Below are 54375 nucleotides of genomic sequence, written 5' to 3' on the forward strand. Positions count from 1 at the left end.
AGGTATGGTAAGTAGAGTGGTTTGGGGACTTGAGGTGCTGATTTAGATTGGATGAAGCAGTCAAGGAAGGTCTCTTGGGAGGGTGTATCTGACAGATCATAAGGAAATGGGGAAAGCCATGGGGATCTCTGTGTCAGGCACGGTCACCTCAGGGCCTTTGCACTTGCTGTTCCTTCTGTCAGGAATATTTTACCAGGATGCATATCACTTCCTCTTCTTCCCCCCACCTTAGATCTTTGCTCAGATGTCACCTCAGCATGGCCTGCAGGCACTAAGATCAGCTGGTCAGGAAAAGTCCTGAATAGCCAGAGAGACTCCATGAAAATCTCTTAAAAGTATACGTCACACACAGATGTGACAGAATTCACCTGAAACATTATCATGTCTGGTACAAACTTTCAATAAAGCCTGGCTATTTTTATAATCTTTAAAATGTTTGAGATAGACGTGGAATCTGTTACCTTCCCAAGTTATCATCCAGGGCAGGACTTTTCCTTCTCCCACAGCCGGTTCTAAAGACTCTCCAAATTCCATTTGAATGTCTCCCGTGATGGGAAGCTCACTCCTCCACCTACCCCAGTACAGGGCCTAACTTGACTCCCAGTAGTTGGTCCACGAGGTTTGGCTCTCCGCTTTGGGCAACAGAGCCAGTTTGAGTAGGGGGATGTGGGGGGGGGGCTCAAATGTCAACCTTAGAGTCTTGGAGTTTATTTTTCTTTCTTTTTTTCTTTTTGTTTTTTTAAGTAGGCTCCATGCCCAGCGTGGAGCCCAATTCAGGGCTTGAACTCAACCTGAGATCAAGACCTGAGTTGAAATCAAGAGTCGGACACTTAAGCAACTGAGCCACTGAGGCATCCCTCAGAGTGTATTTTGAAGGCACTGGGGAGCCATGTAGGAGTCTGCAGGAGAGGGACATGGTCAGATTTGTACTTAGACCCCATAGACCAGAGTGGTCACGGCTGGGAGAGAGGAATCGGGGCTATGGGACTCAGAGAAGGTGCGTGGCCACCTTGGTGAGTGTTAGGGAAGTGCCTGCAGGAGGGGGAATCTGCCAAGAAAGGAATTCAATAGAGGAGGGAGTAGAGAAGACACGAGGAGGGAGTAGAGAGGACCCGAGCAGAGGAAAGACCTGTGCGAAGGAGCCTGGGGTGTCCGCCCGTGACCATGACCCTCCCCTGCTCAAAAGACTTTCATGACTCCAGTTCTCAAGATTAAGAGGAAACTTTTTTTTTTTTTATTTTTTTGGGGGGGGCCTGGGTGGCTCCGTCGGTTGAGGGACGGACTCTTGATTTCAAAAGGCTCAGGTCATGATCCCAGGGTTGTGGGATGGAGCTCAGCATCCAGCTCTGAGCTCACTGGGGAGTCTGCTCTCCCTCTCCCTCTCTCTTCCTCTGCCCCTCCCCGCACTTGCGTGCTCTCCATAATTAATGAATCTTAAAAAAAAAAGAAGATTGTATTTTTAAGTACTCTACACCCAATGTGGGGCTTGAACTCACAACCCCGAGATCAAGAGTCGCACGCTCCGGGGGGCGCCTGGGTGGCTCAGTCGTTGAGCGTCTGCCTTCGGCTCAAGTCATGATCCCAGAGTCCTGGGATCGAGTCCCACATCGGGCTCCCTGCTCTGCAGGAAGCCTGCTTCTCCCTCTCCCACTCCCCCTGCTTGTGTTCCCTCTCTCGCTGTCTTTCTCTCTCTGTTGAAAAATAAATAAAATCTTTAAAAAAAAAAAAAAAAGTCGCACGCTCCACCAGCCGAGCCAGTCAGGCACCCCTAAGAGGAAACTCTTTAACTGAACTCTCCTTCATTAAGAATTGATGAGCACTTGTGTATGCCCGGTTCTGCTGGGCTATACTTTACTGATCATCCTATCTTCTCTAAAACAAAAATAATTTTGTAAATCGAACCTGTATTTCCCCCTGTAATTATTAGCCTGTAAGTATTCATATGTTTTCTTGCGGGGCGGGGGGGCGGGGAAGGAATTGGCGTCACCTAAGGACTTTACTCAGCACCTGGCACAGAGCGTTTATGACCAAGAGGCTGGAGCATCTGCTCCCACCACTGGGCTTTTCTTGCCGTGGGCCGGGAATACTTAGGGGCTTCTGGAAGGCCTGGGGGTGCCCCCTCGCCCCATTGTGAGGGAGCGGGGGCCCCTTGATCTGTGAAGACGGAATTTCCTGCCCATTTGCTCCTCACACCTTCCGGAGGCCAAACGGGCGGCCCAGCTGCGGCCCAAAGGGGGAGGGGCGCGGCCGTCCGGCAGATGGCGGCATTTACATACAGCTGGAGCCCCCTCGCAGGCGGGGGGCCCCTCACCCCGGCGTCTGGTGCATCCGTGATGCGGGGTTTGGAAGGGTGGCTTTGTCTTCCGGAGGGGAGCGCACACACCGCGCATGTACACACACAGGTCCACAAAGAACCCCAGATCTTCATCGTACCCACACATGGCTACACCCATGGACTTCCCAACACCTAATCTCTTTCACACTCGGACGCTCGGTTATTCACAGCTGACACAGACCCTACCACACACACACACACACACACACACACACAGCCACCTAAAGGTACCTGCACAGACCACAAAGAGGTTCATGTGACTCCACACAGTGGTTCAGGATCTCACATTTACTCCTATACACGCACAGAGAAGCATCCACAACAGCCGCACAATCCCCCAAAGTCACACAATCATGAAGGCACGTACGCCTATGTTCTCCCATGCAGGTGCACACGCATACACGCACACACACAACCACAGAATCTTACAACCTCGCAATAGTCTTAACCATATACAACTTTAGGCACACGTGGAGCCACGTAGTCTCAGCTAGGCACACAATCACAAAGTCACGTACAGCCTCCAGCCAGCTCTTGCTCCCACCACACGCACGCACAGAATCTTAAAATCATATATAACCTCACACACTGGCTTAACCCCCTAGCCCCACCCCATCCTCACACACAAAGTCGTGCTCAAACCACACACAAGATCGCACGCTCACTACATTGCCAGTGCCCATACCACCATTCACGGTTGCTCCAGCAAGCTCCCCTTCCCCTGCGACCTCCTCCCCTGGGGTCTCCCGGAGCCCGGCGGCTGCCTGAAGGGGCGGAGCCGTCCCCTCAGATATAAGGCTCGGGAGCTAGCCGCTGCGGCTCCCAGCAACCCCCCGAAAGGCCATGGTCAGCCCGCAGATGCCCCAGCTCCTGCCCCGGACGGTGATCCTGGCGCTTATTTTCCTTCCCCAGGTCAGAGCAGGAGTGGAAAGGGAGGAATGGGAAGGGGTGCGACCCCGGGGTCTTGGGGAGGGGCCGCGGGGCGGACGGGACGCCTGGGCCCCGACGCCTCCTCACCCTACGCCCCTTTCCGGCCCCAGGCACGGCCGGCAGGCGTCTTCGAGCTGCAGATCCACTCTTTCAGGCCGGGACCAGGCCCGGGGGCCCCGCGGTCCCCCTGCAGTGCGCAGGGCCCGTGCCGCCTCTTCTTTAGGGTCTGCCTGAAGCCGGGGGTCTCCGAGGAGGCCGCCGAGTCTCCGTGCGCCCTGGGCGCGGCGCTGAGTGCGCGCGGACCCGTCTACACCCAGCAGCCCGAAGCGCCCGCGCCTGACCTGCCTCTGCCCGACGGCTTCATGCGCGTGCCCTTCCGGGAAGCCTGGCCGGTGAGAAACCCGTGCTTGGAGGCCTTACCCAAACCTCTACGGCCTTCTGCCCTCCAACTTCCAAGACCCCAACCTTTCCCTCTGGGGACCCCAAATTCCCAGACCAGTAACTATCATCTAGAATCCCACATTCTTAGACCCTGTGGGCTACCCACAGTGGACCCCAAATTTCTGAATCCCACTTCCCCTTTAGGGATCCCAAATGTTCTGACGCCCACCCTGCATGCTTGGGACCCCAAGTTCCCAGAACCTCGAACTCACCTTCTGTAAATCCTAAATTCACAGAACCTTACCTCTGTTCCTTGGGGATCCCTAAACACTGGAATCCTTATCTTTATCTTCAGATCTCCCTGCACTTAGGGACCTTCCCACACCCTGTCTCCCCAATCTCCTCTCACCTTATCCCTACTCAGATCTTCCAGTTGGGGCCCGTATTCATGACTTTTACCTCCAAAATCCTATCTCCTATCCCACAACCCCAAAAGCAGACAGGTGAACAGACCTGTACTTGAATTCTAGACCCCTGTCCTTTTGGGCAAAGTGGCTTTCCCTGTTCCAGCCTCAGTTTCCCCATCTGTAAAATGGGATCATCATGGTACCTCACAAGGGTCCATCTTGAGGGATTCAACGAGGTATCTCCAGTCTAGTGTTTACCCATAGGAGGTGCTCAATAAAGGAAGCCCAAACTGTCATTCCTTCCCTGGGCCAGCCCCTCTGGGAATTGTCCCTTGTCTGCCTGGTCCCTGAATGACCCCCCCCCCCAAGTCTGGCCTTCACTGAGTACCCACCCTGACCACTGTCTTCCATTCTTTCCTCTCCTTCCTCCACCCAACCAGGGCACCTTCTCTCTCATCATCGAAACCTGGAGAGAGGAGTTAGAACAGATTGGAGGTGAGTGTCTTCAGTCATCAGACTAAAGTGCACAGTGTGGGGGCTCCAGGGAGTTGGGGCCCCATGTAAGATCCAGGATAGTGACATGGGGCTGTCTATAGGGTGGAGCATTCACGCCTGCGGTGTCCTCACAGCTCCTGGAGTGCGGTGCTGGGTGTTGGTAGTCCCAGGGCTCTTGGCAGGTCGGTGTAGGACTGTCCTGGGACTGGATGTAGGAGTCTGTGGCCTGATGCCAGGCAAAGTACACTCTTACTACCTTGGAATCGAAGCCACCAGAGCAGGAGGATATAGCAGGTCCCAGTCCTGTACTATCACCATCGGAGTTTGATAAGCCGGGGTACAGAATGAGTTACTTCTGGTTCTTCTATTCAAAGCTCTGTCATGGTGTCCACATAGGGGTCCCAGAAGCCCTACGGGACGTCGCATGTTGACCAGAGTGAATATTGAGCAAAGGTTTCAGGGAGGGAGATGGGGTGATTTTATTCTTCTTTTTTAAAAAAGATTTTATTTATTCATTTGAGACACAGAGAGAGAGCATGAGCAGAGGGAGAGGCAGAGGGAGAGGGAGAAGCAGGCTCCCCGCTGAGCAGGGAGCCCGATGTGGGGCTCGATCCCAGGACCCTGGGATCACGACCTGAACTGAAGGCAGACACTTAACCATCTGAGCCACCCAGGGGTGCCCGGGGTGATTTTATTCTTAATTTGAGGGGATTTTGGAGCCATGTAAGGCCCACAGTGTGTGTGTGTGGGGGGGGGTTTCTGTCACCATTTAGATATAGAAAACTCCTGTGGCACAATGTGGGGGTGTGACAGCTTTGCTGGGGAGAAAATGCCACTCTCCCTGTATCCCGAGGCTTCAGGCAATGAGGGTAATTTATGGTCTAGTAATTGGGGTCTCTGTCACCATTTTGAAATAGGAAGATCCTGAGGCACAGTTTCGGGGTGTCATGACCTCACTTCAAAAAGCCTGAGTTGCGCCTTGGCCATATAGCGATATCAAATGGCACAGGGTGTTAGAGGTCTCATTACTGCTTTAATATACAAAGATTCTGGGGCAAGATCGGGGGGTATTCCGGCTTCTGTGGGAGGACTGTTATCATCGCGATGGTAATAGGGTACTAATGGGATGGCGACATCATTATGGGAGTTCACAGCCTTGCTAACTGCCATTCTCAGGGCTCAAAAAGGGGTGTTTTGGCCTCGCTAAGAGCGGCAGGGAGAGTGCAAGCTCCATCTGTATTGCCAGAGTCCGGTCGCGGTCCGGCCCGGCCCGGCCCACCCCAGCGCCGCTCCCTTGTCCCCGCAGGACCCGCCTGGAGCCTGCTGGCGCGCGTGGCCGGTCGGCGCCGCCTGGCTGCCGGGGGCCCGTGGGCCCGGGATGTGCAGCGCGCAGGCGCCTGGGAACTGCGCTTCTCCTACCGCGCGCGCTGCGAGCCGCCCGCCGTCGGGGCCGCATGCGCGCGCTTCTGCCGCTCGCGCAGCGCCCCCTCGCGGTGCGGCTCGGGACTGCGCCCCTGCGCGCCGGTCGAGGACGAGTGCGAGGCCACGCGTGAGTCCTGCGTTCCACCCCACCCCATCCCCGGCCCTTCCTTACTTAGCTGCACTTACGGCCCCCAGGCCCCTTTCACAACCCGGTTACCCTTCTCAGGGAACTGGGGACCCGAGAGCTCTGCCTGGGTGCCGCAGACACCCCTCTCCAGGAAACGACGGAATGCTGCTGACCGCTGGCCAAGTACCCCAGGCCCCCCTCTAGCCCCACTCACGGTCCTCAGCCCCCTCCCACGATCCAGCTACCACCCTCGGGGAAACTGAGGACCCTGAGCTTCCCTCCAGACTTCTGGGCACTCCAGCCCCCTTCCCTTTCTCTTCCCTAATAGGAACCCCACACCAATATCCCATGCTGGTACTACCCACCCCCCCCTTCGTCCTCTAACGCATGCGCACACCCCTTTCCAAATGCTAGGACCCTCTAACTCTTCTAATGCTGGGGCCCTTCCTACCCCCACCCAGGAGCTTTGGAAACTCCTCGCAGTTTCCCTCAACCCCCTCACCAAGGGATACTTTATCCTCCCTTCCTGCAATTGCAGGCCAGATCTAAAGCTTGGATCCCCGACCTCCGTTATGGGGACCCTCAGACTCCTCCCCAAACTTCTGAATCCCACTGAAGCCCCTACGACTCCCGGGCTTATCCAGATTCTCCCAGGGCTGCCCTAATTCAAGACCCCCCTATTTCCCCTGAAAGACCAGGGGCCCCTCCCTAAGCCGCAATCCCCTTCTCTCATTCTGCTCTTTCCAAGCTCAGACCCTGCAGGCCCCACTCCAGTCTCCTTCTAAGAGCACAGTCTGGAGCTCAATGGCCTAGGTTCACATCCTCCATCTGCCACTTCCTATGTGCCTCTCTGGGCCTCAGTTTCCCTGTCTGGAAACTGGGGGTCACAATACCCTCTAGCCCAGAGGGCTGTCTGTCACAAAGATGAAACAAGGTGGCGCTGAGAAACTTCTGTTCCTATCCTCCTGACCCTGCCCTCGTCAACGTTACTCTCCCTCTGCCTCTCCTTCCCCCATAGCGGCGTGTCGAGCGGGCTGCAGTCCCGACCACGGCTTCTGTGAGCAGCCCAATGAATGTCGATGCCTGGAGGGCTGGACTGGGCCCCTCTGCACCATCCCTGTCTCCAGCAGCTGCCTCACTCCCAGGGGCCCATCGGCTGCCACCCCTGGATGCCTTGTACCCAGGCCTGGGCCCTGTGACGGGAACCCGTGTGCCAACGGGGGCAGCTGTAACGTTAGTATCAGCCCCTCCTACCTCATCCTGGGGAGGGCTTCCTGGAGGTGCCCAGTCTTCATCTGGAGCCTTGAAGGATTGGGGAATGAATGGGGTTGGGAAGAGCCCGTAGTAACCAGGTGAGCGGCCTGGGGTCAGCAAAAGTGTGGCGGTGGGAATGAGCCTGGTGTATGTACTGGGATAAAGTGGAGCCCAGCGTGGGCCACCTGGACACTGCCACCAAGGGACAGTGAGAAACAGGGTCAGGTTAGGGGGAGGGCCTGAGAAGGGGAGATCCAGAGAAGGCTTCAAGGAGGAGGTGGGCTTAGGGCTAGGACCCGGAGGTAGGATTCGGCTATGCAGACGGAAAAGCGGGGAGGGCAGACCCAGCTGGCAGCATTTGTAGGCAAAGGTGAAGAGGTGGGAATGGGGTCGCTCTGGGCCTCCAGAGCTTCCCCTCTGCGGGGTTGGCTGGGCAGAGCCAGAAACGTGGAGTGCGGCGAGGGCTTGTTTCAGGGGACTCCCTAGGTACGGCCCCTGAAGACTGGGAGGTAGGACTGGACAAGGTGCAGCCCTCCATGGTCAAGATGGGAGGGGGGAAGGATTTTGCTCCCAGGAGACCCCGTTCTGAAGTCCTCTTGCGGCTGCCCAGGAGACCCCGGGATCCTTCGAATGCGCCTGTCCCCGCGGGTTCTATGGACTGCGGTGCGAGGTGAGCGGGGTGACATGTGCGGATGGACCCTGCTTCAATGGCGGCTTATGTGTGGGAGGCACGGACCCTGACTCTGCCTACATCTGCCACTGCCCGCCCGGGTTCCAAGGCTCCAACTGTGAGAAGAGAGTGGACCGGTGCAGCCTGAAGCCATGCCGGAACGGTGAGGTGGGGAGGCCAGGCGGTGAGGGACGGGGGAGGGGGGGTCTCTGCGTGGTCAGTGGCAAAGCGGGGCTTGGCTCAGACAGCCCTGGGTGGGAATCCTGGCTGAGCTTTCTCTACCCTCTGGCCCAGGGAGGTGACCCTCCCCCTCTGCCCAGCCTGTTTTTGTTCTTTTTTTCAGATTTTATTTATTTATTTATTTATTTATTTATTTGAGAGAGAGAGAACACAAGCGGGGGCGGTGGAGAGGCAGAGAGAGAGGGAGAAGCCCTGTCCTCATAGAGCTGATGGAGCAGACAGACAATAAACAAGATAAATAAGTAAATTATAGGGGAAGTTAGATGGTGATAAAAACTAGAAGAAAAGAGACACCTGGGTGGCTCAGTTGGTTGAGCGGAGGACTCTTGGCTTTGGCTCAGATCATGATCTCAGGGTCATGAGATCAAGCCCTGCGTCAAGCCCGTTTGCTTGTCCCTCTCCCTCTGCTCCTCCCCCTGCTCACATGCCCTCTCTCAAATAAATAAATAAACAAAATCTTAAAAAAAAAAAAATTAAGAAGAAAAATAAAGCCAGAGGGGGATGTGGAGTGTGTATGGAGTGGAGGGTTGACATTTTAGCCAAAGTGGTTAGCGAAAACCTTGCTGAAGGGTAGTGAAGGAGGGAGCCATATGGGGATCCATGGGGAAGAGTTATGTTTCAGGGAACAGGAATAGCAAGTACAAAGACCCTGAGGTCACAATGTGCCTGGCTTGTTGAGGATCACAGGGAAGCAGGTGTGGATGGAGCAGAGTGAGAGAGTGAATGCAGGGAGAGTGGTGAGAGATGAGGTCAGGGAGGTGAGCCAGACAGATCGAGGGGGCCTTCATGGGCCATGAGGAGGATTTTGGTTTTACCATGAGGGAGATGGAGCCACAGGAGTGTCCCTAGCAGTGGAGAGATCTGATCTGATATAGGTGTTACAAGGTTAAATGAGATCATTAATGTAAAGGGCTCAGCACACTTTTTTTTTTTTTTTTCAAGATTTCATTTATTTATTTGAGAGAGAGAGAGCAAGCGCGAGTAGGGGGTAGAGGGAGAGGGAGAAGCAGGCTCCCCACTGAGCAGGGAGCCTGATGCGGGGCTTGATCCCAGGACTCTGGGATCAGGACCTGAGCTGAAAGCAGACCCTTAACCTACTGAGCCACCCAGGCGCCCATGAGCATTCTTATAGTACTAATTCTCTCCAAAACACTGAGTGTTCACTCTGGGCTGAGTGGAACTAGGGACACAGCAGTGACTAAGACAGCTCTGGGCCCCATCCTCATGGGGGTACCAGCCCAGGCGGGAAGACACACTTGTCCTCGGAGCCCAGAGTTGTCAGGGCTGTGATGGGGGAGCGCAGGGTTGAAGGCTTCCTGGAGGAGGGGACATCTGAGCAGAGACCTGAAGGCTGAGCTCGGGGAGAGACAAGGTGAAAAGAATGGGAGGAAAGGAGGAAGGGAAAAGGGAAGGGGCATCCCAGGCAGAAGGCATGGGCAAAGGCCAGCTGGTTCAAACATGTTCTGGGACTACTAACTATTTGAGTATGGTTGAAGCCGAGAGAAGAAGGAGAAACAGAGCGCCAAAGAGGTGAGGCTGACTCAAACCAAGACTTCACTGGAGAGGAAAAGAAGCAGGCCTGCTTTCCAGGCCAACTCCCAGAGGCTGGCCCTAGAGTTAGATGGAGACAGCGGGGACTCAGGAAAGGGCGGGCAGGACTGCACAGCGGAGGAGCGGACGCGCGCACAGCCCAAGGACTCCCGTCCGGGCCGCGCCCCTGACGCCCCTGACGCCCCTTCCCCACAGGCGGGCTCTGCCTGGACCTGGGCCACGCCCTGCGCTGCCGCTGCCGCGCCGGCTTCGCGGGGCCGCGCTGCGAGCACGACCTGGATGACTGCGCCGGCCGCGCCTGCGCCAACGGCGGCACGTGCCTGGAGGGCGGCGGCGCGCGCCGCTGCTCCTGCGCGCTGGGCTTCGGCGGCCGCGACTGCCGCGAGCGCGCCGACCCATGCGCCGCGCGCCCCTGCGCCCACGGCGGCCGCTGCTACGCCCACTTCTCCGGCCTCGTCTGCGCCTGCGCGCCCGGCTACATGGGCGCGCGCTGCGAGTTCCGGGTTCACCCCGACGGCGCGGACGAAGGCGCAGGTGCGTTGCCTGCCGCGCTGCCGGGCCTGAGGCAGGGGGACCCGCAGCGCTTCCTTTTGCCTCCGGCTTTGGGACTGCTGGTGGCCGCCGGCTTGGCCGGCGTTGCGCTCTTGCTGGTCCACGTGCGGCGCCGTGGCCCTGGCCAGGATACTGGGTCTCGCCTGCTGGCGGGGACCCCGGAGCCATCGGTGCACGCGCTCCCAGATGCACTCAACAACAGGAGAGCGCAGGAGGGTTCGGAGGATGGGCTGAGGTAAGGGGCCGCGCTCTCTCTCGCCTTGTCTATCCTGGCAGCTTTCGTCCATCTCCATAGTGCAATTGGCCTGATTCCTTGATAGACCTCGATTGGTCCCTTCCTCTTACCTGCTCCCAGCCTTTTCTGATTGGGTCGTTCAGCAGTTACGCTAGTTGGCTTTGGGTTGTCTCCATGGTGGGTGGGGAAAACAAGATCGGAGAATTGGAAGGGTCTGGATCTTCTTTTCCTCCCGCAGCCAGCCAGCGGATTGGAATCACCCCGAAGATGGAGACTCTCGTGCGATTTACGTCATATCTGCTCCTTCCATCTATGCCCGGGAGGTAGCTACCCCCCTGTACCCGCTCTGCACACACTGGGCACGCTGGGCGGAGGCAGCCCCTGCATTTCCTGTAGCCCTCTTTTACTCTATCTGTAAAACGAGGAAGGTAGGGTCTCTGGGAGGTCCTTAAGCCAACTTTCACTTGTGGCTTAATTTAGTTCTGTCTTGTAGCCCTCTTGCTGTTGTTTGGAGCTATGTGCCATCTTCTCTTTGGAAGATCATATGACCTTCAAGAGGTCACGATGGGGAGCCCCAGCCAGAGCTTCACTGTTTCCCACTCACTGGGGAGAGGGAGAGGAGGCCGAGGGGCAGCCCTTTCTAATGCCTCCTACTCATTTCATTTCTAGGCCTGACCTGCCCCTTTTCCATCAGCGCCTGGAGACAGAACCTGGATATTTTTGTATTTACTTGGTGGTGTCCAATCTCTGCCTCAGACACTTTGGAGCTGGAGGGGGTGGCTGCAAGGATTTTACCTTTGGGAGTTGTACATAATGGTTATTTAAATCCTATCCCCCTCCCGCCATCTCTCCAGAGACCTCTATAAAAAGGCTCTTATTGTGATCAGCTTTGACTCATTGGGCTAAGTGCTTTGTACTTAGTGTTGGGACTGAGGGTAGAGTTATTGTCTCCTGAGAAGAATAATAGGACTCTGCTGGAGGGATCAGAAACAACTCAAAGTGGCTTAAATAAGAAGAATTTATTAGTTCATAAAAATGAAACATCTGTGGTAGGTGTAGCTTCAGCAGGGCTGGATTCGGGGACCAGGTGCCTTCAGTATGTTTTCATCCAGTTGTGTCTGGGAATGACTTCATTTGTAAGCGGGGCTTTCATTGGCTCCAGCTTGTCACATGGCCTCGCCTGGAGGCGGGGCCAGGATGAATGGCTTATTCTGATTGGCCAGTCTTGGCTATTTGTGTAGTGTGTGGCGGGAAGTAAGGTCAGTCAGCCTGTCCAAATTAAGTGGAGTGCGCGGGTAAAGCAGCGTCCCTCCCTCTACCCCAAATCTGGGTTTGTTACTAGACATGAGTATCGTAGCGGGCCGGCAAACCAACTGTTACAGAACAAAAACTCAATAAATTTGAAGAGTTAATTGGCTTTATTAAGCGATTCATGAATTGGGCAGCGTCCTGTCTGGGGAGTAGAGGGGAGCGGGAAGGTTTTTATGGGAAGGAGGGTGGGGCCACGGTCACCGCCCACTAGGGGAAGCGCAGGGAATCTTTTTTTTTTTTAATATTTTATTTATTTATTTGAGAGACACAGCGAGAGAGGGAACACAAGCAGGGGGAGTGGGAGAGGGAGGAGCAGGCTCCCCGCTGAGCGGGGAGCCCGATGCGGGACTCGATCCCAGGATCTTGGGATCATAACTTGAGCCTAAGACAGATGCCTAACCGAATGAGCCACCCAGGCATCCCAGGCTAGGGAGCCTTACTGGGAACTTACCTCATCTTCCTTTTGGGGGTGGAGAGGGTCCATGTTACAGATTACCTTATTGGTGCTGACCAGAGAATTCCTGACTGGCCTGTTAAGTCTTACATTTTCAGGTGAAGTTGAAACTGCAATTAGGTTAGGTATTAAGCCCCAGTTTGGTGACTTAGCCTAAGTAACGCCATTTTGAGCCTGTGCTTTTTTTTTTAAATCTTTTTTTTTTTAAGATTTTATTTATTTGACAGAGAGAGACACAGCGAGAGAGGGAACGCAAGCAGGGGGAGTGGGAGAGGGAGAAGCAGGCTCCCCGCTGAGCAAGGAGCCCGATGTGGGGCTCTATCCCAGGACCCTGGGATCATGACCTGAGCCGAAGGCAGACGCTTAACGACTGAGCCACCCAGGCGCCCTGTGCTTTTTTTTTTTTTTTTAAGATTTAAAAAAAAATTTTTTTTAAAAGATTTTAAGTAATCTCTACCCAACATGGGGCTTGAACTCACAACCCCAAGATCAAGAGTCGCCTGCTCCACCTACTGAGCCAGCCAGGCGCCCACAAGCTGTGCTTTCTTTTTAACACAACAGAACCAGTCAATGAGAGTGGAAAGGATCCATTTTACAGAAGAGAAAGCTGAGGCTCAGAGAGTTTGAAGTAACTGCTGCAAAGACAGCGAGCGAGTGTGGGGTTTGGGATGCAGTCGTCCTGCACAATGCCTTCATGCTAAAGAGCTTGTCGGATTTTCGTGGACCTGTGTTGTGCTTCCTTGTTTCTAAAAACCAAAATGCAGCTGTGTTGGCCCCCTGCAACACCCTGATGTGTTTCAGGTATCACACAAAATAAAACATCTTCTAAGGAGTCGTTTACTATAACTTGCAAAGTGAAAAAATTCACATTCCCTTAAATTGGATGGTTTCGTGTCTAGGACTTTACACTTACACTTTGACTTGTGCACGAAGGTGTCTGTAGTTCAGTGGTTGTTGGTGATAGCCAAAGGCTGTAAACAATCTAAATGATGAGAGGGGACTGGTTACCTTAATTAGGGGCCATTTATAAATAAGATATCACACAAGTGTTAAAATGACGAGATATAGAGATATAGATGTGCTCGTATGAAGTTTTTTTTTTTTTTTAAGATTTTTTTATTTATTTGACAGAGAGCATAAGTTGGCAGGGAGGCAGGCAGAGGGAGAGGGAGAAGCAGGCTCCCTATCCCAGGACCCTGGGATCATGACCTGAGCCGAAAGCAGCCGCTTAACCAACGGAGCCACCCAGGCGCCCCTCGTATGAAATTTCTTTGATATATTTTGTCCAAGGGGGAAAAATACAAGGTACAAAAGAACGAACAGGGTGCTACGGTTTGTGTTTTAAAAATGGCCTGTATAGAGTTCCACTTCTGGCATGACCAAATGAGGAGCTTGGCGGACCTGCCTGCCCGCAAACTGGTGCAAATTATAAAAACAAAATGACAAGGGCGCCTGGGCGGCTCAGTCGTTAAGCATCTGCCTTCGGCTCAGGTCATGATCCCAGGGTCCTGGGATCGAGCCCCGCATCGGGCTCCCTGCTCAGCGGGGAGCCTGCTTCTCCCTCTCCCTCTTCCACTCCCCCTGCTTGTGTTCCCTCTCTCGCTGTGTCTCTCTCTGTCAAATAAATAAAATATTAAAAAAAAAAAAAACAACCGGGCGCCTGGGTGGCTCAGTTGGTTAAGCAACTGCCTTCGGCTCAGGTCATGATCCTGGAGTCCCCGGATCGAGTCCCGCATCGGGCTCCCTGCTCAGCAGGGAGTCTGCTTCTCCCTCTGACCCTCCCCCCTCTCATGTGCTCTCTCTCGCTCTCTCTCTCTCTCAAATAAATAAATAAAAAAATCTAAAAAAAAAAAAAAAAAAACAACCAAAAAAACAGAATGGCAGCCCAACCATTTGAAGCTTCTGGGGATGATCCGGAGGGCATGTAGCAAATTAATAAACAAAATCTAAAAATTTGGTGAGAACAGGGAGAACCAGTGATGGGTGAACCAAGACCCTTCCCCTAGCCCCTCCATTTCTGACTGGGCTCCCTCCCTGCCCCCAACTCCCAGTTGGAGGGCAATCCTCTGGGGAGGGGCAGAATGTCAGCCTTTCTCATCCTGCTCCCAGCTACCTCTTGCTGAGGCCAAGTTCTGGGGGAGCACAGCCGAGAGGGGGGTCTCCCTTCCTCAGCCCAGCCCATACTTGTGGAGCTCTGTGTTAGATGTGCTGCCCATACTTGTGGAGTGCTTGAGAATACTGGGGCCCCGGTTGCCCTTCCCTGGCTCCTGGGGCAGGAGTTTCACATCAAGAGGACAAGCTAGAAGATGGGGGGCCTGCCACCTCACCCCACTGAGGACTCAGCTCCGAAAGTGGGGTCCCTCTGAGTGAAGCCGACCATTGTCCCCACGCTGGTATCAGAGCCATGGCTCAGGGATTTTGTCTGTGGGAGAAGCAGGCTGCAGAGCAGAGAGCTCCAAATATTTCCTCAAAGGAACTGACTCTTTTTGGGACCGAGTGAGAAGTTCAAGGCTAACCGTGCCTCAGAGACCGCGGAGGTCGTGGTGTACATAAGGCAGATGGAAGGAGATTGACAGACTCTGGCTAGTTTGCCGGAGAGCCAGGGAAAGAGACAGCTGGTGAGAACCCTCCTTGGGTCAGAACTAATCTCAAACTGATTTGGGGGACTTGGGGAGTAACCCTTCCAAGAATCCCTAATTGGATTGGATCAGTCTCTGAAAAAGTTTATGCCCCCTGAAGTGTTGAAAACAACAAGAACAGTAGAGCAAGCAGCTGACGATGGGTGGAGCCCCCCTGCCCAGCATGGTCAGGGAAAGACCCGGAGAACCTGCCCAAACCCACCAGCCCAGGATGACTGGGCATATCTAAGGCTCTGCACGCTCCCTTCCCTGGCTCTGCACTTGCTGGAGGAAGCAGAGGGACAGACTGAACAAATCATCCGACCAGTCACTAAACAGACATAAACCCCAGGGCGGGCACCAGCACCGGGAGTTGCCACAGTGCGCCACCTGAAATGTCCAGTTGCCAACAAAAAAATATGATATAGGTGAAGAAACGAAAATAAGACCTGTATACTGGAGGGGGTGGGAGGAGACAGAAACTGCCGGGGAGAGGGACCAGAGACGAAGCTTGGGAGGAACAGACAAAGCCTTCAAAGTAGGCTTCGCAGGGGCGCCTGGGTGGCTCAGTCGGTTGAGCATCCAACTCTTGATCTCCGGGTGGTGAGTTCAAGTCCTGCGCTGGGCTCCACACTGGGCGTGGAGCCTTTAAAACAAAACAAAACAAAAACCAAAGTAGCCATTGCAAACAGGTTTGGAGAGGGGCAGGCAACTGGTGAGTAAAGAAGTGCAGGGAATAACAAACAACGTTGCACCAAGTAGAGAACAATAGAGGGGCGGATGTTATTTTAAAAAGAATCTGATGGAAATTCTGGAGTTGAAACGTACAGTATCTACAATGAAAAATTCTCTGGAGGGGCTCAATAGTAGATTTGAACTGTCAGAAGAAAGCATTCTCAAGCTTGAAGATAGATTGAAAGAGATCCTGCCATCCCAACTAGAGAGGGAAAGAGACAGAAAATGAACAGAGCCTTGGAGAAATGTTTTATTTTTTTAAAGATTTTATTTATTGGGGCGCCTGGGTGGCTCAGTTGTTAAGCGTCTGCCTTCGGCTCAGGTCATGAACCCGGGGTCCTGGTATCAAGCCCCACATCGGGCTCCCTGCTCTGCGGGAAGCCTGCTTCTCCCTCTCCCGCTCCCCCTGCTTGTGTTCCCTCTCTCGCTGTGTCTCTCTCTGTCAAATAAATAAAATCTTTAAAAAAATAAATAAAGATTTTATTTATTTATTAGAGCGTGCAAAGGGAGAATGAGAGGGAGAAGCAGACTCCCCGCTGAGCAGGGAGCCCAATGCGGGGCCCGATCCCAGGACCCTGAGATCATGACCTGAGCTGAAGGCAGACGCTTAACCAACTGAGCCACTCAGGCGCCGAAGAAATGTTTTAAATATGCACAAAGCATTTAATATCAGAGGCTGGCAGATAACAGATGCTCAGTGAGCATTAGTTCTCAATATGACACTAGAAGAGGAAAGCCCATTTCACAGAGACACAAACTGAAGCCCAGAGAGGGGTAGAAACTTGCTTAGCATCACACAGAAAATTCAGTGTCTCTCATGATCTTCATAGCTTTTGAGACGCAGGCCCAAGGTTTAACACAAGAAGGGCTCAGTGCTTGCAAAGCACAGTAGGTCATAACTTTCTCCCCCCCCCCCCCTTTTTTTAAGATTGATTTATTGGACAGAGAGAGAAAGTGCACATGAGTGGGTGGGTGGGGGAGGGGCAGAGGGAGAGGGAGAATCCTAAGGAGACTCCCCGCCAAGGAGCCCGATCTGGGGCTCCATCCCAGGACACCAAGGTCATGACCCAAGCCGAAATCAAGAGTTGGCCACTCAACTGACTGAACCACCCAGATGCTCCTAACTCTCCTCCTTTTAAAACCCTCCCATGGGGCCCCTGGGCATCGCAGTCAGTTAAGCGTCACCCTTCGGCTCAGGTCATGATCTCAGGATCCTGGAATGGAGCCCCATATTATGCTCCCCATTCAGCAGGGAGTCTGCTTCTCCCTCTCCCTCTGCCCCTCCCCCAGCTCATGCTCTCTCTAAGAAATCTTAAAAAAAAATAAAACCCTTTCATGATTCAAAATAAGGTCTGTACCTGACCTAATGGTATTGGACCAATGTCACAGTCCTGGTTTTGACAATGTACTGTGGTTACATCTTAAGTTCCCATTGGGGAAAGCTGGGTGGAAATGATACAGGATGCTCTGTACTATTTTTCTAATTTCTTGTGAGTGTTACACTGTTTCAAAATAAAAAGACAAATATTTAGGAAGCACCTCCTGTGAACCTCCCGTGAACATGCCAGGCCTCCTTCTAGGAGCTGTGGATTCAGCAGTGAACAAGACAGGAGTGGTTAAGTGCCAGGACGCCCAAGCCTGACAGTTTCCATTTGAATCCCAGCTGTGGGGACGCCTGCGTGGCTCAGTCGTTAAGCATCTGCCTTCAGCTCAGGTCATGATCCCAGGGTCCTGGGATCGAGCCACATGTTGGGCTCCTTGCTCAGCGGAAGCCTGAGTCTCTCTCTCTCTCCTTCTGCCTGCCGCTCCCCCTGCTTGTGCTCTCTCTCTGTCAAATAAATGAAATCCTTTTTTTTAAAAACTGATTTAGTTTTTTTTTTAAGATTTTTATTTTTATTTATTTTTAAAGATTTTATTTATTTATTTGACAGAGAGCGAGAGAGGGAACACAAGCAGGGGGAGTGGGAGAGGGAGAAGCAGACTCCCCTCTGAGCAGGAAGCCTGATGCGGGGCTTGATCCCAGGACCCTGGGATCATGACCTGAGCCGAAGGCAGACGCTTAACGACTGAGCCACCCGGGCGCCCCTCAAATAAATAAAATCTTAAACAAAATGAGTCCTGGCTGTGTCACTTACGAGCTGTGGTTACATGGGTAGCACTTAGCACTGTATAATTGTAAACTTGGTAATTTTTGCTATTATGTTTCTTTTTCTCCAGATCGCCCAGTTACCCCCTTCAGAGAGCCCTCTCTGCCGCAGGCTGGTTCTAGCACCTTTGGGGATCCTGCAGATTCCTGGGCCTCCTTCATCCTGCAGACCCCTCTGTCGGTGCCTCCCCTACTCCAGGCCCGGCCACACTGGGCCATTGTCGTTTGGTGATGGGTAAGTTTCCCCCATTGGACAGGGAACCTGATCGCTGGACCAGGGCTTTCCTCCTTTTTTTTTCTTTTTAAGATTTTATTTATTTATTTCACAGAGAGAGCGAGAGAGGGAACACAAGCAGGGGGAGCGGGAGAGGGAGAAGCAGGCTTCCTGCGGAGCAGGGAGCCCAATGCGGGGCTCGATCGCAGGACCCTGGGACCATGACCTGAGCCGAAGGCAGATGCTTAACGACAGCCACCCAGGTGCCCCTGGACCAGGGCTTTCCTGATTAGGGCTCTGACGTCGGAGTCACTCAGCCCAGGAATGTGCGCACGGCAGATACTCGAGAAATATACCGAACGGATGAATGTTTAGCGACAGTGAGGAGAACACTGGAGCAATCTCTGTGTTCCTTACCCTGGAGGTGGGGTTTAGGGATGGGAATTTTTAGGTGAGATCTAGAGGTCCCTCCCGCCTGGTGCCTGGCCCGGAGCTATAGAACCTGCGCACCGGGTGGAACACGATGTCACAGTGCCCCCTTGTGGTCGTCTCCCATTTTAGAACCCTGGTGTGGGTGAGGCTCTCCCCGCTCAAGGAAGGAGCACCAGGCAGGATCCCACTCCCCCTCACCCCACCCCCCACCCCCGTTACCCCAGGGGGCCCCCTGCCCCCACCATGAACAACCAGGCGAGGGCCCCAACCCCTTCTCCGGCCCAGATGTCGACCTCGGTCCGGGCTTCGACCCCAGTCAGGACCTCGACTTCGGCCCGGACCCGGAAAGCCGTCCAGATCCTGAGCCCCACCCGGACCCCGACTCCCGTCCCCACCCGGGCCTGGACCCCGACTCCTGTCCAGGCCCCGGTCTCGGCCTGGACCCCGACTCCCATCCGGACCCCAGCCTCAGCCTGGACCCCCACTCCTGTCCGGACCCCGGCCTGGACCCCCACTCCCGTCCGGACCCCGGCCTCGGCCTGGACCCCCACTCCTGTCCAGACCCCGGCCTGGACCCCCACTCCCGTCCAGACCCTGGCCTCGGCCTGGACCCCGACTCCCATCCAGACCCCGGCCTCTGCCTGGACCCCCACTCCCGTCCAGACCCTGGCGCGAACCCTGGCTCCCGTCCCAACCCTGGCCCGGACCCCGACTCGCATCCAGACCCTGACCTCCGCCCGGACCCCGACTCCTGCCCAGACCCGGGCCTCAGCTCGGACCCCCACTCCCGTCCAGACCCCAGCCTGGACCCCCACTCCCGTCCAGACCCCGGCCCGAGCCCCAGCTCCCGTCCCGACCCTGGCCCGGACCCCGAATCCTAGCCAGACCCTGGCCCGGATCCCGAATCCAGTGCAGAGGCTGACCCCGGCCCGAACCCCAACTCGCATTCCGACCCCGGCCTCCGCCCGGACCCCCACTCCCATCCAGACTCTGGCCTCGGCCTGGGCCCCCACTCCCGTCCAGACCCCAACCCCGGTCTGGACCCGGACTCCTGTCCGGACTCTGACCCGGATCCGGACCCCGACTCCTGCACGGATGCTGACCCGGGTCCAGACCCCTATTCCGGCCCGGATGCCTACTCCAGTCTGGACCGCGCCTCCGGCCCCGGCCCCGGCCCCAACTCCAGTTCCATCCCGGGTCGGGATCGAGATCACAGCCGCGGTCCCTGCCTCGGAATCCTTCCCTGCCTCACTCCTGCCGTTGGATCCGCACCCAGAACCCGCTTCAGAGGAGCCCGCTTTGTCGCCCGACAAGGATCTTTCGCCCAAGCCCAGTGTGAAGCACTTCCCATCCGTCGCCAGTGGATTCGGGTCCAAGCAAGAGTCCATTCTTGTCCACACTCCATCGGCCACTGATTTCCTGGGGCTCACCCTTGGCTCTACCTCGAGGGCAGACTCCTCGGCCACGAAGTTGACAGATTCCACTCCTGAGTTTGTTCCGGTGCCCATCCTGGGTCCCGACCCGTTCGCCCCCACCTTACCCGAGTCCACCAACACTTTCGCTCCCACCATTGAGAGCTTCCCGATGGACAGCAAGATCGTGATTCGAGTGATCTACTGGTGAGGGGTGCCCTCGCCCACACCTGCCTCCCCCACCAGAGGCTGGAGGGGGTGGGGCGCTGGGGCTTTGGGGATTTGCTGGGGTGGGGGGGGGAGTCAAGATTCCCAGGTGGAAACGCCTCCACCTGTCACTTTCTCTGTGGCTAGAGATCTGTGGCTTCACATCCCTGCTCCGAGCCTCACCCATTCACCCTCACTCCTTTATTTGGAGTCTGCTGCCTGCCATGGGCTGGGCCTATGCAGGGATGGAGCGCTCACCCGAGCCCCCAGCTTCTCTCTCCAGGCCGAGCTGGGCATTGCAGACGCAAAGCCAGACTCGGGGCGGGGGAATTTCAGACTGGACAGTCAGGGATGGCCTCTCCGGGCGGCCTCTAAGTGAAGATCGGGGCCTCGGGAGGGGATCTGGGTAGCAAGGGGGAGGAGGAGCCCAGGTGCAAAGGCCCAAGGAAGTTGGCTTCAGTTCTCATTGGCCCCAGAGCTGAGTCTCTGTGTCAGCGGCCCCAGTAACAGCAGTGGCCTTCCCAGGCGGGGGCTTGGTCTTCCCCTCCAACCCGCTCGCCTCTCTCCTGCTTTAGAAGGTTCTCTCCCCGTCATCTCTCCCAGTTTCACTCACCCCCTCCCCTCCCATCCCGTTCCTATCTGCCCAGGTAGTCTCTCCAGGCAACTCAGTGTCTTTTCCTTTCCCCATATTGTGGATCTTTCTCCTCTCCATGTTTCCTCATTTCCCCTCTCTTTCTCTGCCTCTTCTTTTTTTTTTTACGATTTTATTTATTTGATAGAGAGGGAAAGAGAGAGCACAAGCAGGGGGAGTGGCAGGCAGAGGGAGAGGGAGAAGCAGGCTTCCAGCTGAGCAAGGAGCCCGATGCGGGACTCGATCCCAGGACACTGGGATCATGACCTGAGCTGAAGGCAGACATTTAACCGACTGAGCTGCCCACACACCCCTGCCCTTCTTCTTTCTAGCTCTTTCTCTGACTCCATGGATTTACTAATTCACTAATTCATTCCGTTGATAAGTACCTACCTTGTACCAGGCCCTGTCCTTGGCACTAGGGGCACAGCAGTGATTAAGACAGATCTTTGGGGCTCCTGGGTGGCTCAGTTGGTCATAGTTTTATTTTTTTTTATTTATTTATTTTTTTTATAAAGATTTTTATTTATTTATTTGACAGAGACAGACACAGTGAGAGAGGGAACACAAGCAGTGGGAGTGAGAGAGGGAGAAGCAGGCTTCTTGCGGAGCATGGAGCCCGATGTGGGGCTCGATCCCAGGACCCTGGGATCATGACCTGAGCTGAAGGCAGACGCCCAACCGACCGAGCCACCCAGGCACCCCAGCTCAGTTGGTCATAGTTTTAGCTGGGGTGGTCAGGAAGGCCTTCTTGAGAAGGTGATGTATGAGCAAAGACCTGAAGGAGGGAGAGAAGGAGCCATGTAGATACCAGGGAAAGAGCATTCTGCAGAGGGAGCAGGCAGTGCAAAGGCCCTGAGGCAGGCATGCCTGGAGTATTGGAGGAGGAGCTCCAAGGTCCCTGTGGCTGGAGCAAAGTGGGCCAGGGGGAGAGTGGAGGAGGAGATGGGGCAGAGAGGTGATGGGGACAGCTCCCGTGGGGGGCTTGTGAACCATGCTTTTTTTTTGCTCTGGGTGAGCTGGCACTGTGGGAGGGTTCCAAATGGGAGGGACGGGATCAGACTCAGGTGTTCCCAAGCTCCCTCTGGGCTGGAGGAGATCCTGATGCAGTGTCTTCCCTCCATCTCTCTCTGCCCTCCCTCCAGCGGCCTCTGAAGCTATGGCCTTCGGGTAAGTAGTTTTGACTTTGGAGGTGGGGGGAGTATAGGACATGAAGTCTGGAAGGAGGTCCTGTTTCCCCTCCCTCCAAGACCTGTGACCCCATGGTCCTGGGATCCCCTGACCCCACAATCCCATCTCCACTCTGCAGTTCATTCTACTGAGAAAGAGTCTGGAGCATCAATTTCCAAATCAACTTCTCTTTGTGAGTGGCCTGGGGGAGGTGGCTGGTCAGGGCTCTGAGACCCCAGGGGCTTGGAGGAGAGTGCTCACCTTCTCCCAACCCCCAACATTCCCTCTCCAGCAGGAAGAAAGAGCTGCCCAGGCTACAGGGGAGTTTGAAGTGTTTGTGGATGGGAAACTGGTCCATTCAAAGAAGGTGATTCCTAGCAAGGGTCCCAGACAGGGAGGGAGGGCGGTGGTGCTGGGATCCCCTGGTGCTGGGATCCCGCTGGGGGCGGGAGACCCACATGTCCACGCTCTTTCTCCTCTGTGCCCAGAAAGGTGATGGCTTTGTGGATGAGACCAGGCTGCAGAAAATTATGAGCATTATCGAGGAGGAGATCAGCAAAAGGTAGCAGGCAACTGGCTGGAGGTGAGATGAGGGAGGTGAGGGGGGTGAGGTAGGGGGGTGGGCAGGGGCCGGGGCACTGTCTTGGAGTTAAAGGCACTCGAGTCCCAGTCCTAGTTCAGCCTGTCCTCCCTGTTCAGATCAGGACAAGTCAGCTACACCCTTTTCTGAACCTCAGTTCCATCCTCTGTAAGATGGGTTTGTTGAGATGCTTCCATGAGACACCTCACATAACATAATAAATTTACATTGCTCAGAGAAGGGCTCAGTGGATGTCAGCTAAATTTTTTTCAAAAGAGCTTAAGATCTTTCTTTTTTTTCTTTCCTTTTCGTTGTAAAGCTGTACTATCTAATAACATCCTGCCGCTTTGCAATTTGCAATTAATTAAAATGAAATGCAATAAAAACCCAGTTATTGGGACACCTGGGTGGCTCAGTCGTTAAGCGGCTGCCTTCAGCTCAGGTCATGATCCCAGGGTCCTAGGATCGAGCCCCGCATCGGGCTTCTTGCTCAGCAGGGAGCCTGCTTCTCCCTCTGCCTGCCGCCCCCCGCCCCCACTTGTGCTCTCTTGAGCACGTGCGCTCTCTGACAAACAAATAAAAAATTAAAAAAAAAACCAACGAAACCCGTTATTAGTCACACTGGCCACATTTCAAGTGCCCTGTAGCTACATGTGGCTACCGGACTGGACAGTGCAGATATAGGACATAGAACCCACCACTGCGGAAAGTTCCACTGGTAACGTTGTTTTAAGGTATTAAAGCATATGCACAATAATTTATTTGCCACCAGTACTGGATTTTATTTATTTGCCCCAGATACTGGATTTTTAAAATCACTTACTATATATACACATTTGCAAGCTGCTACTGACTTAATCTGTTGTGTATCTATTTTTTACAAAAAGTTGTCACCTTTTTGGGGTATAAGTGATGTCTAAGAGATAGTACATGTTTAAAGCGTCTGAGTTAATGAGTTTTGACATATGAACGTACCTGTGAAACCCATTTCCGAAATGAAGATAATTAACGTGTCTGTCATACCCCCAAAATTTCCTCGGGGACCATCAGTAATTTCTCCTGCCCTCGTCCCTGTCCCAGGCCTCTGCTGATCTGCTTTCCGTTATCATAGATTAGTTTGCATTTTTCTAGACTTTTTTTTTTTTAAAGCTTTTATTTATTTATGAGAGAGAGGGAGGGAGAGAGAGAGAGCAGGAGCAGAGGAAGAGGCAGACTCCCCACTGAGCAGGGAGCCCGACATGGGGCTCGATCCCAGGACCCCGGGGTCATGACCTGAGCCCAAGGCAGATGCTTAACCACCTGAGCCACCCATGTGCCCCTACATTTTCTAGACTTTTTACATAAATGGAGGTTATAATGTTCTCAAACATTTTTGGTGGAAATTTTTAGATATATATACTAGTTGAGAGACTAGTGTAATGAGCTCTATGTACTCATCAACCAGGTCTACTATTACCAACGTTCTCTTATTCCATCTATTTTCCTTCTTGCCTTTTTTTTTTTTGGCACAGTGGTATTTGAAGGTATATTCTAGACCTCATGTTATTCCACCTGTAAGTACTTCAGTATGCATCTCTAATAAGTTTTAAAAACAAGTATAAGGCCATCCCCACACCGAATAAAAATTTAATTACATTAATTATATATTTTTATTTTTATTTATTTAAAAAAAATTTTTTTTTTTTAAGATTTTATTTGCAAGAGAGAGAATGAGAGACAGAGAGCACGAGAGGGAGGAGGGTCAGAGGGAGAAGCAGACTCCCCGCTGAGCAGGGAGCCCGATGTGGGACTCGATCCCGGGACTCCAGGATCATGACCTGAGCCGAAGGCAGTCGCTTAACCAACTGAGCCACCCAGGCGCCCAATTATATATTTTTAAAGCTTTTATTTATTTGAGAGAGACAGATAGTGACAGAGATAATGAGAGAGAACACAAGCAGGGGGAGAGGCAGAGGGAGAAGCAGGCTCCCCACTGAGCAGGGAGCCCGACGTGGGACTCGATCCCAGGACCCTGAGATCATGACCTGAGCTGAAGACAGACGCTTAACCACCTGAGCCACCCAGGTGCTCCTATTTTATTTATTTTTACGTAGGCTCCACGCGCAACATGGGGCTTGAACTCACAACTCTGAGATCAAGAGTCATATGCTCTATCAAGTGAGTCAGCCAGGCGCCCCCCCCCCACAAAAATTTTAAGATGTCTTAATGGCATCTAATACCTCAAGTGTCTCAAAAATATCTTTTTAGAGGTGGTTTGGGAATCATGATCCAGACAATGTTCACATGGTATTTTAGCTGTTTTTAAAATAATTACAAACAGGATTTCTGGAATCCCTACTATGTGTCAGGCTCGATCTTTTCTCTGTCTAAAAAAAAAAAATTTTTTTTTTAAATCTTTAAACACTTGAAAGAAGTAAGGGATTGAACCATGTGGATATCTGGGGGGAAAGTATTCCAGGCAGAGGGAGCAGCAAGTGCAAAGGGTCTGTGGTCAGAATGTGTCTGGTGTGTTGAGAAATGGCAAGGAGACTCAAGTAGGGAGCATTAGGATGGTGCCTGACACATAGTAAACCCTAATATAAGTGCTATTTTTTTAATGGAGTTGTTATTTTAAATAACAACTATTTATTGTATTTTAGACAATTTTCTCTTTCTCTATTTCAGGAGCCTCAGCAGGATGCTGGAAAGGGCTGAAATGTTGCCAAGTCAGGTCCTTTTCTGATGGTGGCTGGGGCTGGGGTGGGTCGGGGAGGGGAACAGGGAAATACATACAGTCTGCCTCCCTGCATTCTGGTCTGACCGCGTCTAATGTTGGCCCACCGTCTCCTGAGGTCTATGGCGATCGCCTGCTCCTGGGCTCTGGGCATTGCCAAGGGTCTGGACTGGGAGATGGGGGTGGGGGGAAGGGAGGGAAGCTTTGAAGAGAAGCCTCATCCTGTTGCTCCCCAGGTTTGCTCCTGTCATCTAGCCTCAGGTCCTAGAATCCCAGTATTAGGAGGGGTCTTGGTGACCTGGGGGGGGGGGAGGGCCATGCGTGGATTCATGGAACATTGATGGGCCCCCTATTCTGCACCTGGCACTGTGGGGTCACTGGGCATGAGCCAAGAGGTCCCTGAAAGGTGTGGGAGTCAGACCTTTACCACGTAGTTGCTGTGACCCCCAATAGGGACCCTCCCTCTGGGAGCCTCAATTTTCTCCTCTGTAAAATGGGCATCATAACACTATTTAATCATGGAATTCTCAAGGCCTGGCACAGAATAAGTAGGTTTCAGTTGGGGTGTTCTTCTCTCCAAGTAACAGCAAACCAGACTGTCAGTGGCTCACACAACAGGACAAATAATTTGTTTTTCCCGTGAACTGGTAGGAGGGGGCCGGAGTTGGCTGGCTGCCCAATGATGCCATCAGGGACCCAGAGTCTCAGGCCAGATCCTGGAAGAACTCTTGAGAATAAGCAGCCTCCCTGGGTAACCTGATAAGCAGGAACTCCAGGCTGACCTCCCAAACCCAGGGAGACTGTTTGACCTTGAGATACCCACCACACCAGAGAGAGCAAAAATGGCGCCTCAGGAAGACTACTTTGCAGGTTTATAGGTCATGGGCTTATATTTAGTGCCTGCCGCCCTCCAAGTCCAGCCACTCCCTTCTGTTCCCACAGAGTGCAAAGAGAGGCATCCGATCAAGAAAGTCAGTCACTCTGAGTCCGTGAGGACATGTTTGTCTTCTAAGTCCCTACAAATCCACTGCTCTTACCACAGGGCAAAGGAGGGAAAGTGGCGACAGGACCCTCACCCTCACCACCCCAAGCACGGACCCAGACAGTCCCAAAGGAAATGCTACCAAACCTTAATAAGATGATTCCAGTGGATTTTAAAGTGTTCCAGAATTTAGGAAAGGAAGGCTTCCGGATTATTTATATGATGTGATGATAACATTAGTATCTAAAAGTAACAAATACTGCACAAGAAAACAACACAGCAACCTCACAGAATACTCATGCAAACCTCCTTTAAAAAAATTAAAAAGCAGAGGGGCGCCTGGGTGGCTCAGTCGTTAAGCGTCTGCCTTCGGCTCAGGTCATGATCCCAGGGTCCTGGGATCGAGTCCCACATCGGGCTCCCTGCTCTGCGGGAAGCCTGCTTCTCCCTCTCCCACTCCCCCTGCTTGTGTTCCCTCTCTTGCTGTATCTCTCTCTGTCAAATAAATAAAATCTTTAAAAAAAAAAGAAAAAAACAAAAGAACAAATCTACTTTAAAAAAAAAAAAAGCAGAGGGGTGCCTGGGTGGCTCAGTCAGTTAAGCCGCTGCCTTGGGCTTACGTTATGATCCCAAGGTCCTGGGATCCAGCCCCACATTGGGTTCCTTGCTCAGCCGGGAGCCTGCTCCTCCCTCTCTCTGCTGCTCCCCTGCTTGTGCTCTCTCTCTCGCTGTGTCAAATAAGTAAATAAAATCTTTAAAAAAAAAACAAAAACCCAGAAGCACATTAAAAGGATTATACCTCATTTATAAATAAGGATCATTTGAAGAATGCAAAGATCATGCATTATCAGTAACAAATTCATCATGGTGATGAATATAAAAATAACCCTAGGATCACTGAAGACTCTGAAAAGGCCTGAATAGGTCTTTGACAAAATTCAATAATCATTCTTGGTAAGACACACATCCACAGAGTGACAGATGCATATGCGAAGAATTTCCACAAAATCGGGAACAAGACAAGGATGCCTGATTATCCTTCACATTATTTTACATTAGGCAGAAGGTACTGGAATTAATAAGGAGAAAGAAGTTCGAGGTATAAAAGTTGTAAAGCGGCGGGGCACCTGGGTGGCTCAGTCTGTTAAGCGTCTGCCTTTGGCTCAGGTCATGATCCCAGGGTCCTGGGATGGAGCCCCCGCATCAGGCTCCCTGCACAGTGGGAAGCCTGCTTCTCCCTCTCCCTCTGCTGCTCCCCCTGCTTGTTCTCTCTCTGTCAAATAAAGAAATGAAATCTTAAAAAAAAAAAAAAAAAGTTGTAAAGAGGCAATACTTTCACTATCTGATAGCACCTGTTTTCCAACATAGGAGAACCACATGAGAAACTAAACCAGAGAATTCAATGTGGTAACAGGCTATCAAATAAATATGTACATATCAATTCCTTTTTTTTTTTTTTTAAGATTTTACTTATTTATTTGAGAGAAAGAGACAGCGAGAGAGGGAACATAAGCAGGGGGAGTGGGAGAGGGAGAAGCAGGCCTCCTGCTGAGCAGGGAGCCTGATGTGGGGCTCGATCCCAGGACCCTGGGATCATGACCTGAGCCAAAGGCAGATGCTTAATGACTGAGCCACCCAGGCGCCCCTCAATTCCTTTTTTAAAATAAATTATTTTCAAACACACAGGAAGACTTTTAGAAAATGTAACAGAAACAATCCTCACTTACATAGAAAAAACAAAAAAAGGTAAAAGTATCTAGGAATACATAACTAGATCTGTGAAAGGCCTGCTTTAGGAACATTCATTTGAGGACAAACATTAATACTCTTCTGAAGGACACAAAGGAAGTCTTTTAAAAATGGGAAAATAGGGGCACCTGGCTGGTGTGCAACTCTTGATCTCGGGGTTGTAAATTCAAGTCCCAAGCTGGGTATAGAGATTACTTAAAAATAAAAAACTTAAAAAAAAAAAAAAAAAGGAGAGATGCCTGGGTGGCTCAGTTGTTAAGCATCTGCCTTCGGCTCAGGTTGTGATCCCAGGGTCCTGGGATCGAGCCCCGCACCGGGCTCCCTGCTCAGCGGGAAGCCTGCTTCTCCCTCTCCCACTCCCCCTGCTTGTGTTCCCTCTCTCGCTGTGTCTCTGTCAAATAAATATTAAAAAAAAAAAAGGGAAAACAGACCATCAGGATAGAAGACTCAGTATCTTAATGATAGCAGTTGTCCCTAAATTAACTGTCGTGTGATTCTAATAAAAAAGCCTTGCCTGAGAGGCACCTGGGTGGCTCAGAGTTAAGCGTCCTGACTCTTGATTTCAGCTCAGGTCATGATCTCAGAGTTGTGGGGTTGAGCCCTGTGTTGGCCTCCGTGCTTAGCACGGAGTCTGCTTGAGATTCTCTCTCTCCCTCTCTCTCTGCCTGCCCCTCCCTTCTCTCTCTCAAAAAAAAAAAAAATGCTTTGCCTGAAACAAGGTAAGTTGACTTTGAGGCTGACTTAAACAAAAACAGCTAGAAACACTCTGAAAAAGGAGTATAACGAGGAGTTTTAGCACTACCAGATTTAAAACTATGTAGTCAGAAAATCGAAAACACACTTTAGTATATGATGAAGAGGCATCTTTAAACAAAGTTAGTGGGGAAAAGATGGACTAGTTAGTAACTGGTGTCAGGACAACCAGTAGCCATCTAAGAAAGAAAGTTTTTAAACTTACCTCCTACTGTACATCAGGATAAATTCCAAGTGCTTCAAAGACTCGAATATACACAAACTACACACACACACACTCACACACACACCCCCTAAGAAAATCTTGAGATTAAAATTCTTACCCGTTTAGGGCGCCTGGGTGGCTCAGTCGTTAAGCGTCTGCCTTCAGCTCAGGTCATAATCCCAGGGTCCTGGGATCGAGCCCCGCATCGGGCTCCCTGATCGACAGGAAGCCTGCTTCTCCCTCTGCCACTCTCCCTGCTTGTGTTCCTGCTCTCACTATCTCTCTCTCTCTGTCAAATAAATAAATAAATAAAATCTTAAAAAAAAAATCTTACCCGTTTAAAAGAAAATAGCAAACAAAAACAAAAGCAAAAAATCTCCGTGCCAAAAGGCTTTCAGGAAAACCAAATGCAAATGACTAACTGGGAAAAAATACCCATAACTCACATTACAAGCTATTATATCTCATATCACTATTACACAAATAGCCCTGGACAAAATTCTTCAGGAGAGAAATGGATAACAGATAGGAACAGTTCATGGAAAAGGGAATATATAGAACTCTCAGAAGAGATTTTTCGCTTGTACGAGAAAAGCAAAACATACTGTCGGGGCGCCTGGGTGGCTCAGGTGGTTGAGCCTCCGACTCCTGGTTTCGGCTGGTCGTGGTCTCAGGGTCCCGGGATTGAGCCCCTGGGAGTCTGCGTGAGCATCTCTCCCTCTCCCTCCCCCTGCTAGCGTGCACGCTCTCTCTCCAAACGAAACAACGATATACTATCTTTCAAGTATATAGATTGGCAAAATGCAGACATCTGATGGCTTACTGCGTCCGTGGGCTGTGAGGAGATGCCCTTCGGTGGCCGGCAGAAGTGGAATGTGGTACAACACGGCGGAAGGCAACTGCAGCGTCTGTAACATTTCAAATGAGTACCTTCGGCCCAGGATTCTCAATTCTGTAAATTCACACTATGGCTATAATATATAACAAAGAATCTAAGAAACTGCTGATTATAACATGCCCTGTTGTTTTATAAAAGTTAAGGAAAAAATGCTGTATTATATCGTCAAGGGGCGCCTGGGTGGCTCAGTCGGTTAAGCGTCTGATTTCAGCTCAGGTCATGATCTCAGGGTCCTGGGATCGAGTCCCGCGTTGGGCTCCTTGCTCAGCGGGGAGTCTGCTTCTCCCTCTGCTCCTCCCCACCCTGCTTGTGCTCTCTCTCTCTCAAATAATAAATAAAATCTTTAAAAAAAAAAAATCTAAAGAAAAAGATGGGGAACCACCCAAATGCCCATCAGTGCGTTCCTGGATAAGTAAATTACAACATAACCACCACAGAATTAAACAAAATGCAGCTCTAAAAAAGAATGAGGAAATGTAGTGGTTTGGAAGGATCTTCAAGATACGTTCTTACTGGGGCGCCTGGGTGGCTCAGTCGTTAAGCGACTGCCTTCGGCTCAGGCCATGATCCCGGGGTCCAGGGATCGAGCCCCACATCGGGCTACCTGCTCTGCGGGAGGCCTGCTTCTCCCTCTCCCACTCCCCCTGCTTGTGTTCCCTCTCTCGCTGTGTCTCTGTCAAATAAAATATTAAAAAAAAAAAAGATACATTCTTACTGAAAAAGCAACTTTTAAGTCAGTAAATATACCAACTTTTGTGAATTAAAAACAAAAAACAAACACCCAAATTCACATTTGCTTGTGTGTACATAAGGAAATTACAAGGACAGAAGAGGCACCTACAGATGTGGGTTGTGGTACGCACTGGATGGAGGGGACAGGGATGGAGGCTTTTCAGCGTATATTTTACATTTTGGAGGTGTGTGAATACATTTACCAAAAACAACAACAACAAAAAACCCCAAAAAAACCTTAAGTTAAAAAAATGAAAGAAAATCCAGAAACTTCAGAAATTCTTGAACACGTAATTTATCACGTAATATATACAACAGTTAACATTGTTTGCCACTTGAAATGCCTCCGAAAACACAAAATCGACTTAGACTAAAACCTTCTGTGGAACCTGAGGGCGAGGACAGCACATATTCTGACAATTTCAAGTTCTCTCCGTGGGCGTCCAGTCTCTCCACAGGGTAACAACGCAGCTGTGACAACTGATTCCCACCATCAGTTATCTGACAATTTCTCTCATCACCACGGGCTCTATTACGGGCAATATTTCTTCATCAAGTCTCAGTTTCATAAAACTTCTCCTTCACGTTTTGGGGCAGCAATTTTTGAAAGACATTTCCACCACGCAGGGCAAAGAATCTGTTATTAACCGCAAACTCAACGTCAGAGGAGTCACGAGGCTGTGAATCTTCTCTTTCCTGACGCTTTTTTCATGATAAACTTCCCTTCCCCCCCCAACTATGGCCTCATCTCATATACAATGACTTTTCAAAACGCGACAGGATCGGCGTTTAGGTCTCGCTCTCCTCGAGGCAGTTCCATCACCAGACTATTCCCTACTGATAAACTTATCACAACCAAGTTCTTCTATCAGAGGATTGATAACCTCAGATGCGGTGAGAGCTATAGTAAATGTCAAAATGTCAAAATCCATCCTCTGGGGATTCCGCTGATACTCGGCATCGAACGCGGCTTCCCGGGCTCGGCAGGCTTCCACGAACCTCCTGCGGCGTTCTTCCAGCTCCTGGATTCTGCCCGGAGCGATCGGGTAGTGCTCCAGGTAGTGGCGGAGGAACTGCTGGTAATTAATTCCTAAAACACTAAGTGGGTGACGGAGGCGGAGGTACGGCAACGCAGCCAGGCCCGGGCCGTTCGCCGGCCGGGACCGGGGTCTGGCCTGCGCGCCCTCTTCCTCCGCCGGCCCCGCCAGCTCGCGGGCGACCGCTGCCTCGCGGGCCTCCCCGGCCGCCGCCGCCGCCGCCGCCGCCACCGCCGGACCTTCTCCGGGCTCCGCGGGCCGCGCCGGGGCCGGCTCCCGCCTCCCGCCGCCTACCTCCGCCTGCCGGACGTCGCGGTGGCCATTCGCGGCGTCCGTCTGCCGGACACTGCAGTCGGCGGGCAGCTCGGACATCTCGGACGGCGGGGTCAGCTCGGCCGCTCCCAGAAAAACTGCGAGAGCCGGACAGCACGACGACGGGCGTGCAGCTGAGTGCGCGTGCGCCGTGCGCGCCGGTAAACGCAGCGTGCGAGCCCGTGTGCGCGAGCGTAGGGCCTACGGATCAGCCTAGGAGCAGTGCGCACGCGTCATTCCCGGGCGCCCGCGCTCCGCCACACGCCACCTAGCGGCCGGATGTGCCATCACAGCTGAAACTGCCCCGAGGTAACCGAACTTCCAAGGGCGGAGCCATATTTTCCATCTGGACCAGCTTAAGGTTTACAAGTTAAGTCTTATAAGACTGCTTCTTGTTGGCTTTCCCAAGATCCCATCCAACATGCTTCACTCTAAGCTTCTTCCCCCATGATTATAATGCCCCATCAACAGTGCGCCCGGCGGGCCCCTGGATCGGCCCCGTGTTTCACCAGAACTTGTACCGAACAGACCCAGGGACACCCCTTATTCCAGCCTCCGAGCACCCTCCAGCCGCTTGTACAGCCTCAACCCTCTCTACACCCTCAGCCCTCGGAACCATCTTCCCGGTTACCCTCTGCCTCCGGGGCCAACCAACACCGGTTTTTGAGCTTAGCTCCCTGTTGCCAGTCACCCATGAGCTGTCAGACTCGTCAGAATTACTCCGCCGAGGTGGAGGCCTCCGTCAACTGCCTGGTCAACATGTATCTGCGGGCCTCCAACACCTACCTCTCCCTGGGCTTCTATTTCGACTGCAGCGATGTGGCTCTGGAGGGCTTGGGCCGCTTCTTCCGCGAGTTAGCCCAGAAGAAGCTCGAGGGTGCCCAGGAGCTCTTGATGTTGCAAAAGCAGCGCAGCGGCAGCTCCCTCTTCCAGGACGTGCAGAAGCCGTCCCATGACAAGTGGGGCAAAGCCCTGGACGCCATGGAAACTGCTGTGGTCCTCGAGAAGAACCTGAACGAGGCCCTTTTGGATCTGCATGACCTGGCTTCTACCCACGCGGACGCCCATCTCTGTGACTTCCTGGAGAGCCACTTCCTGGGCGAGGAGGTGAAAACCATCAAGAAGATGGGCGACCACCTGACTAACCTCCGCAGGCTGTCCTGCCCCCAGGCCGGGCTGGGCGAGTATCTCTTCGAAAGGCTCACCCTCCAGCGTGACTGTCAGCCTCTGGAGCCCAGCGGCCTTTGAGGGGCTCCTCTGGCATCCCCTTAGTGCCGGGGCTTCTGTCTGGGTTTGTCCGAGCAGCCGCCAGGCAGCTCTTTAACCACCCTGGAGCCCGCTCCCAAGCTGTGGACCAAATGAAAACAATAAAACTTTCTGCAGGGGAAAAAAAATGCCGCCTGTGTTATATACCAAAATAGTCTAGATTCAGGGGCTTTTGTTGGGGGAGGGGGAGGGTGTTCTTTATTATTTTCCATTTATTCATTTGTCTGTCTTCCTCACAACAATCCTCTTAACTACTAAAGCTTTCTAATCACAGCCCCTTCTTATCTTTAAAATTTCTTTGGCCACTCTTGGGCATTTTTTTTCTAAATCTTATCTGTGCAGTATAACATACGCAGAAAAGTATATGAAATATACAGCTGGATGATTTATCAGAAAGCGAACATCCATGTAACTACCACTGGAAATTGAATTTTCAGTATTCCTGAACCCTTCCCCCTGCTTCACTGTCCTTTCCTTCCTACCCAGAGGTAATTACTATCCTGGTATTTATGGTAATTGTTTCCCCGCTTTGCTTTTTGTTTTACTACCTAGGGGTGCATTCCTGTATTTTAGTTTTGCTTATTTTTTTTAACTTTATATACTCTTGTATATAAAGTGTCTTTCACACAACAGTATTTTTATGAGATTCACCCGTTTTTCATTTTTTCATGGTTATGAATAGTTCATTTTCTTAAAAAATTTAAAAAAAGTTTTTAAAGATTTTATTTACTTGAAAGAGAGAGAGCGAGAGAGAGAGAGCAGGAGCAGTGGGGAGGAGCAGAGGGAGAGGGAGAAGCAGGCTTCCTGCTGAGCAGGGAGCCCGACTAGAGGCCCGATCCCAGGATCATGACCTGAGCTGAAGGCAGACACTTAACCGACCAAGTCAGCCAGGCGCCCCTTTTTAAAAAATATTTAAGTAAACTCAGCCCAATGTGGGGCTCTAACTCAGGACGTGGAGATTAAGAGTCACATGCTTCACCCACCCAGCCAGCCAGCCACCCCAATGGTTCATTTTCTTAATAGTGTCATTCTTTTTTTTTCTTTTTTAAGATTTATTAGAGAGAGAGAGAGAGAGTGCAAGTGAGCTGGGGGGAGGGGCAGAGGGAGAGGGAGAGAGAGAATCCTGGAGCAGACTCCATGCTCAGCACGGAGCCTGACGGGGCTCCATCCAAGGAGCCAGAGATTGTGACCCCAGCTGAACCAAGAGCGCCACCCAGGGGCCCCCCTGTACAAGCGATTTCTAATAAACATCATCTGTTTCCTTTCTCTCGCATTCACTGTTCATTTCCAGGATGCTGAGACTCAAGAACCTGGTCTTGGGGGTCTAGTAACACTCTCATCAAGAAGTAGGGTTCTTTTTCTCCACCCCTTGAACCTGAGCTGACCTTACCACTTGCTCTGACCAATGGGATGTGGCAGAAAGGATGGTGTGTCAGTTTTGAGACTGGAACTCGCGAGGCATTTCATGCTTCTACTGTCTCTCAGACTCCTGTTGGCACCGTGAGAACAACTCTGGACCAGCTTGTTGGAGGGCAGAAGACAATATGGAGCTGAGGAAAGTGGCCTCAGACAAGGCACTCAAGATCAGTCTGTCTCGGGGCGCCTGGGTGGCTCAGTCGTTAAGCGTCTGCCTTCAGCTCAGGTCGTGATCCCAGGGTCCTGGGTTCAAGCCTCACATCAGGCTCCCTGCTCCGCAGGAAGCCTGCTTCTCCCTCTCCCGCACCCACTGCTGGTGTTCCCTCTCTCGCTGTGTCTCTCTCTGTCAAATAAATAAATAAAATCTTAAAAAAAAAGATCAGTCTGTCTCCAGCGGACCTCCCAGCCGACCCTTAGGCTCAAAGGCTAAATAAATGTTTCTTGTGTTCTGCCACAGTGTTTGACGAAGCTTGTCATGTAACCGCTCCAGAAACTGGTACCAGGAGTACCAAGTAACAAAAGAGTGACCTATGTGGAAAAAGTAGTGAAGACATTGTTATCAAACCAGGAAAAACGATGACCCATGTTATGATATATTGAAGTCACTGGTAAACTGTTGCCTGTGGTTACTTAGCAGATGGAAAATATTTATTTATTAAGATTTATTTATTTATTTTAGAGAGAGAGCACACAAGAAGGGGGGGCCAGGAGAGGGAGAGAATCTCAAGCAGGCTCTGACTCCCTGCTAAGTGCACGGGACCTGATGTGGGGCTCGATCCTACGACGCTGAGATCATGACCTGAGCCCAAATCCAGAGTTGGCCGCTTAACCAACTGAGCCACCCAGGTGCCCCTTTATTTATTTATTTTTTTTAATTTTAAAAAGATTTATTAGAGAGGGAAAGGGCGAGAGGGAGAGAGAATCCCAAGGGGACTCCACACAACCTCGAAGTATCTTCCCATATTCGTTAGTTACTGTGGTGGTTTTCATATATGAAGCCAAAGTCTTTGACATTTTCCCCTCCAGGAACAGAGGACGGACAAGTATGCTGGGGACTCATGCAAAACTAAATGCTATGGTCAAGGGTTTGATCTTTACCTGAGAGCAATGGGAAACCATTGATGTGTGACAAGGGAGTGTGACATGCTTCCATATGCATCTGGAAGGATACATCTTGCTACATCTTGGAGAATGGGGTGTGAGGGGCAGGGCCCTGAGTCTCGGCAACCACAGTTGTGCGACTGGGAGATGTTGATAAGCGGGCCTAGGGTTTGACAGAGATAGGAAAGTGGCCATGCCTGAGGGACATTTAGGAAGAAAACCTGACTTGCATGGACGGAAGGGGATTGGTTTTCTGACTTGTTTGCCATGGACGGGCGATGTTGCTAGTCACTAAGATGGGAAACACTGGAGGATGTTAGTTTGGGAAAAAGACATCAGGATTTTGATATGGGAGATACAATGACCCTTTGAGATAGTCAAGATGAGATCAGAAGTCAAGATACACGAGCCTCCAGCTCAGGGGAGAAGCTGATGACAATACCGTTGTGATTAAGACAGGAAAATTTTGGACTGGAATTGGCTGGATTCAAATCCTGATTCTGCCACTTGATTAGCCCAGGGGTAGAAACCGGTTACTCAAAACGTCTGTCCTGCATCACAGGGTTTCTGTGAAGATTGGAGGAGATAATATACCAAGGCACCTTGGTATATTGACAGCTGTCCTGGAAAAGCAGTACCATGCTTTAAAACACTGTAAACACCCAATGAGTGTTACCTCTTGCCATAGAACTACAGGAAAATCTAAAGCTTGAAATGGTGTTATCTTTGTCTAGAGTGGATTAGCTTCTCACGCAGTGAGAATGGTGGGGGACACATTCTTTTAATCCAAATAGTGTCTGAGCTGATCAGATTTAGTCCTTGATGGCTTTGAGAGCTGATTGGTGCACTTCTTCCCCTAGGGTGCATCCCTCTCGGGGCCCCAACTTTAGTCGGAGGTGTTAACCAGATCCCCTCCCCTTGGCAGGCACTAGGCTCCCAACTTTGTACCTTCCACAAGACCCATAGCCGTTCTGCTCTGCCCTGCTAAAGAATAAGTGACTAGTATACACTCCACATTTAAATCTCCCCAGTTGTCCAAAAACATGTCCTTTATAGCAGTTTTTTTTTAAATTTTATTTATTTATTTGAGAGAGGGAGAGAGCGCACAAGCAGGGGGAACGGCAAGCAGAGGGAGAAGCAGACTCCCTGCTGAGCGGGGAGCCCGATGCGGGGCTCGATCCCAGGACCCTGGGATCATGACCTGAGCCGAAGGCAGACGCTGAACCACTGAGCCACTCAGGTGTCCCACCTTTTAGCAGTTTTAAAAATCCAGAATCCAATCAAGTGCCATGCATTCCATGGGGTTGCTCTGTCTCTTGAGTCTCTTTTAATCCAGAACATTCTCCCTGCATTTTGTGAAGTTTCCAGGACAGCTGTCATAGAAAAGGCTCCAAGCACAGGAACAAGCTTGGTGTGTCTCGGGAAGTGAAAGGAGGCCAGTATATCATGCTTTTTCTGCATCCTCTTATTGCCTCTCAGGCTCCCCTTTACTGCAGCCTTTACTGAGGTGACCAGGGCCACACAGTTTTCCTGCTAGTTTCATCTTCATGCAGGTGCACGCTGACAGCACCTTTCCTCAGCACTGTTCTTTGCTTACCCCTGGGCTGCTTTGACCCTTGGCCCCACACCCCTGCAGAAGCCCTCTCGGCACCCATGTCACTTGCAAACCCACACTGCAGGGAAATTAATGCCAAGAGCACAAGCACAAGCAGGGGGGAGGGGGAGAACAACTGGGGATGAGAGCAGATGAATAAATACTTCCTTTTATCTCCTAGGCAGGGAGTATGAAGAAACACTGCACCATGTAGAAGGAAGGGTGGAAACCAAGCTGATGCCAGAAGAATCCTAAAAGACAGCTGGACCCTTATAATTATGGGAAACTGAAGCTGGATCTCTCATTGGTCTGGTCACAATAAAGACCTATCGCTAATGGTGAAAACCCATGACATAGTATCATGCTACTAAGTCGTCTTCTTTAGAGAGGGAAGAGAGAGAGAGAGAGAGAGAGAGAGAAGGAGGCAAGGGAGAGAGAGAATCTTAAGCAGCCTCCACACCCAGCACAGAGCCTGACACAGGGCTCGATCTCACAACCCTCAGATCATGACCTGAGCCAAAATCAAGAGTCGGATGCTTCACTGATTGAGCCACCCAGGCACCTCACAATGTCCTAAATTTAAGACTTTTTAAAACAAAACTACCATTAAAACTTAAGGTTGATAACATTTATAATAGATATAGAGTTGGCCTAAGGCTTCATAGTTCATCCAAGAAGTCACCAAGAGGTCTCAGTATCTATGAAAAGATGATCCTGGGATAGCTAGGAACAGTGGTTCTCAAAGTGTGGTTCCCAGACCAACAGCATCAGTACACTTGGGAACTTCTTAAAATGCATATTTATGGATCCCAGCCCATACCTACTGAATTAAACTCTGGAGGTGGGACCCAGCTGTGTTTTTACAAGCCCTCCAGGTGGTTCTCATGCACACTAAAGTTTAAGAACCACTAGCTATAAAAGATCTTTCATCGGGATGCCTGGGTGGCTCAGTCGGTTAAGCATCTGTCTTCAGCTCAGGTCGTGGTCCTGGAGTCCTGGGATCGAGTCCCACATTGGACTCCCTGCTCAGTGGGGAGCATGCTTCTCCCTCTCCCATTCCCCCTGCTTGTCCTTGTGCTTGTGCTCTCTGTCAAATAAATAAACAAAATCTTAAAAAAAAAGATCTTGCATCATCTGGTTTAAAAAAAAAAGAAACCTACAAACTCTCAAGAGATGAGAAGACAAGCCACAGACTAGGAGAAAATGTAGCATACATATCTGTTTTTTTTTTTTTTTAGGTTTTATTTATGGGGCGCCTGGGTGGCTCAGATGGTTAAGGGTCTGCCTTCGGCTCAGGTCATGATCTCAGGGTCCTAAGATCGAGCCCCGCATCGGGCTCCTGCTTGGCGGGGAGCCTGCTTCTCCCTCTCCCTCTACTGTTCCCCCTGCTTGTGCTCTCTCGCTCTCTCTGTCAAATAAATAAATAAAATCTTAAAAAAAAAAAAAGATTTTATTTATTTACTTGAGGGAGAGCAAGAGAGAGAGAACACAGAGGGAAAGGGAGAAGCAGACTCCCCAATGAGCAGAGAGCCCCATGTGGGGCTCAATCCGAGGACACTGGGATCATGACCTGAGCCGAAGGTAGACGCTTAACCAACTGAGCCACCCAGGCACCCGAGCACACATATCCATAAAAGAAATAAACAGCTCTTTTTAACAATAAGAAGATGAACAACCTAATTTAAATATGGGTGAAAGGGGTGCCTGGGTGGCTCAGTTGGTTAAGCGTCTGCCTTCGGCTCAGTTCAGGATCCTAGGGTCCTGAGATCAAGCCCCACATCGGGCTCCCTGCTCAGCAGGGATTCTGCTTCTCCCTCTCCCTCCTGCTCATGCTCTCTGTCTCACTATCTCTCTCTCTCAAATAAATAAATAAAATCTTAAAAAAATAAAAATGGGCAAAAGGCCTGAACAGACACCTCACCGAAGACATATAGATGGCAAATCAGCATATGATAAGATGCTTCACATCATATGTCATTAGGGAATTGCAAATTAAAACAATGTAGGGCTCCTGGGTGGCTCAGTCAGTTAAGCATCTGCCTTTGGCTCATGATCCCAGGGTGCTGGGATTGAGCCCCACGTCGGGCTCTCTGCTCAGCGGGGAGTCTCCTTCTCCCTCTCCCACTGCCCCCCTCCCTGCTTGTGCTCTCTCTCGCTATCCCTGTCGCTATTTCTGTGTCTCTCTCTCAAATACATAAATAAAATCTTTAAAAATAAATAAATAAGTGGAACAATGAGATACGACTTTATACCTAGTAGGATGGCCCAAATCTGGAACACTGACAGAACCAAGTGCTGGTGAGGGTGAGAAGCAACAGGATCCCTCATTCATTGCTGGTGGGAATGCAAAATGGTACAGCTCCTTTGGAAGACAGTTTGGTGGTTTCTTACAAAATGAGACATACTTTTACAATATGCAGTTGTACTCCTGAATATTTACCCAAAGGAATTGAAAATTTATGTCCACAGAAAAGCCTGCATGTGAATGTTTATGGAGGCTTTACTGATAACCGCCCAAACTTGGGCACAAACAAGATGTCTCTCAGCAGGTGAGTGGATAAATAAACTGTGGTCCATCCGGAATACTATTCAGCGCTAAAAAGAGATAAGCTGTCAAGCCACAAGAAGACGTGGAAGACCCTTAAATGCATACAACTAAGTGAGAGAAGCCAATCTTCCTACTGTATATGACATTCAGGAAATGGCAACATTATGGAGACAGTAAGACAATCAATTGTAAAGTCTAAAATTTTGTTGATAATAATGTAGCAATGTAAATTTCTCAGTTTGGGGAAATGTACTTGGGTGTGTAAGCTGTTAACAGCAGAGGGATCTGGACAAAGTGTATATGGAAACGCTGCACTGTCTTCCCAACTTTTCTGTAAGTCTACAATTATTCCAAATGAAATGTTTATTCAAACAAATGGAAAACCACCACAAACTCTACCTGGAAATCTTAGAGCCTAGGAGGCTACAGGAACCAGTTCAAAAAAGAGCACACAATTAGAAATAAGTTCAACAAGGTACATACATATGGTCTTTGGGGAAGGGTAATCCCCCAGTCTGGATCTTGGGAAAATCTCAGAAAATATGGAACATACGCTTACATATGTTCACCAAAATACACGTACAAGAATGTTTACAGCGGCACTGTTTGTAATAGCCCCAACTGCCCAAATACCCATCGACATTAGGATGAATTTACAAACCGGTGCAATTACACAATGGAGTATGATATAGAAATGCAAATGAATGAATAAATTATTGATGGAAACAGTATGTCTAGCAAAACAAGCTAGACACAAAAGAGCGCCATACTGTGTGATCCATTTATATAAGGCTCAGAAACAGGCAGAACTACTCTCTGAGGTCATCAGTCGGAAGAAGAGTTACCATTAGATGGGCAGAGACTGGAAGGGGATAAAAGAGGCCTTTAGGGTGCTGGTCATATTCTGTTTCAAGATCTGGGTGCTGACTGTGTATGTGTGAGAAATCACCAACTAATACACTAATCATTTGTATACTTTTCTACATGTATGTTAAATAAAAATAGAAAATAAAACTGTGGCTTATGAACTTATAAACATGCCTGAGACAGGCCAGTGGAAGTGTCTTGTGGTGCAAAGTACAACCTAAAGTGACAAACGATAGATAGATAGATAGATAGATAGATAGTTAGATAGATAGATAGATAGAAAGATAGATGTAGCTAGTTAGTTTTGGCTTTTTGTTTTTAAAGATTTTATTTATTTATTTGACAGAGAGAGAGAGAGAGATCACAAGTAGGCAGGCAGGCAGAGGGAGAGGGAGAAGCAGGCTCCCCGCTGAGCAGGGAGCCCGATGCAGTGCTCGATTCCAGGACCCTGGGATCATGACTGGAGCCGAAGGCAGACGCCTAACTGACTGAGCCACCCAGGCACCCCAATAATTCACCAATTTAGAATTCACAATCCTGCAATAGACACTAAAAAGAGTGGACCCTTGAACAATGCAGGGGTTAGGGATGTCGACCCCTGGCATAGTTGAAAATCTGCGTATAGCTTTTGACTCTCCAAAAACATAACTACTAATAGCCTACTGTTGACTGAAAGCCTTACAGATAACCTAAATAGTTAATTAACATGTATTTTGTATGTTTTATGTATTATATACTGTATTTTTACAATAAAGTAAGCTAGGGGCACCTGGCTGGCTCAGTCGGTGGAGAGTGCGATTCTTGATCTCGGGGTTGTGGGTTTGAGCCCCACATTGGGTGTAGAGATTACTTAAAAATAAAATCTTAAAAAAAAAAGAAAATAAAAAAAAGTAAGCTAGAGAAAAGAAAATGTGATGAAGAAAATCAAAAGGAAAATACTGTGCTATAAAAAATAAATGGACTCGTACAGTTCAAACCCATGTTGCTCAAGGGTCAGCTGTAATCGAAAGTTCTATTTATGTTCAAACTCCTGCAGTAACAAGGTCAACCACAGCCACACTTTTCTCCAGAAGGAGTCCAACATTTTTTCATGCCTCCTAAACCCTCGTAATGAGCAACTACCATGGACCGGGTCCACTGAGGATCCTCCCACTGAGGATCACTGGGGAGGGAAGGAGCCCTTCCTCCTGGGGAGAAGCATTATCAGAACCCACACAAATAAACCCAGGAAGGTTATAATAAAGTACAGGAATGCTGGCAGCATAAAACAGAGGTCCTGACCTGGTTCGGGGGATCAGAGAAGGGTTTTATGAGAAGGTGGTGAACAGGGCCAGGAAAGCCGATGCTCAAAGTAGGTGGAACAGAAAGAACATCAAATCCTTTCCAGCCCCAGCTGAACCTGCCTATCAGGTGAATGCCTGGCACCTCTGGTAGGCCTCTCAAGTTGAAGTTACTTTGTCTCTCATTTCTCAAACGTCATGGGAAAAGAGTGGGCTGGGTGTCTTCTTCTCTCCAGGGGCCCCTTAAATGGTGTTCTACTTCACTTGGAATAAAGTCCAAACTCCTTCAATGTGATCTGGTCTTGGTCTGTCTCTCCATCTTCATCTTCTCCCACTATCCCCCTTCCATAAAATACCTAGGCTCCAGTGCCCTTCTGTCCACCCCTCAGATGTCAAAAGGTTTCTCGTGTCTCCGAGCCTTCGAGTTTGCTGTTCTGTTTGCTTAGAACACTCTTCCTTATCTTTCAGTAAAAAAGACACTTCATCAGAGCTGTCTTGCTTGGGGCACCAGTCTCATGCGCTTCCTCTAACCAGCGCTGTTGATAGCATTCACAATACCAGTACACATCACATTGGCTTGCTTGCTTATTTATTTTCTGCTTCCCTTCCTAGGGTGCCAGCACTTTCGAAGGCAGAGATAAGTTCTATTTTTCTAAATCTTGATTTCCCGTTCACCAGAACAAGATGTTGGCAGACCGATCACTCAAATTACTGTTAAGTGAGCAAGTTGAAGAAGAGACAGGATTTTTTTTTTTTTAAACATGAATGCCTGCAAAATCCTCTGCTATTTTGACTTTCATACTTTTCAAATACACCACCCTCTTCATCCTCATTCGCTTCACAAGAAGACTCCAGGGTTTGATTCTAAAAGTTTTTTTTTTTTAAGATATTATTTATTTATTTGAGAGAGAGTGAGACAGCGAGAGAGAGAAAGAGCATGAGCAGGGGGGAGGGGCAGAGGGAGAGGGAGAAGCAGACTCCCCGCTGAGTGGGGAGGCCGATGCAGGGCTCGATCCCAGGACCCTGGGACCATGACCTGAGCTGAAGACAGATGCCCAGCCGACTGAGCCACCCAGGCGCCCCTCGATTCTAAAATTTACATGGAAAATTCGAGGCCTGCCTTTACCCCTTTGAATAGATTTTTGGAGAGGTGTTTCTATAGTTGATCACTTCAAAAGTTTCCCTGAATTTTCTTCTTGTATGAGACACAGATAGGCCCTTCAATCATTGCGGCCTTGGGCTACCCACCATGTTTCCAGAGCCAGTGTTCTTCGGCTCTTTCAAGACCTCTCCAAGCCAGGCTGATGAGTGTGTGGGGATGGGGGATGAGGGTGGAGTGGGGGGCAGCTGAGACCGGCCAAGGCCAGAGTCCCAACTCCAAGTCAGAAAAGCTGGGTCCACATCGGGTGTGGGGCATCCAAAGCAGATGACCAGGAACTAGAGCCAACTCATTCACCCAGTTAGACCCCTCTTAGGAATAACCAGTCCTGGAGAAGAACATCATGGGGAGGAATAAGTAAGCGAGCAGATATGTCACCCGAGAAGGGGAGAAAATGCAGAACAGAGGGACGGGGAATGGGAAGCTGGGAGGCAAGAGGGAGGCGTGATTTAAAAAAAAAAAAAGGCAATTTATATGTTGAGTTCCTTTGCTCAGAACTCTCCTTGGGTTTTCGACGGTCCCAAACGCAAACTCCTTAACAGAATTTACGAGGATGTCTAGGATTTAGGCTCTGCCAAGACCTGCACCCTTGCCTGTTGCTGCCTCATTTGGGAACAGCTGGGTAGGGGGATGGTGAGAGGCTTTCCCGTGCTCCCCGTCCCCTCTCCCCCTGCTCTGCGGGTCTCACCAGGAGCTGACCATGCATACAGCCCATCCTTCGCCTTCTGGATTCGCTCGTCTTACCATTTTTACTCTTTACCATGTTTACTCTTTTGTCCTGAGTGCCAGTTTTGGACATTTTATCCATTTTTCTGTTTGCTTGACTTCCGTTTGTTTTCCTCCACCATTTGAGGTCAGAGATTAACTCTGGGATCACTGCTTCATCCCAGGACCCAGCACAGCACCAGGCACAGAATAGGTTCTTAATGTGCATGTATTGAATGGATTATTAGAGGGTGTGACGTTAGGGAGGGATTGGGCAGGGACCTGATTACATCAAAATTTTGCTTAAATGGGAGGCCCCTAAACCCAGCAGATACATAGACGAAATTCAGGAGCTCAGAAAACACACAGCTGAAGGAATCACTGCACCTCAAGAGGTTAATATGGCAGGTAAGCTGGGGCAAAGGGTTTCGGACAAGCAGAGGTAAGTGGGTGGGACTTTGTTGGTAGGCTCTTGCCAACACCAAGTGGCCAGTTGGGAAACCAATAGGTTATACCAACAGGGAGCACTGGAAAACACTTTGTAACTGGACTCCGCCATTACCGTGAGATTTTGTTTTTCCAAGTCCTTTTTAACACTTGGTCCTGTCAGACTTTCAAATGTCAGCTGTTTGGTGGTGTTAAATAAGGAAATTCAACCGAGTAAATTGTTAAGATCCTACTGGCTGTGTTTGACGATTTGTGAACCAGGCAGCATCCAATCTAGCCAATAGAAAGGACCTCTGTGGAACTGTACTAAAGGAAAGACTTTTCTGGGCAGAAGGGAGTGGGGGGAGAAAGGAAGTTATACTAGACAAACAAGTGGATTGGTTATTGCAAGGTTGGTTTCCTGTGGGGGATGGCAGGGGTCTATCAGGTGATTCCCTAACTAGTAGAGATCAAGCAATTCCTGATTGGTTTAAGAGTCCATTCTTGGGAGAGCAGAAACTATGGTATATGACATCATCAGTATGGTGATGTGGGGATTAGCATGAGCCACTCCATTTTGGGCTCATTGTCTTGTTTCTAACAGTGAGTATAAAATAGTACTTGATATTGATCTATTTTCCATTTCTTTATTACCTAGTGAAATTGAGACTCCTTGCACTATTTTTCTTTTTTTGAGAGAGAGAGAGAGAGAGAGAGTGCACTGGGAGGGGCAGAGAGAGAATCCTAAGCAGGCTCCACACTCAGCGGGAGCCTAACTCGCGGGGCTTAATTCTACGACCAACCCTGAGATCATGACCTGAGCAGAAGAGCAGAAATCAAGAGTCAGATGCTCAAGCAACTGAGCCACCCAGGCGCCCCTCCTTGCTCTATTTTAAAGTCCATTCTGCTTTTCTCTTGTGTGAATTCTCCACTTGTCCTTTTTTATTTTCTAGTATTTTTTTCTTGAGGCTTAGAACATTTTTGTTGTATTTTAGACACTAATAATTTCTCTTATTTGTTGCAAATATGTTCTCTCATCTGTGGTCTGTATTTTTCAATTACTTATGACTTCTATTGTCCAAATATTTTAAATATTGATGTTGTGATATTTATCAATATTTTCCTTTTATTATTTATTTTGAAAGCTTAATTTAGAAGTGTCTTTCTTTCTTTCTTTCAAGATTTTACTTATTTATTTGAGAGACACAGAGAAAGCACCCATGTGGGAGGGGCAGAAGGAAGGGGGGAAAGAATCCCAAGCAGACTCCACACTGAGACGGAGTCTGACACAGGGCTTGATCTCACGACCCTGAGATCATGACCTGAGCTGAAACCAAGAGTTGGGTGCTCAAATGACTGGGCCACCCAGGCACCCCTTTAAGACTTTATTTTTTATTTTTATTATTTTAAAAAGATTTCTTTTTTCTCTTTTCTTTCTTTCTTCCTTCCTTCCTTTCTCCCTTCCTTCCTTCCTTCCTTCCTTCCTTCCTTCCTTCCTTTCTTTCTTTCTTTCTTTCTTTCTTTCTTTCTTTCTTCTTTCTTTCTTTTCTTTTCTTTCTTTTGACAGAGAGAGAGCACAAGCAGGGGGAGCAGCAGAGGGAGAAGAAGAAGCAGGCTCCCCGCTGAGCAAGGAGCCCAATGTGGGGCTCGATCCCAGGACCCCGGTATCATGACCCAAGCCAAAGGCAGATGCTTAACGGACTGAGCCAACCAGGCACCCCGACTTCTATTCCTTTTCTTAAGAAAAATGTTTCTGTCCATTAATTTGTACCTCCTCCTCCTGCTTCGTCTTTTCTCTTGCTCTGTCTCTGTGTCTTCCTCATGTCTGAAGCCTTCCTCCAAGGTCTTATAATTTCCGCCCCCCCCTTTGTGTTCCAATAGACGCTGAAAAACTGCGAGAAATCTCTGACTGACCTCTTGTCTTCACAGTGGGGTGCTTAGCAGCATGCTGGCTTTTTTGTATGTATGCCTTTGTATGAAGAATAAGGGCCTCCTACATAAATAGAATCTCCTATAGAAAATGGATCAAATATCGCTAGATGACGTGGTTTTACATTTATATTTTAAACAATAGTAAAAAAACTCCCATTCTGTACCTATTATGCACCAAAGCCCGTAATTAACAGACTTGCTTTCTGGATAGTCATCTCTTCCCCAAAGCGAGTGAATTATATGGGACCATTTTACTGATAGAGAAAAGAGGCAAAGAATATAAGTGTCACGGTACTCCCAGAGTGACAAAGCTAATAAATGGGATAATCAACATTCTTTCTCAGGTCACTAAGCTTCATACCTTCATTCCCTAACTGGCCTCATTAATAAGTGGCCAAATCAATAGTTTCAGGCTCTCACACATCTACCAGTGTAGAGAACAGTGCCCCTAAGCCCATGGCTGATTACAGGGTCTCAAACACTCAAATACTCTCTGAATCATATGAACTCAAATGAATCCCATGTCGATATCATGTCACTATGTTATCCTAATGAGGACAGATATCTTTTCTCCCACTAGTCTGGTTCATTTTTCTAGGCTATGAGTTTCCAGTATATTCCTCTAGAACAAGTGGACAGTTACTTACCCTTAAAACCAGGCTTGAACCATTTTCTAGTAGGGGAAACTGAATTTCAGGGGCACAGAGCAATCCCAGCAAGATGGTGAAGAGTGGGTTCCATGAGTCAACTTTTTAGACCAAGCTCTTAGCTCCCAGGTCAATCTCAGGTCAGAAGTTTACCTTAGAGTGTATTTTTTTTTTTTTTTTTTTTTTACGAAAGCCTTTTGTCTATTCCTTTTGCAGAAAATCCAAGGTATGCTCGCAGGGGCCGCACCCACTTTAGTGTGGAACAGCTTCAGGCCCTGAAACGTGTGTTTGAAGAGACGATGTACCCAGATTGGGCGACCACGGAGGAACTTATTTCAATTACTCATCTTGATGAGTCAGTAATAAAGGTATGTCCCTGAGGATGTCTCTAGATAGCACACCTAACCCAGAGCGTCACACACATTTAAAATTCACACATCTTGTAAATCCCCTTTATTGAACAACTGGTATGTGTCAGGACAGATGTTCTATATTTTCACTCTTATGACCATCCATTTTATTGAGGAACACTAAGGTTCACAGACTCCTCCAAGAATTATAAACACAAGAGCTAGAATTTGAACCCAGACCTTTCTGACTCCAGAACCACAATGCTACAGGGGACCTTTTGGGGATGGATCTCAGATAATCCCCTTGGGGTCTGTTCCTGTTTATATTTCTAGGTTCTCCTTAATCAGGACATTCACAGTCATTTAGATGCCTTGCAACGAAGTTCCCACAGAGAATTTGGGGCATGAGGACCCCTGGGTGAATCCTGAAGGCACCCCAAGCTAGACTCCTACTTCATATTCTCAATCTTCAGAATTCTCTCTGAAAATGCTGAGCATCCACCAAGACAGAAGCACCTTGCCTTCTCCCCATCCTGATCTGGCGTTTGAGTGCTCTGTCCTATTCCACCCACTGCAGGCACGATCTTTTCGCCCCCTTTGCCTTCTGGAACTCAGGACAGCAGAAGATAGAAGGAACTTCCCTTGTTCGGATAACCGAAGAGATGCGAGACTAGCCTTCTCATGCCAAAAGAGCCTAATTCCTGAGGAACATGAGGATTCCCCTTTGGACCCACCCCCCTTTTATTAATCTTCTCACCTCCTCCCTCCCCAGACTTGGTTCAAGAACCAGCGCGTCAAAAGGAAGAAAGAGCAGCAACCAAATGGATCAAATTCATCACGAGAATCACCAAACCTGACCGTTCCAGGCAAGGAGGAGGAGGAGTCCTTACCTGTAACTTCAGCAAACACTCATCGCAAGAGTCCCAGCATTTCGGATGCCTCTGACCATGAACTGCCTCAGTTTTCAGAGAATGACGAACCTGGTCCCTCCAGAGGGAATTCATCTTGGGATTCTCAGCCTTCTGATCTCCAAGAGATATGTCTGGGGGATTCTGCTCCTCCTTGGGCCTCCAGTCCCTATGACATAGATCAGTTTATACAGCTATATGCCTTACCTGGGGATGATGATCCCAGCAGTCTAGATCAGTACCTCTCCGCCAAGTGCCGCAGTTGAAGTGGTATGGCTGACACATCCATTTACTAATTTATTGAGCAACTGGTATGTGCCAGGACAGATGTTCTGTGATCCAAATCTTGACCAACTTAAGAGACATTTTCCATATGTGTTTAATGGGTCAACTTGAGTCTAAATGGATTAGAGTCCACCAATTCATCTAGTTCTGTAAGAAGAAAGAAATCTCTCTGCCTCGGGCACCTGGGTGGCTCAAGTCGGCTAAGCAGCTGCCTTCAGCTCGGGTCATCATCTCAGGGTTCTGGGATGGAGCCCCGCATTGGACTCCCTGCTCAGTGGGGAGTCTGCTTCTCCCTCTCCCCCTGCTCATGCTCTCTTTCTCTCAAATAAAATCTTTAAAAAAGGGGCGCCTGGGTGGCTCAGTCGTTAAGCGTCTGCCTTCGGCTCAGGTCATGATCCCAGGGTCCTGGGATCGAGCCCGACATCAGGCTCCCTGCTCAGCGGGAAGCCTGCTTCTCCCTCCCCCACTCCCCCTGCTTGTGTTCCCTCTCTCGCTATGTCTCTGTCAAATAAATAAAATAAAATCTTTAAAAAAAATCTTAAAAAAAAATCTCTCTACTTTTCATCATTGCCTGTAAGTTCTGGCCTCTGAGTACTACCCTCTCAGCCAAATTTCAGTATCAAGGACAGGCAGCGGTGCCTTTAGAATGGTAGCAGAAACTAGCTAGTTTCCCTTGGGTGCTAGCTTGTCCCAGTTGAACTGGCTCCATGAAAGCACCCCAACTAAAGTCAATCCTATGCAGACCAAGCTCCCCTGCACCTGTGCCCCATGGACCATTTTCTCTCTTAAAAACAGAGTGACATCAGCAAGACAGTGGACTAGGAGGTCCCAGCACTTGTATCTCCACAAAAACAATGATTTAGGGGCGCCTGGGTGGCTTAGTCGGTTAAAAGTCTGCCTTCGGCTCAGGTCATGATCCCGGGGTCCTGGGATTGAGCCCCGCATCAGGCTCCCTGCTCCGCAGGAAGCCTGCTTCTCCCTCTCCCTCTGCCCCTGCTTGTGTTCCCTCTCTTGCTGTGTGTCTGTCAAATAAATAAAATCTTTAAAAAAATTAAAAAAAAAACCCCAATGATTTAACAAACTACTTACTGGTGAAAACAGCTTGGAGAAGAATTGTGGAGAACAAGAAGCTGCAGCAACCCAGGGGAGCACGAAACCCAGGCCCTCCTAGAAAAGCATAGGAGGCATTTTACCTGTGTCACCTCATCCCCAAATTCTATAGCGTTTGCTGCCAAGAGGGATCCCCTTGGCTGTAATGCAACCCCCCCACTTGAGAAGAAAAGGAGAAGACTCCAGCAGCTTTCACCATGAGGACCCAAGTGGGACACCTACACTTTTTGCCACCGAGGACTCACCCAGGGTTTGCCCACACTAATCCCAGCTGATGGAGCTGCCTAGAGTCCACGCCACTGAGCTGAGCTCCTGCTGGAGGAGGTCGTAGAAAGGATGTGACGGCTGGTGGACCCATGAGCGGGACACCCGCAGTCAGAGGCTCCTTAGCCCCTTCCTTGTCCCTGGAACGTGCTTTCCACTTGCCTTTCCCCAGTCCTAATGTGAATTCCCTCGTTCATTAAACCTTTCACTTACCAAGCTGGAGTAGTCTGCCTCTTTCTTTTGTCTCTCCTTGCCCTTTCTGTATGGTCGCCAGTTTCAATAATACTTGCAAGCCCACAGCTCCGGGAACAGGTGCTGACGCTTCTACCCCGTCCACACGGGTCCTGGCCCACCACATGAACATCCACACCCTTGCTGGCTAGGTGGTTAAGAAATGGGGTGAAGAAAGGGAACACTGATGGGGCGCAAAGGTTTTAATAGAGTACTACCAAAGGTTGGGCGGGCCAAAAGGACCCCCTTCGTGGCCTCCCGACATTAAAGAGCCCCAAACAAGTCTGTTCTATTTACCTTAGTTTGGAGAATTTTTTTTTTTTTTTAAAGATTTTATTTTATTTATTTATTTATTTGACAGAGAGAGACACAGCGAGAGAGGGAACACAAGCAGGGGGAGTGGGGGAGGGAGAAGCAGGCTTCCCGCGGAGCAGGGAGCCCGACGTGGGGCTCGATCCCAGGACCCTGGGATCATGACCTGAGCTGAAGGCAGACGCTTAACGACTGAGCCACCCAGGCGCCCCTGGAGAATTTTTAAAGCCAAGAGCCCAAGATTGTAATGAGAGAACTGCCTGGCAATTGCCGCAGACAATGATTAGGCAGATTAATCACGATGAAGACTGACAAAAGGTCTCTTGGCTCACCCCCCTCCCCGGAAACCCAAAGTCTTTTGCACAAGAGCTGGTTAGGGGGTGTGGCAGAAGTGTCTGTCCTTGGACGAACTGGCAGCTGGTGTCTTACACCGCGGCCAAGCAGGGGTCCTGATGGGGGGAACCTGACTGGGTAGTGTGACCCCGAAGGGCACCAAACAATGTCCTGAGAGTTTGGGCAATGGGTGTAGCCAAGACCTGGACACCTCCCGGTTCGTGGCCTCATTGCCTAACTCCTGGGTCATCACCCACATTTGAGCTCTAGGGGGCGCCATTCGCACATAGCATGCAAGATGGTGCTCCCTGACGTGCGATCCTCTGTTCCCTCTCCTGCGGGTGGGCATCACTCCTCCCCCGGTGCACAGGGACCGCTGCTTCCCGGGTCCACGAACTGGTCGTCAACACGAGTGGACGTGTGTGGAGCCACCGCGACCCGCTTTGCCTGAGGACGTTCTATCCAGGTTTCCTGCGGTGCTTGCCGCAGTGTCACTCAGGGCTTAAGACCCACCCCTTACCCTTGATGTCCAATCAGGATCGAGGGCTGGATCCTAGCGGCATCAACCGAGCAGAGGATATTTTATAGCCCCCCAAAGTAAGTAAACAAACAAACAAATAAATAAAATGAAAATGGGGTTTCTCCATGGAAGTATTCATGATGATAACTGGCATTTGAAAAAGTAGAAAATCTAATACACCACTAATCAAAGAAGTAACAAAGGAAGTAAAAGATCTACACTCTTGAATGGCATTAGATGATTTATAGCCAATTCTGCCATATAGTCAAACAAAGAACTCCTAGGTTGTGGGAAGTGGTCCAGAAAAGAGAAAAAGAAAGGATGTTCCCCAAATCTTTTGAATGGTTGGCACAATTCCCGTAACAAACCTAGAAAAATAGGATAAAAAACCCCAAAACAACTAGGCAAATGGCACCTCATAAAACAGAAGGAAATTTTCCAAATAAGATATTAGCCAATTTAACTCAGCAATGTTTTAAGACAATGACTCACAAGAAATGATAGGGATGCTTTCAGAAACACAGAAATATCTCATTACAAAATGTGCCGGCGCCTTCCAGCCCATCCCAGGTTAAAGATGAAATCATATGGGATCGTCTCAGAAGGTGGAGAAATGTTGCAAATTAATGGGAGAGGCCCACCGTTCAAGCTGGAGGGGCAGGAAGCTGGAGCACAAATTGGCCGTTCGTTATGGCTTGGAGGAGAGAGAGCGAGGACAGGGAGGAGAGTCAGAACTCTGAACTACCTCGAGGGCAGCCGGCAAAACAGGGACAACTGTACAGAGGGGAGAGGAGGGAGAGAGAGAAAGAAGGGGGTGGAGAGAAGAGGGGGAGGGGGGACACTCGGAAGTTGACTGAGGCACAGAGGGAAACGTAGAGACAGAGGGGGAGACTTGAGGGGCAGATGGAGGGAGACTGAGGGGCAGAGATCCCGAGAGACATTTCCTCGTCTGAAAACCATCACAGTGACGTTCAGCATAGGAAGGGCTCAATCAATGGTGTCTATATGATTTTATGAATTCTGAGCTACTCCGTTTTTTCACCTTTCAAGATCTCTAGAAATCAGACTGAATCATTGAAGGCATTTTACAGTTAGTTGCTTTCCGCTGGACAGCAGTCCTGATCACCAATCACTTGCTTGGTGATTGATTGTTGCTGGTGATGTGCAATCCTCTGTTTCAGCACGAATCGCTTAAAAAACCTTTGAAGAAGGAATATGAGTTCTGGTTGTTGTCTGGAAACCCTGCCATTGACACACTGAAAGGAGCCGGGAAGCAAATCCAGAGACAATAAGTGAGCCCTTTTCTAAGAAATGCTCCATGGACAATGCTTTTGATAGCAGAAGGACGATATTTATGGGGAAGCACAAACGTGGAGAACTCTAAATCAGAAGATAAGAAAATGAGTCAAAATGTCTGCATTGATGGATGGATAGATGGATAGCTGTGGAGAAAGCAGGTGTAAAAAAAAATATATATGTATTAATGGGAAACCAGGTTGATAGATTTAAGTTCCCTCTAAAATTCTTGCAAATTCACTGTATGTTCAACAAATTTCACAATAAAATTTTGGGGGAAAATGATGCAGAAATCAGGTTCTGGGCATGAGGAAGTTGTAGAACTATCTTAACCAACTAATTATGTTTGTGTTTTCCATTGTAGATATCAAAGAGTGATCTGTTAAAGAAATCTTGTTCCGAGGGCGCCTGGCTGGCTCAGGCAGTGGAGCCTGGGACTCTTAATCTTGGGGTTGTGAGTTCAAGCCCCATGTTGGGTGTAGAGATTACTTAAGAAAATAAAATCGTAAAAAATATTTTTTTCTAAATAAATCTAGGGCGCCTGGGTGCTCAGTCATTAAGCGTCTGCCTTCGGCTCAGGTCATGATCCCAGGGTCCTGGGATCGAGTCCCACATCGGGCTCCCTGCTTGGCGGGAAGCCTGCTTCTCCCTCTCCCACTCCCCCTGCTTGTGTTCCTGCTCTCGCTATCTCTCTCTCTGTCAGATAAATAAATAAAATCTTTAAAAAAAAAAAAGATATTTAAAAAAAATAAATCTAAAAGTGCTCTTTTAGTAAATATATGCTAAATATTATGTTTTTCTTTCTTTGTGGTAAATGGAGCAGCAATGCCGTGTTTTATAATACAAGGCATCTTAAGTTTAATCAACTATGGCATATAATTTTATAATCAAAACAAATGTCAAATCCAGTAGCAACAAGCACACCTAGTGCTCAGATCTTGATATGAAGTAAAAAAAAATTTTGGTTTTGTTTTTCATTTTATATTCCTCAGTACCTTAAAATTTTGGTCATTTTAATGTTTTGCTTTATTGAAAAAAATTATATACTGCCTATTTCTGTTTCTGGACAGTGTAAATATCTTGCTCTCTTGGAACAGAATTTCTGTGTTCTGGAAAAGTCACTAGAGTGACTCTCTAGTCATACAAATGTAAAGCGAGTATTTGCCCCTGACTGGTGATTTTCACTTTTTACTTTCTATGTGTCTCATGCCTTTTATCCTCCTCTATTCCTCAACTGCTTTCTCTTATATTATGTGAATATTTTCTAATGGAGCATTTAAATTTCTTTACTGATTGTTTTCATTAATTTTTTGAGTTATTTCCTTAGTGGTTGCTTAGGGCTTACCCTATACATCTTAACGAATAAGGATAACCTTCAGATTCATATGAACTTTATTCCAGTGAGATACATAAGCACCGTTCCTATATAGCTCTATTACCTTCACCCCCATGTTGTATTATTGCTATCCATACCACATCTATCAGTGTTACTCCGAATGCATTGTTATAATTATTACTTTATATGATGTTATGTTTTTTTAAAGAGGCTGAGAGGAGAGCAAGTATATTATTTTGTTATAGCTTTTGTTATATATACTTTCTTCTTTTTTTTTTAGCTTTTGTTATATTAATCTTCTTACTTGCCATTTCTGGTTCTCTTCATTGGCTCTTGTTATTTTCAAGTTAATCTCTGGAGTCTCTCCATAGATGAGTATGACTTTGTTCCGATGTACTTCTTTTGGGTTGTTATCGGAAATTATATCACAATCCTTTTTAAGATTTTTATTTATTTATTTAACAGAGATAGAGAGCACAAGTAGGCAGAGTGGCAGACAGAGGGAGAGGGAGAAGCAGGCTCCCTGCTGAGCAGGGAGCCCAATGTGGGCTCGATCCCAGGACCCTGGGATCATGACCTGAGCCGAAGGCAGCCGCCCA

The 54375-nt window shown here is 49.6% G+C and overlaps 3 protein-coding genes across 3 annotated transcripts; 2 read left to right on the forward strand and 1 right to left on the reverse strand.

The window, feature by feature from the left end:
• Window positions 1-3164: 3164 nt before the first annotated feature.
• Window positions 3165-12068, forward strand: DLL3 (delta like canonical Notch ligand 3). The gene is made up of 9 exons (XM_032390546.1): window positions 3165-3247; window positions 3376-3657; window positions 4494-4548; window positions 5855-6097; window positions 7116-7330; window positions 7962-8184; window positions 10008-10599; window positions 10838-10922; window positions 11269-12068. Exons 1-9 carry the CDS (start codon window positions 3179-3181, stop codon window positions 11272-11274), a joined length of 1770 nt encoding a protein of 589 aa, XP_032246437.1. The 5' UTR covers window positions 3165-3178; the 3' UTR covers window positions 11275-12068.
• An 18752-nt stretch (window positions 12069-30820) lies between these two features.
• Window positions 30821-32063, reverse strand: EID2 (EP300 interacting inhibitor of differentiation 2). The gene has a single exon (XM_032390635.1). The coding sequence runs from the start codon at window positions 31948-31950 to the stop codon at window positions 31369-31371; it is 582 nt and encodes a 193-aa protein (XP_032246526.1). The 5' UTR covers window positions 31951-32063; the 3' UTR covers window positions 30821-31368.
• Window positions 32064-32479: 416 nt separating this feature from the next.
• LOC116623438 (ferritin light chain-like) lies at window positions 32480-33269 on the forward strand. The gene has a single exon (XM_032390636.1). The coding sequence runs from the start codon at window positions 32584-32586 to the stop codon at window positions 33136-33138; it is 555 nt and encodes a 184-aa protein (XP_032246527.1). The 5' UTR covers window positions 32480-32583; the 3' UTR covers window positions 33139-33269.
• The last annotated feature ends 21106 nt before the right edge of the window (window positions 33270-54375 follow it).

Source organism: Phoca vitulina, unplaced genomic scaffold, assembly GCF_004348235.1.
Source record: "Phoca vitulina isolate PV1807 unplaced genomic scaffold, GSC_HSeal_1.0 scaffold58, whole genome shotgun sequence".
Taxonomy (NCBI): domain Eukaryota; kingdom Metazoa; phylum Chordata; class Mammalia; order Carnivora; family Phocidae; genus Phoca; species Phoca vitulina.

What these genes read in the sequence shown, in the direction of transcription:
- DLL3 (XM_032390546.1), top strand. Translation starts at nt 3,179, where the DNA reads ATGGTCAGCCCGCAGATGCCCCAGCTCCTGCCCCGGACGGTGATCCTG. An exon ending in GGAGTTAGAACAGATTGGAG is followed by an intron (nt 4,549 to 5,854) that starts GTGAGTGTCTTC and finishes TTGTCCCCGCAG; the next exon opens with GACCCGCCTGGAGCCTGCTG. An exon ending in CCTGAAGCCATGCCGGAACG is followed by an intron (nt 8,185 to 10,007) that starts GTGAGGTGGGGA and finishes CCTTCCCCACAG; the next exon opens with GCGGGCTCTGCCTGGACCTG.
- EID2 (XM_032390635.1), bottom strand. Translation starts at nt 31,950, where the DNA reads ATGTCCGAGCTGCCCGCCGACTGCAGTGTCCGGCAGACGGACGCCGCG.
- LOC116623438 (XM_032390636.1), top strand. Translation starts at nt 32,584, where the DNA reads ATGAGCTGTCAGACTCGTCAGAATTACTCCGCCGAGGTGGAGGCCTCC.